The sequence below is a fragment of the Zingiber officinale genome, chromosome 3B (genome assembly GCF_018446385.1).
Source record: "Zingiber officinale cultivar Zhangliang chromosome 3B, Zo_v1.1, whole genome shotgun sequence".
Lineage (NCBI taxonomy): Eukaryota > Viridiplantae > Streptophyta > Magnoliopsida > Zingiberales > Zingiberaceae > Zingiber > Zingiber officinale.
The window spans coordinates 126874965-126945620 of record NC_055991.1 but is presented as its reverse complement, the minus strand read 5'-3'; the positions used below and the strand labels follow the sequence as shown (position 1 = coordinate 126945620).

At 41.7% G+C, this 70656-nt stretch overlaps 5 protein-coding genes across 6 annotated transcripts; 3 read left to right on the top strand and 2 right to left on the bottom strand.

Annotated features, from left to right (window-relative positions):
• Window positions 1–38626: 38626 nt before the first annotated feature.
• LOC121967646 (probable glucuronosyltransferase Os03g0107900) lies at window positions 38627–40689 on the top strand. Its single transcript, XM_042517998.1, has 3 exons — window positions 38627–39448; window positions 39761–40005; window positions 40083–40689. Exons 1-3 carry the CDS (start codon window positions 38882–38884, stop codon window positions 40564–40566), a joined length of 1296 nt encoding a protein of 431 aa, XP_042373932.1. The 5' UTR covers window positions 38627–38881; the 3' UTR covers window positions 40567–40689.
• Window positions 40690–41318: 629 nt separating this feature from the next.
• LOC121967647 (protochlorophyllide reductase-like) lies at window positions 41319–43183 on the top strand. The gene is made up of 5 exons (XM_042518000.1): window positions 41319–41475; window positions 41548–41649; window positions 41852–42374; window positions 42454–42812; window positions 42878–43183. The coding sequence occupies exons 1-5, from the start codon at window positions 41425–41427 to the stop codon at window positions 43031–43033; spliced, it is 1191 nt and encodes a 396-aa protein (XP_042373934.1). The 5' UTR covers window positions 41319–41424; the 3' UTR covers window positions 43034–43183.
• Window positions 43184–43389: 206 nt separating this feature from the next.
• On the bottom strand, window positions 43390–44520 carry LOC121967648 (ethylene-responsive transcription factor ERF053-like). Of its 2 annotated transcripts, XM_042518002.1 has the most exons (2): window positions 44384–44520; window positions 43390–44280 (listed from the first exon to the last, which is right to left on the bottom strand). In XM_042518002.1, exon 2 carries the CDS (start codon window positions 44196–44198, stop codon window positions 43476–43478), a length of 723 nt encoding a protein of 240 aa, XP_042373936.1. In that variant the 5' UTR covers window positions 44199–44280; window positions 44384–44520; the 3' UTR covers window positions 43390–43475. The 2 variants fall into 2 exon arrangements, with proteins under 2 accessions (XP_042373936.1, XP_042373935.1); XM_042518001.1 differs by having other exon boundaries at window positions 43390–44505.
• A 2238-nt stretch (window positions 44521–46758) lies between these two features.
• Window positions 46759–47795, bottom strand: LOC121967649. Its single transcript, XM_042518003.1, has 3 exons — window positions 47567–47795; window positions 47270–47475; window positions 46759–47171 (listed from the first exon to the last, which is right to left on the bottom strand). Exons 1-3 carry the CDS (start codon window positions 47693–47695, stop codon window positions 46910–46912), a joined length of 597 nt encoding a protein of 198 aa, XP_042373937.1. The 5' UTR covers window positions 47696–47795; the 3' UTR covers window positions 46759–46909.
• A 401-nt stretch (window positions 47796–48196) lies between these two features.
• LOC121967645 (vacuolar-sorting protein BRO1-like) lies at window positions 48197–65930 on the top strand. Its single transcript, XM_042517997.1, has 8 exons — window positions 48197–49025; window positions 50056–51006; window positions 51933–52022; window positions 52907–52975; window positions 53592–53732; window positions 54405–54453; window positions 64924–65027; window positions 65217–65930. The coding sequence occupies exons 1-8, from the start codon at window positions 48357–48359 to the stop codon at window positions 65715–65717; spliced, it is 2574 nt and encodes an 857-aa protein (XP_042373931.1). The 5' UTR covers window positions 48197–48356; the 3' UTR covers window positions 65718–65930.
• Window positions 65931–70656: the final 4726 nt, after the last annotated feature.

The window sequence follows — 70656 nt, the reverse complement described above, 5'->3', positions numbered from 1 at the left end:
AGCTTGGTGGCAGGTAGACTTTCTGCAGTAGTAGTAGAAAGCTGGAGCAGACGGAAGCTCAATCGGATGCGCAGTAGCTCATATCGAAGTTGTATGTCAAAGTGTGGGCGAGTATCTCTTTTATTGAGCGTGGAAGGCGCCTTCTAAGGCTTTGAAGGCGCCTCCAATTGGATAAATCTGATTCTGAAACTTGCTGAAGCTTATTGCTGAGAAGGTTAAACTTTATCCCGTGGAAGGCACCTTCCATAGCATTGAAGGCGCCTTCCAGGAACAATGTGAAGGCGCCTTCAAATGCTTGAAGCCGCCTTCCATGAAGGCGCCTTCCATCTCCTAGAAGGTGCCTCAAGTGAACAGTACTTGAGGCCTTTTGTGATTTTCTTACTCTGCAAAACGTGTTAGTCCAATAAACTTGCAAGACAAATTTTAGCACAGTAATAATAAAGAGTAGTAATTAGATTCTATCTCCCCGAAACCGGGATCTAGTCAAGGTCTCGATTTAAGTTTTTGAAATTGACCTAAATCGAACCGACGCCTACTGTCCCTTCGAATGGGAATGCGTCCTCACTTAGTCACTCTCCTCCAGTGACTTACCTCTACTTACCAGGTGTCGAGTTACCCTCCGGAATCACACATCCGAACTTCGGAAATCGAACATCCTGACCTAGCAGAATCGCACATCCAATCTTCATCCATTGAGAATTGTACATCTTGACTTATCGAAATCAAACATCCGATTTGCACCCATCAAGAATTGCACATCCTGACTTGCCGGAATCACACATCCGGTCTTTATCCATCGAGGATCGCACATCTCGACTTACTGGAATCGCTCATTCGGGCTTCAGTAATCGGGAATCAAACCTCTCGACTGGATTTTCTTCCAGTCAGGAATCGAACATCCTGAAAATTATGCACTTGGTAAATGCATTAGATCACGATGACACCTAACTTAACTCACTTGTCATTCATCAAAACCTAAGCTAGACCGTTAGTACAAATTGCACCAACAATCTTCCCCTTTTTGATATAATGACAACCTAAGTTAGAGTTAGAGTCAAGGAAGACCTAGTGTGTTTGTAAGATGCTCAAGTTCTTGATCTATAGAATCATGCTTTGTATGAATTTGATCTAATTTAAGGCTAAAATAATTTTACAACACAAGAAATGGAAAATTTTGAAAAACATAAGTAAATAATTTTCTAGAATTTGTAAATCATTTGAAAAGTTATTTGATAATAAAAGTCATAGTCTATAGTGTACATTCCTAGTCGTTTTCATAAATTACTAAATTTGGATTCTGGTAGTGGTTAGGTGAAAATGTCAACTAAATTTGACTTGGACCCAACATAGTTAAGTTCAATATCTCCTTTGGCGACGTGATCTCTAATAAAATGATGTTTAATTTCAATATGTTTGGTTCTTAAATAACGCACAGATTTTTGGTTAAGTTGATTCATTTACACTCATATTGATTTAATTAATTGATAAGTTAATAAAATTTGAAATAACTAACTAAGATAAATACTTATTGAAGTTAAAATTTAATTTATGTTTTATTTAATTAAGTTAAAGTTTTAAGTTTTAATTTAAAATTTAAGTTTAAGTTGATTAAATTTTAGTTGATTTAATTATTTGTTGAATCAATATTTAAGTTTAAGTTAATTAAATTAATTAATCTTTAAGTTTAGTATTTCATTAAAGGTTTTTTAAAATAATTTTTAAAACAATTTTTAAATAGTATTTAAAATAATTTTTAAATGATTTTTAAAATATTTTTTAAAACTAGTTTAAAGTGGTTTTAAATTAAGTTTAAAGTTAATTTTACTTTGAAGTTTTAAATTAGTTTTAGGTTAAGTTTTAAATATAATTTTTATTTTTAATTTAATTTATCTTATTTTAATTAATTAATTTATTTTACTTTAATTTTATTTTAATTTATTTAATTTATCTTATTTTAATTTAATTTATTTACTTTTTTAGTTTAATTTAATTTTATTTTACTTTAATTTTATTTATTTTAATTTAGTTTAATTTAATTTATTTTAATTTACTTAATTTATTTTATTTTAATTAATTTTATTTCTTTTCTTTTCTTTTAATTAATTTTAATTATTTTATTTTAATTAATTTTGTTTTAATTAATTTATTTTATTTTGTTTTTTTATTTTTTTTTATTTTAATTTATTGTATTTTAATTTTAATTTAATTTTATTTATTTATTTAACTTAATTTAATTTATGCTTATTTTAATTTTAATTTTAAGTTTAATTTAATTTTTGTTTTAATTTTGATTTTAATTTTGATGTTGATTTTATTTTTAATTTTAAATTTAATTTAACTTTAATTTTAATTTTAATTTTAATTTTAAACTTTAGATTCTGAATTTTGAATTTTAAATTTTGAATTAAGATCCTTAGTTATCTCACCCGATCTATATTTTCAATCAGAGAATCTTATAATTTTATGAGATGAGTTAAGTTGAATTTTAGGGTTGGGTTTAACTTTATGTTAGATTTGAGTTGAGCTTTAGGTTCAACAAATAGACATTTTTCAAAGAAATTTCTGAGCTATGGTAAGTCACCTGGACATTATTAGAGTAACCACGCCTTCGAAATTTTCTAAATAGTCCTATCCACTGAACTTAATATAAAATTTTGGTCTAACTAGTTAGGATTCGTAAGGGGTAACTTCAGTTAGTTCCACTAAACTAAATACACTAGGTCGAAGCTATATCTTCGTAGATATGTATAGGCAGAGCTTTCCTAACTTACTATCATCCAAAATTTCACCAGTATCGTTTATCAAGTTAAAACTTTTGCCCCTTTTTAGACTAGTCCTAATTACTTAGCCAGGTAAATCATTATTTTTTTAGAGGTGTCAACTAATTTGGAGTCTCCCCCTGAATTATTAAACGTTTGGGTTTAAGTTTTGGATTTGTGTCAATTTGTTTTATAGTTGTAGTATATTTGGTTATAGCTTGTGTTTAGATTGTATTTTTTTAAGTTGGGTTAATTTAATTTAATTTTATTCTTTTAATTTGTAGCTATTTTAAAGGTTTAAGTTTAGAAAGTAAGGGAGAGTAATTCGATTTATGTAATGAATTGTATCTTTTGGTATATAGTATTGATTGATTCCTACTTACGTGGTTAAGTATGCTTTCGGAACCCAAACCTTAGTTGATTTTGTATTTTGAGTTAAAGTTAAGAGTGATTTATATTTTATGTTGGGTTTGTATCCGAGTTCGGATTTTAGGATTGTAAACGAGCTGAGCGAAGCCGAGTTTGGGGTGTTCAAGCTTATTTAATAAGGTAACTGAGCCGATATTAAAATAAACCAAGCTTTTGAAATGATTGTTCAAGCTTGACTTGATTTATTTTTTATGAGCTTGAACTTATTTAAATGTTATCGAACTCTCAATTTAAGCTTATCTTGAGTTTGGTTCGAGCTTAGCTTGAGCTTGGTTCAAGCTTGGTTTGTTTAGATGTTATTGAGCTCTCAATTCAAGCTTATTTGATTGTTTAAAAACTTTAATTGTTTGATTGGTTATTGAGTTTGATAATTTAAATTTATTTATTTATTTTATTTTATTTTATTATTTATTTAGCATATTAAAAAGAGTTTTATTAATGAATATGGTTCGTAAACATTGTTCACGAATGTTGTTCACGAGTATTGTTCACGAACGTTGTTCACGATCATTGTTCACGAACATTGTTCATGAACATTGTTCACGAATGTTAACGAGCTGAACACATATGTGTTCAAGCTTGTTTATTTAATTAATCGTGTGTATATTGAACGAACATACACAAGCTCTTACCAAGTCGAACACCAAGCTTGTTCACGAACGCTTGGTTCATTTATAGTCCTATCGGATTTATTGTATACCGCTCTTTGGTATCCAAGCATTATGTTTAGATACTTGGTTCCCGAGATAAACTTTTCCAACTTCCCTTTGAGCTTGTTGACTTGATTTTTCAGGATAAAGTTTTCTTCCTCAAATTTTGCAACTTGAGTTGAATCTTTGTCTTGAACTTGGCTAGTCGCTGAGCTCATGTTTAGTTATTCCTTAAGGAGGCTAGTTTTCTTTAGGAGCTACGTTTAGCATGTTCCTCAATTTTAACTAATCTTTTATTTAAACAAGCAATTATCTTGAATAAATTTACACTTATAAAAGAATCTACCTCAGATCGGTCTGACCCGGATGAAGATTAGTAACTGTTGGGACCGAAATGTAGCTAGACACGGGGGGGCGGGGGGGGGGGGGGGAATAGCTCGTCGTGCTCGTCGTTGCTCGCTTCTTGGGATGATATGCAGCGAAAATACAAGAAACACAACAACAACGCTAACTCTAGGGATTTACTTGATATTCACCTCAAGAAGAGGTGACTAGTCCAAGGATCCACACACTCACGCACCCTCCACTATAAAAACACTCCTTCTCGGTAACTACCGAAGACGGAGAAGTCTTACAACCTCACAATACAACAATGAGAAAGAAAAAAGTAAAATACAAATGAATCTTACAAGATTACAATGAAACCCTAGCTTCTTCTTCTTCTTGTTTGCAACTCGCCTCTTGACTTGGATGAGCCTCCAAGAACCTTCAAGAACTGGCGGTGAGGAAGAAAATATCGCTGTAGAGAGCTGCTGTGATCACCCGTGGAGAAGAATCGAAGAGCTTCCTGAAGACACGCTCGCCAACGGCTTTATTTACACCAACGATCGAATCCCAATCGATTGGGGAGGCTTTGGATCGATCGGCCGATCGATCCAGAGCGCCTCTGTGCTCTCTGGAATCACTCTGAATCGATTACCCGATCGATTCAAGGCTCCTTGAGCGATTTCCAGCGCTCCAATCGATCAGCCGATCAATTGGAGGTTTCAATCAATCAAATGATTGATTCAGAAGCTTACTGTTTGCTCAGAAACTCTCCCAATCGATTGACCAATCGATTGGGGAAGTTTCAATCGATTACCCAAGCGATTCAGCCCATTTCTGCACGAATTCGCGTCAACCAATCGATTGAACCCCCCCCCCCCAATCGATTGGAAAGTAGAAAACTGGATAGAGCTTGAAATTAGCTTCGTTTTGCATCTGAGATCACCTCATTCCGATATCCGAGTCAAAAGTTATGGCGTTCGAAAGTTTACTACGTCTGAACTTCCTAGTTTCATGCAAACTCCCTATTGGACTTACGACCGCTAAGAATTCGGTCAACTTTTGACCCATCTAGACTTTCTCTTTGCGCCAAGTGTCCGGTCAACCTTGACCCACTTGGACTTACCATCTCATGCCAAGTGTCCAATCCTCCATGACCCACTTGGACTTCCAAACACCAGGTGTCCGGTCAACCTTGGCCCGCCTAGATTTCCACATACCTGGCTTCACTCACCAGGTCTTTCCATCTGCCTAGCTTCACTCACTAAGACTTCCCATCTGTCTGACTTCACTCACTAGGACTTTCACCTAGCTTCAACCACTAGGATTTTCACCTGTCTTCACTCACCAGGATTTTTCCACTGCCCGACTTCACTCACCGGGACTTTCCACCTGCCTAGCTTCACTCACCAGGATTTTCACCTAGCTTCACTCACTAGGATTTTCCAACTGCCTAGCTTCACTCACTAGGTCTTTCACCTGGCTTCACTCACCAAGATTTTTCTTTCTGTCTAGCTTCACTCACTAGGACTTCCTAGTCAAGTATCCGGTCAATCTTGACCTACTTGACTCTTCTTCAAACTCAGACTGGTCAAACTCTAACCAGAGGGGAATTGCTCCAGCAATCTCTCCAATCGGATGATTACACCTGTAATCTCCATGTATTATCTGTATTGTCAAACATCAAAACCCAAACATAAAAACTCAAGCTTGTGCCAACTCAAGCTTAGTCAACCAGGTCATCCTTGACCTAGGGATATTGCACCAACAGTAACTTGACTCATTTTCGCACTCATCGTCTAGATCCATTTCTCCTCCGGTTATCATTAGTGCGAGGTAGCTTGCTTATTTCGGTTCGTCTGCTCTTGTTCTGTCCGAAGAAGATTCGTCCCAAGTCGCCTTTAGTGCTTTCTTCTGCTTCCTTTTGATTTAGTCTTCGTTTGGGTATTCGTGTTTGAAGTGTCCCTTTTTGTTGCAGCCATAGCGCATGTAATGTTTGCCTTTGGGTTGTTGGATGTTGATTTGGATGTCTTCTTCATGTCGCGTTTGGTGAAGCTTTTCTTGCGCCTGATGAATATTTTCCTTACCATGTTTACCAGTTGCTCTTCTTCGTCTGATTCTGATTCGAATTTAGTTTTTTGCTTTAGGTTTAGTTCCCTTTGAAGTACCTGCAAGAAAAGCAATTCCTGTCTCGACCTTTGAACCGTTAGTCTGTTCGTGTAATTCAAGCTCGCAAAATAATTCATCTAATTTTAACTTGGAGAAGTTCCTTGAAACCTTATAGGCATCTACGATCGATGCTCATAATGAGTTTTGAGTGAATGAGTTTAGAACATACCTGATAACTGTTGGTGCAACCTTAGGTCAAGGTTGACCCGACTCGAGTTGACTTGACTCGAGTTGTATTTTGATGTTTGACTTGGGAAGATTGTTGATGCAACTTTAGGTCAAGGTTGACCTAGTTGAGTTGCATGTTGATGTTTGACACTCGTGAGAGAGTTCTATTCTTGATGTGAGACAAGAATAGATGTTTGGGGGATTGTAGGTGCAACCGTAGGTCAAGGTTGACCTGGTTGACCTGATTCGGAAAAAGTCCAAGTATGGAGACTTGGCAACGGAAAAGTCCAAGTATGGAGACTTGGCACTGGAAAAGTCCAAGTATGGAGACTTGGCACTGGAAAAGTCCAAGCAGGGAGCTTGGCACGTGGGAAAGTCCTAACTGGGATGTTAGGCAGTGTGGAAAGTCCTGGTGAGTGGAGCCAGGCAGTGGGAAAGTCCTAACTGGGATGTTAGGCAGTGTGGAAAGTCCTGGTGAGTGGAGCCAGGCAGTGGGAAAGTCCTAACTGGGATGTTAGGCAGTGTGGAAAGTCCTGGTGAGTGAAGCCAGGCAGTGGGAAAGTCCTAACTGGGATGTTAGGCAGTTGGAAAGTCCTGGTGAGTGAAACCAGGCAAGGGAAAATCCAGATGGATCAGGGATGATCGGACTTCTGGTGTTGGAAAATCCAGATGGATCAGGGATGATCGGACTTCTGGTGTTGAAAAGTCCAAGTAGGTCAAGGGAGTGATCGGATACTTGGCACGAAGAAGAAAATCCAGATGGATCAGGGATGATCGGACATCGGTGTGGAAAAGTCCAAGTAGGTCAAAGGGATTGACCGGACACTTGGTGGAGAGTCTTAGCAGGTCAAGGGAGGACCGGATGCTAAGCATGATATACCAACAGTCAAGGTTGACCGGATGTTGGCTTGGGAGACTTGGGACTTGGTTTGGGCAAAACCAAGCTCGGATCGGTCTGCCCGATCCGGTGTCTGATTGGTATCCGATCGGTGCGGTGACCGATCGGATAACCAATGTAAGGCGATCATGGTTACTGGGCTTCCGATCGGTCGGGGACCGATCGATGGAGCTGATCGGTCCCCGGGACCGATCGGGGACGCGAGGTGGGATCGGTCCAGGACCGATCAGATTCCACTCAGTGGCAACTGTGGAGTTCCTTCGATCTGGGGACCGATCGGCACAGGGCCCGATCGGTCCCCACGACCGATCAAAGCACGATAGCGGAGTTCGAGAAAGCGCTGATCGGTCGTGGACCGATCAGGCACACTCTGATCGGTCCGCACCGATCGGTGACGATCCATTCCTCCCGATCGGGGCCGATCGAGTTCTAGCGTCGCCGCAACGCTAGTTTTCTCACCGTCTTCTTCGGTATAAAAGGATCGAGGCATCTTCGTGGGACAACTCTTCTTCCTCCTTGCTGTTCTGCTGTGCTTGAGTTTTGTTGAGCTCGTCCAAAGCTTCGCGTGAGCTTACAGCTGCTGCTGTTAGAGTTTTTGAAGCTGCTGCATCCCAGTCGACGAGAAAGCAAGATTGGTAGAGTGCTTGTGTATTCTTATTGTATTTCTTGCTTACTCTTTGTTCTTGTACTCTTTGTTTGCTGTTGCAAACGTTTGTGGCGAGGTTTCTCCACCCACAAGGAGTATATTGTATTAGCCGGTTCTCCGGGGACTCATCCACCGACGGATTGACTGGACTCGTCCACCTTACGGACACGCCGAGGAGTAGGAGCCCTAATCTCCGAACCTCGTTACATCCTCGTGTTAAGGTTTGGTTTTCTTCTCTTTCGTTTCTTTGTATTTTCCGCTGCGCTAACGAATTGTAGGAAGAAACGCGAGAGATTTGGGGTCGGCTATTCACACCCCCTCTCTAGCCGTACGAAGGATCCCAACAAGTGGTATCAGAGCGAGGTCGCTCTTCATCGGATTCACACCCGTGGGAGCAAAAGCTAGAGATGGATCAATTCGGAGAAGACATCACCATTCCACCCTTCTACAACGACAACTTCGCATATTGGAAGGTAAGGATGATGTATTTTCTTAGGACTAATATGTGGAACTGGTTTTGTGTACAAGAAGGGTTTACTCCTCCAATGGATAAAGAAGGAGAGCCTCTAGAGAAGAACAAGTGGACGAAGGAACAAGTCCACCAATCCACGATCAACAATGAGGTAACTAAAACAATTGAATTTTCATTACCTACTAATATTTTGTGTAAGATAGGTAAATACAACAATGCCAAGGAGTTGTGGGATAACTTGGCCAAGTACCATGAGGAGAGCTCCACTTCAAGCCATGAAGAGGAGCCTAGTGAGCCAAGTAGCTCACATCATGGAGGGAGCGAATTAGAAGTTGAGGGTTACTCAACATCTAAGGACAAAGAGGAGGAGAGTTCTTCTTCAAGTTCGGAGCAAGAAGAAGAAGCTTCTACCTCCGAAAGGGATGAAGAAGAGAGCTCGCATCCACCCTCAACCCTAGGTAACTCAAGCAATTTAAGTTCAATTAAATTACACATTATGTGCTTTGAGTGTAGGGAACATGGACATTACAAGAGTAAGTGTCCAAAGAGGGTAAGAAAGACTCCACCGGCGCCAAAGGTCAAGGAAGCCGGAGTTCCGATACGCAAAGGCAAGGAGCACGTGGTGTGCTTCCAATGCAAGCGAAGGGGACATTATCGGAGTCATTGTCCGAGGGGGAGGCAACCTCACAAGGGCAAGAGACCGAGCACTTCTATAGGGGGAGCTAAGGCAAACCCTAAGGTATCATTTAAGTCTCATTCGTGCAATACTAGTAAGATGCATGCTAGAAATTTTATTGCACTAGTCAATAATGATAAGCATGATAACATTAGAAATCGATACACATGCTTAGGTGCCAAACATGTGAGCCTAGATAAGGATAACACTAGGAAAGCCAACCCTAGAATTACCTCATCTAAGGTTAAGGAGAACCTAGGTAGGAATCCCAAATCAACTAGACACATGCCTAGGAATGCCTCAAAGAAAAATGACAAATCAAAAATTGAGGTACTAGAGAAGGAGAATCAAGTCTTGAGGTCAAGACTTGATACTTTGGAAAATGCTCTTAAGAACTTGGAGAAGTCATCTCTAGGGTTTAAGGGTCAAAAACCAATGTCCAAGGACAAAAAGGGTTTGGGTCACAAACTTAAGTCCCAAGTGGTCAAGCCCACCTATCATAATGTTCCATTCGATTATGGAACAAAACCTAGGGCTAGGAAGATCACTACCAAGGTCACAAGGGAAGTCACCCCTATAGTTGACCTTGATGAGACCCAAATGACCAAGGCTTTAAAGCCTAAGAGGGTCATTAGGAGGGTTGCTAGGGAAGTTATCCCTAGTGAATATTTAGTGAACCCAATGAGCTCTAATAGGTATTGGGTTCCTAGGAGCATCTTCTCTACCCCATAGATGGGTTAGAGAGTGTCAACTCCAATAAGAAGGGTAGTTAACCCAACTTTGAGGAAATTGACACTCAAGGAGCATTTTCAAGGTGTTTGGGAACCTTTGAAAATGAAATGGAATAATCTTTGTCATTCACTCCTTGGAAGAGTAAGTTGTGCCAAAGTGAGAATATATTAATCTTACTTTAAATTGACACAATTTTGAAAAACCTAGAGAAATATCAAATTGGGATTTTGATATTCTCTTAGGTAATCAAGGCAATCCGGGCCTTAACTTAGAAGTGCTACTCTTGTAGAATTTTAAATGGTATAAATCAAACAAGAGATCAAGAAATGCCAACTTGGGGTTTGACATTTTCTTGGAGCACTTTGGGCAATCTAGGATTAGAATTTAAGTTAGCTAAGTGATTAAGGATGCTTAGATAGGTAATCTAGGTATTTTATTTGTGTTAACTTACCATGGTTGTTTGCCATTTGCCATGTCATGACACCATATTTAATTTATGATCATTTGAAATGTCATGATAATGCTTAGGTTATTATATGTCATGCTTTATTTAAGTTTTCAAGCTTTATGCCATGACATCATGACATTGGCACATGTTTTTACTTATGATATCATTTATGCCATGTCATCATCTCTTGCATTAATAATCAATGAAATTGATTTAAGGATAAAAACACATTTTGATATTGAGATCAAAGTGTAGTTTAGAAAATGCATGAGAACTTAGCCTAAGTTGACCTTAACCCATATCTCACATCAAATTGACTTGAATGTGGTTTGATACACCTTAGATGTGTGTGAGATATTAGGATCATGAGTTAGGATCAAGGTGCATAGTTCTTGTACCTAGATGAGCCTAATTCAAGAAATTGGGGATCATAGGGAAAGCTTGTGTACAAGTCATGTACATCTAGCCCTAAGATTGTGGTCCCAAATTAAAGGGTTTGAAATCATTTCAAAATTGTTTTGAAAAACCTTGATGAAGCTTTCCTAGTGATAGCATTCATCATTGAACATTGTGATACAAAGTTGAGTTAAACTTGAACTATTTCAAAGTTTTTGAACTTTGTATCAAGATTGAAAAATGGAAACTATTTTCATAGAAAATTATTTTTCCGTGATAGTATATGGTATGAGGAGTGTATCCTCAAAATTTTACGATTTTTGGAATTTTCTGGAATTTATTAGGAGTTTCTGAATTTCCGGGAAGGGAAATCAGAAATCTCTGATTTCAGAGTATGGATCGGTCACCGGACCGATCCAGGGAAGTTCTGATCGGTCTGGTGACCGATCAGTGACGATCCAGTGCGATCAGTGAAGCGTGGATCGGTCTGGGGACCGATCCAGGGGGATTCTGATCGGTCTGGGGACCGATCAGTGCGTGCCAGTTTCTGATTTTCAGCTGTTGGTCTGAAATTTCAGCTGGAAGTTGGGTTTTGTGGATTTCTAAAGGTTTGAAACTCTCCAAGACATTGTTGGTGCAATGGTCAAGGGGGAGTTGACCTTTAGGGGGAGTTTTTACCTAATTGTCAAGGGGAGTTGACTTTTAGGGGGAGTTTTTACTCCTAAAGACTTGAGTGATATGGAATTATCACTAAGTTGGTTGTTGAGTTTAGTATCAAGGGGGAAATTAAGAGTTTCAATGAAAGGTATGAGACTTTCATTAGGAAGAAACTCTTGACCTTGATATCCTCCTTTTCTTTTTGATGTGTGTCAAAAAGGGGAGAGTGCTCATTGGAGAATTATTGAAGAACCCAAGCTAGGTTATCGGGTTAACCTAAGCTAGGGGAAGAATGTCAAGGAATGTTCGAGGAAGAACATTGGAATACCTTTTGATGTGTGTCAAAAAGGGGGAGAATTATTGGAGAACCCAAGTTAGGTTATCGGGTTAACCTAAGGGGAGAATGTCCAGAGAATGTTCAAGGAAAGAACATTGGACATTGGAAGATGGTTGGAAAACCTAAGTTAGGTTATCGGGTTAACCTAACTTGATTATGATTTTGTCAAACATCAAAAAGGGGGAGATTGTTGGTGCAACCTTAGGTCAAGGTTGACCCGACTCGAGTTGACTTGACTCGAGTTGTATTTTGATGTTTGACTTGGGAAGATTGTTGATGCAACTTTAGGTCAAGGTTGACCTAGTTGAGTTGCATGTTGATGTTTGACACTCGTGAGAGAGTTCTATTCTTGATGTGAGACAAGAATAGATGTTTGGGGGATTGTAGGTGCAACCGTAGGTCAAGGTTGACCTGGTTGACCTGATTCGGAAAAAGTCCAAGTATGGAGACTTGGCAACGGAAAAGTCCAAGTATGGAGACTTGGCACTGGAAAAGTCCAAGTATGGAGACTTGGCACTGGAAAAGTCCAAGCAGGGAGCTTGGCACGTGGGAAAGTCCTAACTGGGATGTTAGGCAGTGTGGAAAGTCCTGGTGAGTGGAGCCAGGCAGTGGGAAAGTCCTAACTGGGATGTTAGGCAGTGTGGAAAGTCCTGGTGAGTGGAGCCAGGCAGTGGGAAAGTCCTAACTGAGATGTTAGGCAGTGTGGAAAGTCCCGTGAGTGAAGCCAGGGGAAAGTCCTAACGGGATGTTAGGCGGTTGGAAAGTCCTGGTGAGAAATCCAGATGGATCAGGGATGATCGGACTTCCGGTGTTGGAAAATCCAGATGGATCGGGATGATCGGACTTGGTGTTGAAAAGTCCAAGTAGGTCAAGGGTGATCGGATACTTGGCACGAAGAAGAAAATCCAGATGGATCGGGGATGATCGGACATCTGGTGTGGAAAGTCCAAGTAGGTCAAAGGGATTGACCGGACACTTGGTGGAGAGTCTTAGCAGTCAAGGGAGTGACCGGATGCTAAGCATGATATACCAACAGTCAAGGTTGACCGGATGTTGGCTTGGGAGACTTGGGACTTGGTTTGGGCAAAACCAAGCTCGGATCGGTCTGCAGACCGATCGGATGTCTGATTGGTATCGATCGGTGCGGTGACCGATCGGATAACCAAGAAGGCGATCATGGTTACGTGGCTTACCGATCGGTCGGGGACCGATCGATGGAGCTCGACGGTCCGGACCGATCGTGACGCTGAGGTGGGATCGGTCCGAGGACCGATCAGATTCCACTCAGTGGCAACTGCGGAGTTCCTGATCGGTCCAGGGACCGATCAGGAAGAGCCCGATCGGTCCCCACGACCGATCAAAGCACGATAGCGGAGTTCGAGAAAGCGCCGATCGGTCGTGGACCGATCAGGGCACTCTGATCGGTCCACGCATCGATCGGTGACGATCCATTTCTCCTCACGATCGGTGCGGGCATCGATCAGAGTTCTAGCCGCGCCACAACTCCTTCTTCCTTCTTTTCTCCCTTCTGCTGAAGATTTGTGGGCTGCGTAAGAGTTTTGTTGAGCTCGTCCAAAGCTTCGCGTGAGCTTCCCCGATGGAACAACTGCTGCTGTTAGAGTTTTGAAGCTGCTGCTTCATCCGGACTCCAATGACGAGAAAGCAAGATTGGTAGAGTGCTTGTGTATTCTTATTGTATTTCTTGCTTACTCTTTGTTCTTGTACTCTTTGTTTGTTGTTGCAAACTGTGGCGAGGTTTCTCCACCCACAAGGAGTATATTGTATTAGCCGGTTCTCCGGGGACTCATCCACCGACGGATTGACGGACTCGTCCACCTTACGGACACGCCGAGGAGTAGGAGCCCTAATCTCCAACCTCGTTACATCCTCGTGTTAAGGTTTGGTTTTCTTCTCTTTCGTTTCTTTGTATTTGCTAACGAATTGTAGGAAGAAACGCGAGATTTGGGGTCGATTCACACCCCTCTCTAGCCGCATCTGAAGGATCCCAACAAGTGGTATCAGAGCGAGGTCGCTCTTCATCGGATTCACACCCGTGGGAGCAAAAGCTAGAGATGGATCAATTCGGAGAAGACATCACCATTCCACCCTTCTACAACGACAACTTCGCATATTGGAAGGTAAGGATGATGTATTTTCTTAGGACTAATATGTGGAACTGGTTTTGTGTACAAGAAGGGTTTACTCCTCCAATGGATAAAGAAGGAGAGCCTCTAGAGAAGAACAAGTGGACGAAGGAACAAGTCCACCAATCCACGATCAACAATGAGGTAACTAAAACAATTGAATTTTCATTACCTACTAATATTTTGTGTAAGATAGGTAAATACAACAATGCCAAGGAGTTGTGGGATAACTTGGCCAAGTACCTGCATTGTTTTAACCTTGTGTCTAAGTATGCAGGAGCTTAGGAGCACAGGTACTCGAGCGGAAGACGCAGCTAGCGAGAAGGACGGCACGCGGTGCGTCCGAGGGACGAGGCGCTGTGGAAGAGTACCCCGGTGGACGAGAAGGAAGCGTGCGATGGTTCCGAGGGACGAAAGCCGGAGCGGAAGATTGCTCGGGGAGCAAGAGACGCAGCTAGCGAGAAGGTCGGCACGCGGTGCGTCCGAGGGACGAGGCGCTGCGGAAGAGTACCCCGGTGGACAAGAAGGAAGCATGCGATGGTTCCGAGGGACGAAAGCCGGAGCGGAAGATTGCTCGGGGAGCAAGAGACGCAGCTAGCGAGAAGGTTGGCACGCGGTGCGACCGAGGGACGAAGACTGCGGATGAGTACGCTGGTGGACGAGAAGGAAACACGCAGCGATTCCGAGGGACGAGAAGCCGGAGCGGAAGGCTGCTCGATAAGACCGGAAGTTGGGTTCGGGTGAGCCCTTTTCCGGATGGCAGAGATCACCCAAGCGAGCGGATCCGGAGGAGAAGAACCGGACCGAGGTGGGACTGAACCAGAGAAGAAGTCCCGGATGAAAAAGTCAACAACTGTTGACTTTGGGCTCCGGGGCGCCCTGAGCAGTAAAATTGACCAGATCGAGTTTTGACTCGATCTAAACGTTGGGGGATAAGTTTTATCCCCCCAGGGCGCCCGGAACCCTTCCAGGCGCCGCCACCAAGGCTATAAATATAGCCTTGGTCCAGAAGCTTTTCAACGAACTCACTGATTGTAAATCCAGTGCTTGCACGCTCTCTTTTAGTCTAAGCTTCTATTTTCTGCGCTTCAACATTGTAAGAGGCTTCTCCGCCTGAAGGAGTTTTATCGAGCTTAATCTTCCTTGGATTAACAACCACATCGGTTGTAACCAAGCAAATACTTTTGCCTCGCTTTTTCTTTATGCTTTTAATTTACCGCTTAGTTTATTTATGCAAGTGTTAGCTTAAAGAGTTCGAGGAGAGTTTGTTCATTTTGATTCTACAAGATATCCAACCCCCTCCTAGCCGGCCGCAACGGTCCTACAAGTGGTATCAAAGCCGAGTACGCCTCAGAAGGACTAACCGTCGTCTGAAGCAACAAAACAATGGCCGGAGCTAGCGACTACCCACCAGCATTCGAGGGGGAGCTTGCTTCTTGGAAGCAACAAATGACGGTATTTCTTAACTCTGATATTGGTATTTCTCTAATAATGAAAACAGGTTATGAAGCACCAAAGACAACTAATGGAGAAAAACTCGATCTACGCCTATGGAACAAGAAGCAACGTGACGAGTCAATGGCAAACGGTCGGGTAGAGTTTCACATTTTAACCGCAATACCAAACGAAGACTTTGATAGAGTTGGCGAATACAACAGCACAAAAGAACTTTGGGAAAAGTTCTTAAAACTCTACGAAGAACCGATTGAAGTCGTCCCCTCAATAGACATCGAGCCATCATCAGAAGAATCCGAGACGGAAGAAATTACCGAGACAACCCCAACAGCCGAAGTACATCCCGAGATCGATGAAGGGGGAGAATCTTCGGAAGAAATTAATTCAACAGGGAGAGAACCAACGACCAACGAGGTAAGTAAGGTATGGTCTCTACCTTCTGAACAACCGGTTAATTCAATAGAAAAATTGCCTGAAGATTTTTGCGACTTAAAAATTGAATTACCGAAAAAAAAATTTGAATTAGAAAATAAATTGTCAAATTTGTCTTGCGAATTAGAAATATTATCAAAAGAAATTTACAAATTTAAAAATATTTTGACAAAAGAATTATGCAAATTAGAAGAATTTTTCGAATTACAAATTTCTCTCTCAAAAGAATTTTACGATTTAGAAATTGAGTCACCGAAAAGGTGTTTCGGATTAAGAAATCTGTTAATAGATTCCTGTAAATTAGAATTTTTGTTGTTAAAAAATTCTTGCATTCTTTCGAACGAATTTTGCACATTGCCGAAAGAATTTTTTATATTGTCGAAAAATTCTATCAAGTTAGAATCTATGCTATTTGAATATTTTTGTGAAGTTACAATTCAAAAAATAATAGAAATTAACATGATACAAATTATTGCATGTTTAATATCTGTGGCTTTAAATTTGAAAAAGTGTAATTTGAGAAGTTATGAAAAATTGAAATGGAAATTTAAAACTTGTTGATATAAGTATCAGTATAAAATAAATAAATAAATGCATAGAATTTTTTTTTTTTTGCTATCAATTTTCTTAAATTTTCTTGCATAAATTTTTGGGCTTAGAAAGATTTATTTTTTGTGAAAACTTAGAAATTTTTCAAAAGTCATTCTTTGACATAGAAATTTTTTTTCTTTAACTTGGAAATATTTTTTCTCCGAAAAATATTGAAATAGATTTCTATAATTTTTCTAAGTGTCAAACCCTTAGATTATTTTTCTTGAAACCCCATTTTTATTGTGATCAAAGGGGAGAAAGGAAAGTACAAGTCTAGGGGGAGGTAGAAAATTGAAAATTAAAATTTGATAATTTTTAAATTCAAAATTTTCTATCATGTTGCATGTTATTGCAATAAATTGTTTTTATTCTATGTCTATTTGTAACCCTAGCTTAACTTGGGTTGATCACACCAAAAAGGGGGAGATTGTTGGAACCCTAAGGTTGTTTTGGTGTGATCAACAAGTCAAGTTAGGTCCTGCGTTGTTTTAACCTTGTGTCTAAGTGTGCAAGAGCTTAGGAGCACAAGTACTCGAGCGGAAGATGCAGCTAGCGAGAAGGACGGCACGCGGTGCGTCCGAGGGACGAGGCGCTGCGGAAGAGTACCCCGGTGGACGAGAAGGAAGCATGCGATGGTTCCGAGGGACGAAAGCCGGAGCGGAAGATTGCTCGGGGAGCAAGAGACGCAGCTAGCGAGAAGGTCGGCACGCGGTGCGACCGAGGGACGAAGACCTGGATGAGTACTGGTGGGCAGAAGGAAACACGCAGATTAGGGACGAGCCGAGGTGGAAGGTCGAGAAGACCGGAAGTTGGGTTGGTGAGCCCTTTCCGGATGGCGAGATCACCCAAGCGAGCGGATCCGGAGGAGAAGAACCGGACCGAGGCGGGACTGAACCAGAGAAGAAGTCCCGGATGAAAAAGTCAACAACCGGAGGGCTCCGGGGCGCCCTGAGCAGTAAAATTGACCAGATCGAGTTTTGACTCGATCTGAACGTTGGGGGATAAGTTTTATCCCCCCCCAGGGCGCCCGGAACCCTTCCAGGCGCCTCGACCAAGGCTATAAATATAGCCTTGGTCCAGAAGCTTTTCAACGAACTCACTAATTGTAAATCCAGTGCTTGCACGCTCTCTTTTAGTCTAAGCTTCTATTTTCTGCGCTTCAACATTGTAAGAGGCTTCTCCGCCTGAAGGAGTTTTATCGAGCTTAATCTTCCTTGGATTAACAACCACATCGGTTGTAACCAAGCAAATACTTTTGCCTCGCTTTTTCTTTATGCTTTTAATTTACCGCTTAGTTTATTTATGTAAGTGTTAGCTTAAAGAGTTCGAGGAGAGTTTGTTCATTTTGATTCTACAAGATATCCAACCCCCTCCTAGCCGGCCGCAACGGTGCTACAAATGCCTCTTTCGGAACCGTAAGAAGAGATGATTGAGTACAAAAATAGGGACAGTGTAACAGCCTACACTTCCCTTTTAAAACAGTAATAATTAGAAATACAACACTTAATAAAAGATTACCGACAAGTTGGAGTACTCAGTGTGTTACAGTCGGTTTGCCGGAGATGATTGGATGTCTCGGAAGCGTAGTTTGGTGGCAGGCAGGCTTTCTGGAGCAGCTGCAGAAAGCCAGAGTAGACAGAAGCTCAATCGGATGCGCAGTAGCTCGTATCGAAGTTGTATGTCAAAGTGTGGGCGAGCACCCCTTTTATTGAGCGTGAAAGGTGCCTTCAAATGCATTGAAGGCACCTCCAATGGGACAAATCTGATCCCAAAACTTGCTGAAGCTTATCGCCGAGAAGGTCAAACTTTATCCTGTGGAAGGCGCCTTCCATAGCATTGAAGGCGCTTTCCATGAACAGTGTGAAGGCACCTTCAAATGCTTGAAGACGCCTTCTATAAAGGCACCTTCCATCTCCTGGATGACGCCTTGGGTGAACAATACCCTAAGCCTTTTGTGCTTTTCTTACTCTACAAAATGTGTTAGTCCAATAAACCTACAAGACAAATGTTAGCACATTAATAATAAAGAGTAGTAATTAGATTCTATCTCTCCGAGACCAGGATCTAATCAAGGTCTCAATTTAAGTTTTCGAAATTGACCTAAATCGAACCGACGCCTACTGTCCCTTCGAATGGGAACGCGTCATCACTTAGTCACTCTCCTCTAATGACTTGCAGATCCTTTTACTAAGTCAATGACTAGAGAGTTATTTAAAGAAGATGTAAAGTCTTTGTGACTTCGTAGAATATAATAATATTGTAATAATAATCAGATATTGTGATTTGATTGTGTGATTTGTCATAATTTATTCAGTATATATAATTTTGTTACATTCATATAAGATCTCGATGAGCATGTTAGCAAGTTGAGATTGATCTACTCATATAGATAATTATCTCTGTTGGTTGAGTATAAATAAAGGTAAGACTGTTACTTATGGAACAACTAACGTAGCTGTGAATAGAGACGGATCCATAAGTTAAGGTTGTCTTGATAATTATGTCAAGTTGAGATCATTTATGTGTTAATAATGATCGAAATAATGAACCCTCCATTTACTGAATTTATTGAAAGCTAGATTGGAATTGATATGTTGAATTTAGGATTAGACATTAAGTATGTCTAGATCAAAATCTATACGATATTAAATTTACGGAAAACATGCATTTTTTTTAGTAAAGAGAATAACATCGTAGCATATAATTCATACCACATGTCGTATTATGACAATAAAGATAGTATGAGAATAGATCTCTGTTTCTCTACTATGTAAGACCTTTGGGAGTATAAGTTAATTTCAATTTTTGTCCTTAGTGACTATTTAGTTGTTTAATTGAAGTTTTAATCAGTGTTTGCTACTTTAGCATATATCCTATGGCTATAGATGATTCGATCTATGGAGCATAACTAGAAAAATAATTGATTAGATGAATAGATACCAGCTAAAAAGGAACATTAAATAAATTTACATCTTTTGATGTTATTCACTGGTCGACCTATTTCTGTTATGTATAGAAATGATTATGAATATTTGAATATGGAACATGCTCTTGATATAATAGTCATGATAAGATATTAGAGATGTTCATATTGATGTAAATGAAGATTATTTAATCTAGATAAATAGCAAGACATGGATATCTTCAAGATAATGACTATGTGCCACCGGGAGATTGGATGTTTCCTGGATAACGGATATGTACCGCTAGGAAAGAGGCTATGTGTCATGATGAGTATGTCTCTAATTCATTTGGAAGAGCGGCTAAATAAAGTGTAACAATTTTATTAGCATTGATTGCTCAAAGAACGGCTATGTAAGGTGTAACAATCTTCTTATCAATTATCGCTCAGTGTGCTTGCTATCGCACTAATCATTTTCTCTAAGTATGAATTGGATATTCTGATATGGTTTTTATGACTAAACTCTTATATAGTTTATGTGACTTATTTGGTCTTTATGACTAACTTGTCTTAGTGACTTACCTAGATGAACTAGTCTTAGTGATTTATCTTGGACGAGTGGGAGATGTAGGAAATGAGAGTGTAGGGTTGCCCACGTTGCCCACTTTCTTAAGGAAAAAAATCCCTTTTAGTCCTAGGATAATTCCCATTATAAAGGGTGCGTCCAAGGGTGGTTCATATAGAGGTGTGGCAGAACAAGAGGAAGAAGAACATCCGAGACTGTGAGATTTGGTTTGTGGAATCGTCGACAAGCGTTCGCCACTGTAACCTTCTTGCAGACGACAAGAGATGACTTCCTCCATCCAGCGTTTTGCACCTCCTTCGAATTTCACCACAATGAGATATGATTTATTATTTCATATAGTAAATTTTAATTATAATTCCTTCCAGATCAATTCAGAGGCTTGCTCAATCTGATCAAATTATCTAGTCTGGATTGGGTTAGCCATCTGGATTGTTCGAAGCAGGAGAATTTGTTTAACAGTCTTAATTTAGTTAGCCAACAGCTAGCGGTTAGTTAACTTGTTAGTCAAGATAGTTAACTGTACTTATCCTTCCTCATTCCTAACATTTGACTAGTTAGATTGCTTTAGTTCTACTAAGATAATGAGGGTCAGTATCTTAATCACTATTGGAACGAACTATCTGGTGGATTTTTAACTTACTAACAACTAAAGGTTTCTTTTACGTGTCTCGTTGCAAAATGATTTTGTTTCCTAAACCAAAAGTTTCGCATAACTTTCTTGCAAAGACAACCGGCCGTGCAAGAAACAAACGTAACAACTGCGATTTTTATTTCAAAAGGCACTCCGTCGTCTCTTATTCTTCCGTCTGCCAAACGCTTACGCATCCATTTGTAAACTCTGACGTCTTTCTATTTTCAGTTGTTTACCAAACCATCTGGCTAAGTTTTAAAAATTATCAAATCATATAAGTTAATTTTAAAATTATCAGGATATGCTTTCTATTTTATCCATAATCAACCGACTGATAAAAAAAACTCATGGAATTGTCACGTATCCATTTCTCATTTTACCCATAATCAATTGACTAATAAAAAAAATTAATCAAATCAATTTCTATTTAAAAATCAATCGACTATTTTTTAACATTAATCGAATCAATTTCTTTCCGTCCTGAAATTTTAAGTAAATTGATCAACTGATGATGAAAATAAGTCGAATCGATTTATTTCTGTATCTAAGTCAGTTTTAAACTAAATTGATTGATGGACTAAACAACTTCAGATGTGTATAAAATTAGTTCTAGATCCCGTCCGGAAGCTGAGTCGGATGAAGGCGGGCCTTGTTGTGCGGAAAGTTGACGGAGAGTCCTCGAAGCGCTAGATATGCTGGGTGCCCCCTGGAAAGGTTCCCACGGGTGGTGATTAGGACGATGACACTGTCGCTCTGCACACACTCAGACGAGTCCACCAGTCGTTAGGGACCAGAAACTAGGGGAAAAGTCCCCGGGTCAGACCCTCCGACGCTCAAGTCAGGTACTTTTTCCCCAGAAATCACAGAGAAAGGACGAAAAGTAGAAAACTGGTAAGAAATGACGAGTGAGCGTAACTGCGTAAGGGACAAAGCATCCCTTTTTATACTGCAACTGAGGCTTCTGGAATCTGGCGAATGTCAGGGAATGTCGGATGTCAGGCTTTGTCTGCCGGTAGTCGACACGTGACTTTCTCTTATAGGTTGCCGGATAAACCAAGAGGAGTATGAGCTTCCCACCGTTAGAATATTCCCTGACATGTGATGATTGTTCTCTGACAGGTGGTTACGATTCCTTGCAGGCCTATTTGTCATGTAGTGTCTGGCCTCCTGACCCACCTTCGTCTGCGTCATCCGAAGCATGTACATCCCGACCTGCACGAGGGGTCTAATTCTTGACCTGCATTCGCTTACCGCTATCCAAGGCATGTATGTTCCGACCTGCACACTGGGTCTGATTCCCGACACGCATCTGCTTATTGCTATCCACGGCATGTACGTCCCGACCTGCACGCTGGGCCTAATTCATGACCCGCATCTGCTTATTGCTATCCAAAGCATGTACGTCCCGACCTGCACGCTGGGTCTGATTCCCGACCCGCATCTGCTTATTACTATCCAAGGCATGTACGTCCTGACCTGCACGCTGGGTCTGATTCCCGACCCACATCTACTTATTGCTATCCAAGGCATGTACGTCCCGACCTGCACGCTGGGTCTAATTCTCGACCCGCATCTGCTTATTGCTATCCAAGGCATGTACGTCCCGACCTGCACGCTGGGCCTGTAAGCAGACTTGCTGGTAGTTTCCATCTTTAGCTATACTTGGCCCACGAGCCCATTTACTACTTACTATCAGGACTGGGTCTTATAATTCTCTCTTTTAACTTTGGCCACGTAGGCTGGACTTTTGACCTCCCTACTATTCATATCAGCCCGACTGCTAACCAGACACGTTGGCTTGACTTCTGACTTTCTTGACCTCCTCGTCAGTTGGACTGTTGACCGGCCACGTTGGCCTGACTTCTGACTTTCTTGACCTCCTCGTCAGCTGGACTGTTGACCGGCCACGTTGGCCTGACTTCTGAGCCACATCATCTTTTCGACCCCACAAAAACGCACCGTATCACAAGCCTCCCCCTCAAGTCTAGTAGAAAGAGACTCTTTTGAAATCTCAAGAGGCTCAGCTAACTTCCCAAGCGACAGAATTATCCACTGCCAGAAGTGAACTGGCTCAAGCTAGGGCCACCACATAGGGCGTGTCAGCAGCTCTGGCGATCTACAGAGAAGGAGAGAACAATCGCTGCTTGCAGAGCCATGCTATGTATCTGCGTTCTCCCGAATTTTGTGCACAGGTGGGACATCGTTTTTCCACATCTGCTATCTATGGGGTGGGCGGGGCTCTGCGACAACTTCACGAGCAAGACTATTTAAAGTCCCTCCCACCTCCTGAGTTTTTAGACCATGACCGGATCCTTAAAGAGATACCGGATGAAATATTCGCTCCTTTCGAATGATATTTTTTGGCCTTTTATGCATAATGACTCGAGAATTGTTTGTAAAGTACTTTACTATTTTTTTGTTTGCCTTCCAAGGCTTGCTTTCACTAAAATTGCGTAACTTTGTCATAAAAAGCATTAGAACATACAATTTCTGCTTTCACCTCTTCTACTTCCTCTGATCTACCTTTTCCCGGTCTGCTAACCCAGTCTATGAGATAAGTGACAGCTCGGCCTATCCCTCGGCCTACACTTCTCGGCCTGTCATTTCAAACTCGATAAGGTCACAGGTAATTAGCGCTCGAAGGTCGATCTAGCCTCTTGCCCCGTTCATCTTGTAAATAATAGGCTCCGGATGCTAACTTTTTAATGACTTTATAAGGCCCGTCCCATTGAGGTGTCAACTTAGTCACATCCCCTACTAGCTTGATTTGCTTCCAGACCAGATCGCCTTCTCCAAAGAACCGAGGAATTACTCTTCTGTTGTAATTTTGTCTCATTCTTTGTCGATAGGCCTCCAATCGAGCCGCTGTTCTGTCTCGAGTTTCACTAATAAGATCCAGCTCAGCTAACCGCCGCTCCGTGTTTCCTTCATCATATAATATCCTTCTGACTGAGGGCACTCCAATTTCTATGGGTACAATTGCCTCATTGCCATACACCAGGTGGAATGGTGTCAGGCATGTACTTTCCCGAGGTGTTGTGTGATAGGCCCATAGAATGCTGGACAGCTCTTCCACCCAATGTCCTCCGACATGATCTAGCTTGACCTTCAGACATCGTACTATTTCTCTGTTGATTACCTCGGTCTGACCATTGCTTTGAGGATAGGCTACTGAAGTGAAGGCTTGCGTTATGCCAAATCCCTTGCACCAGGCCTGGATTCTTTGTCCTTGAAACTGCCTTCCATTGTCAGACACCAGCTTGTGAGGAATACCAAATCTGCAAAGAATATTCTTCCACAAAAATTGAATGATAGCATCCTCTGTGATTCGGGCCAGGGCTTCTGCTTCCACCCATTTAGAAAAATAGTCTACGGCCACTAATAAGAAACGCCTCTGACCGGGCGCCATCGGGAATGGTCCTACGATATCCATACCCCATTGATCAAAAGGACATGAAACTATAGAAGTTCTCAACAGGGCCGTAGGTCGATGTTGTTGGTGCAACCTTAGGTCAAGGTTGACCTGGTTGACCTGACTCGAGTTGACCTGACTCGAGTTGTATTTTGATGTTTGACTTAGGAAGATTGTTGGTGCAACCTTAGGTCAAGGTTGACTTGTTTGAGTTGTACTTTGATGTTTGACACTCGTGAAAGAGTTGTATTCTTGATATGGGACGAGAATAGATGTTTGGGAGATTATTGGTGCAACCGTAGGTCAAGGTTGACCTGGTTGACCTGATTCGGGAAAAAGTCCAAGTATGGAGACTTGGCACTGGAAAAGTCCAAGCAGGGAGCTTGGCACGCGAAAAGTCCAAGTATGGAGACTTGGCACGGGAAAAGTCCAAGTATGGAGACTTGGCACTGGAAAAGTCCAAGTATGGAGACTTGGCACGGGAAAGTCCTAACTGGGATGTTAGGCAGTTGGAAAGTCCTGGTGAGTGAAGCCAGGCAGTAGGAAAGTCCTAACTGGGATGTTAGGCAGTGTGGAAAGTCCTGGTGAGTGAAGCCAGGCAGTGGAAAAGTCCTAACTGGGATGTTAGGCAATGGGAAAGTCCTAACTGGGATGTTAGGCAGTTGGAAAGTCCTGGTGAGTGAAGCCAGGCAGCGAGAAAGTCCTAACTGGGATGTTAGGCAGTGTGGAGAGTCCTGGTGAGTGAAGCCGGGCAAGGGAAAAATCCAGATGGATCAAGGGTGATCGGACATCTGGTGTGGAGAAGTCTAAGTGGGTCAAAAGGATTGACCGGACACTTAGCGGGGAGTGCTAGCAGGTCAAGGGAGTGACCGGATGCTAGGCGTGATGTACCAACAGGTCAAGGTTGACCGGATGTTGGTGTGGAAGCCTTAGGTTTAGGGCTGAGAAGTTTGGATCGGGCTGCAGACCGATCCAATGATACATGGCTCATCTGATCGGTCTGGTGACCGATCAATGACCGATCAGTATGCTACTGATGGTTATCTGATCGGTCTGGAGACCGATCAGAAGGAGATCAGTGGTAAACTAGCAGAGAAGAGAAGCCTGATCGGTCTACGGACCGATCAGAAGGTTCCCTGATCGGTCTGTGGACCGATCAGGAGGTTTCCTGATCGGTCCATGGACCGATCGGGGAGAAAGCTTCTTCCCGATCGGTCCACATCTAGCTTGCAGATGACCGATCAGGTTCTAGCCGTTGTGACGCAACGGCTAGTTTCTTCGCTGTCCTTCTTCGCAGGTATAAGGAGACGAGGGCATCTTCTGCGGTGAAATTCTTCCTTTTTCCTCCTTAGAACTTCTGTTCTTGTTTAAGCTTCGACTGAGCTTTGTTGAGCTCACTTCAAGCCCCGCGTGAGCTTCTTTCTGAGTTGCTTGTTGGCATTCGTCCGTGAAGTTGTTGCTTCGGACTCCAATCGACAAGAAGGCAAGCTTGTATTGTTACATTCATTGTATTTACTTCCTGTATTCTGTTGTACTCTTAGCTTGCTGTTGCAAGTGTTTGTGGCGAGGTTTCTCCACCCACAAGGAGTTGATATTAGCCGGTTCTCCGGGGACTCATCCACCGACGGATTAATAGGGCTCGTCCACCTTACGGACACGCCGAGGAGTAGGAGTATCATCTCCGAACCTCGTTACATCCTTGCGTTGAGGTTTGATTTCTTCTCCTGTTTTCTTTCTGCATTTAGTTTCCGCTGCGCTAACCCTAAATCGTAGGAAGAAACGAGAAAGAATTGGGGTCGGCTATTCACACCCCCCTCTCTAGCCGTACAAAGGATCCTAACAAGTGGTATCAGAGCGAGGTTGCTCTTCATCGGATCAACACCCGTGGGAGCAAAGCTAGAGAATGGATCTCTATGGAGAAGATGTCACCATTCCACCCTTCTACGAATGCGGTGACTTCGTGTATTGGAAGGTAAGGATGAAGTACTTTCTTATGACTAACATAATGAATTGGTTTTGTGTACAAGAAGGTTTTATTCCTCCGGTGGATAAGGAAGGAAAACCACTTAAGAAGAAGGAGTGGACAAGAGAACAAATTCACAAATCCGAAATCAACGAAGAGGTAACGAGAATAATTGAATTTTCATTGCCTTCTAACATCTTGTGTAAGATAGGTTACAACAATGCCAAGGAATTATGGGATAACTTGGCCAAGTTCCATGAGGGAAGCTCAAATTCAAGCCATGAAGAGGAGCTAAGTGAGCCAAGTAGCTCACATCATGGAGGAGAGGAATTAGAAGTTGAGGGTTACTCAACATCTAAGGACGAAGAGGAGGAGAGTTCTTCTTCAAGTTCGGAGCAAGAAGAAGAAGCTTCTACCTCCGAAAGGGATGAAGAAGAGAGCTCGCATCCACCCTCAACCCTAGGTAACTCAAGCAATTTAAGTTCAATTAAATTACACATTATGTGCTTTGAGTGTAGGGAACATGGACATTACAAGAGTAAGTGTCCAAAGAGGGTAAGAAAGACTCCACCGGCGCCAAAGGTCAAGGAAGCCGGAGTCCCGAAACGCAAGGGCAAGGAGCACATCGTGTGTTTCCAATGCAAGCAAAGGGGACACTATAGGAGCCATTGTCCGAGGGGGAGGCAACCTCACAAGGGCAAGAGATCGGACACATCGATAGGGGGAGCTAAGGCAAACCCTAAGGTAACCTCTAAGGTTCATTTTTGCAATTCTAATAAAATGCATGCTAGGAATTTTATTGCACTTGTCGATAATAACAAGCATGATAACCTTAGGAATCAATACATGTGCTTAGGAGCTAAGCATGTGAGTCTAGATAAGGATAATTCTAGAAATGCTAACCCTAGAATTAACTCATCTAAGACTAAGGAAAACCTAGGTAGAAACCCCAAGACAACTAGACATATGCCTAGGAACACCTCAAGAAAGAATGATAAATTAAAACTTGAGGTTTTAGAGAAAGAAAATCAAGTCTTGAGGTCAAGACTTGACACTCTATAAAAGGCCCTAAAGAATTTAGAGAAGTCAACTCTAGGGTTTAAGGGTCAAAAACCCAAGTCCAAGGACAAGAAAGGTTTGGGTCACAAACCTAAGTCTCAAGTGGTCAAGCCCACTTATCATAATGTTCCATTCGATTATGGAACAAAACCTAGGGCTAGGAAGACCATCACCAAGGTCACAAGGGGAGTCACCCCTAGAGTTGATCTTGATGAGTCCCAAATGACCAAGGCTTTAAAGCCTAAGAGGGTCATTAGGAGGGTTGCTAGGGAAGTCATCCCTAGTGAATATTTAGTGAACCCAATGAGCTCAAATAGGTATTGGGTTCCTAGGAGCGTGATTTCATCACGCTAGATGAGTTAGGGTGTGCCAACCTTACTTGAATAGGTAGTTAACCTAATCATGGCAAAAGGTGGCACTTTAGGAATTTTCAAGGTGTGAACAAGCCTTGAAAATGAACTTAACAATTATTCCTAAGGTGATGTGCCAACTACATTTGAGGAGTTCTCTTAAGTCAATCTAATTGGCACATAGTGATCTAAACATCTTTGATATATGATTTTAGATCTATTACACTTAGGAATATAGAACCTATGGCAAAATGATCAAAATTATCAAAAATGGCAACTAAGGCTAGAATTAGGTATTTCCTATACCTTTACATGTTACTTGCTATATTTTGTTTGCCATATGTCATGTCATGACATCATACTTAATTTATCATCATTTGATATGTCATGATAAAGCTTAGGTTCTTTATATGTCATGCTTTAGTTAAGTTTCATACTTTATGCCATGATATCATGACATTGGCACATGTTTTCATTTATGATATTATGTCATGCCATGTCATCATCTCTTGCAGTAATAATCAATGAAATTGATTTAAGGATAGAAACACAATTTGATATTGAGATCAAATTGGTGTTTAGAAAATGCATGAGAACTTAGCCTAAGATGACCTAAACCCATATCTCACATCAAAATTGACTTGGATGTGTTTGATACACTTTAGATGTGTGTGAGATCTTAGGATCATGAGTTAGGATCAAGGTGCATAGTTCTTGTACCTAGATGAGCCTAATTCAAGAAATGAAGGATCATAGGGAAAGCTTGTGTACAAGTCATGTATATCTAGCCCTAAGATTATGGTCCCAAATTCAAATGGTTTTAAAAGTATTTTAAAATTGATTTGAAAAACCTTGATGAAACTTTCCTAGTGATAGCATTCATCATTGAACATTGTGATACAAAGTTGAGTTAAACTTGAACTATTTCAAAGTTTTTGAACTTTGTATCAAGATTGAAAAATAGAAGTTATGTTCATAGAAAACTATTTTTCCATGATAGTATATGTTGTGAGGAATGTATCCTCAAAATTTCACAATTTTTCGAATTTTCTGGAATTTTCTAGGAGTTTCTGAATTTCGGGAAGGAAATTTCAGAAATCTGCCTATCAGAGTCTGGATCGGTCTGGGGACCGATCCAGGTAAGTCCTGATCGGTCTGTGGACCGATCCAGTGAAGCATGGATCGGTCTGCAGACCGATCCAGTAAGAACCAGAGAGCTTGGTGCGATCTGGTGAAGGGTTGATCGGTCTGGGGACCGATCAGGGCGTGCCGAATTTCTGATTTTTCAGTTGTTGTCTGAAATTTCAGTTATGGAAATGGTGGTTTTGGATTTCTAAAGGTTTGGAACTCACAAAGACATTGTTGGTGCAATGGTCAAGGGGGAGTTGACCTTTAGGGGGAGTTTTACCTAATTGTCAAGGGGGAGTTGACTTTTACGGGGAGTTTTTACTCCTTAAGACTTTTGAGGATTAGTGATATGGGATTATCACTAAGTTGATTGTTGAGTTTAGTATCAAGGGGGAAATTAAGATTTTCAATGAAAGGTATGGGACTTTCATTAGGAAGAAACTCTTGACCTTGATACCCTCCTTTTCTTTTTGATGTGTGTCAAAAAGGGGAGAGTGTTCATTGGAGAATTATTGGAGAACCCAAGTTAGGTTGTCAGGTTAACCTAAGCTAGGGGAAGGATGTCAAGGAATGTTCAAGGAAGAACATTGAAATTCTTTTTGATGTGTGTCAAAAAGGGGGAGAATTATTGGAGAACCCAAGTTAGGTTATCGGGTTAACCTAAGGGGAGAATGTCTAGAGAATTTTCAAGGAAAGAACATTGGACATTGGAAGATGGTTGGAAAACCTAAGTTAGGTTATCGGGTTAACCTAACTTGATTATGAGTTTTGTCAAACATCAAAAAGGGGGAGATTGTTGGTGCAACCTTAGGTCAAGGTTGACCTGGTTGACCTGACTCGAGTTGACCTGACTCGAGTTGTATTTTGATGTTTGACTTAGGAAGATTGTTGGTGCAACCTTAGGTCAAGGTTGACTTGTTTGAGTTGTACTTTGATGTTTGACACTCGTGAAAGAGTTGTATTCTTGATATGGGACGAGAATAGATGTTTGGGAGATTATTGGTGCAACCGTAGGTCAAGGTTGACCTGGTTGACCTGATTCGGGAAAAAGTCCAAGTATGGAGACTTGGCACTGGAAAAGTCCAAGCAGGGAGCTTGGCACGCGAAAAGTCCAAGTATGGAGACTTGGCACGGGAAAAGTCCAAGTATGGAGACTTGGCACTGGAAAAGTCCAAGTATGGAGACTTGGCACGGGAAAGTCCTAACTGGGATGTTAGGCAGTTGGAAAGTCCTGGTGAGTGAAGCCAGGCAGTAGGAAAGTCCTAACTGGGATGTTAGGCAGTGTGGAAAGTCCTGGTGAGTGAAGCCAGGCAGTAGGAAAGTCCTAACTGGGATGTTAGGCAATGGGAAAGTCCTAACTGGGATGTTAGGCAGTTGGAAAGTCCTGGTGAGTGAAGTCATGCAGCGAGAAAGTCCTAACTGGGATGTTAGGCAGTGTGGAGAGTCCTCGTGAGTGAAGCCGGGCAAGGAAAAAATCCAGATGGATCAAGGGTGATCGGACATCTGGTGTGGAGAAGTCTAAGTGGGTCAAAAGGATTGACCGGACACTTAGCGGGGAGTGCTAGCAGGTCAAGGGAGTGGCCGGATGCTAGGCGTGATGTACCAACAGGTCAAGGTTGACCGGATGTTGGTGTGGAAGCCTTAGGTTTAGGGCTGAGAAGTTTGGATCGGGCTGCAGACCGATCCAATGATACATGGCTCATCTGATCGGTCTGGTGACCGATCAGTGACCGATCAGTATGCTACTGTTTCTGGATTATCGCGATCGGTCTGCGGACCGATCAGGAACTAATCTGATCGGTCCACAGACCGATCAGGCGTCGCTCTTTCCGAAGGTGCGCAGCTTCTGATCGGTCTGCCGACCGATCAGGCACTAATATGATCGGTCCCCAGACCGATCAGATGTCGCTCGTCCCAGTGCTTAAAGCCTCCTGATCGGTCTCCAGACCGATCAATAAAATCTCAGTAGGCTACTGATTGTTTCTGATCGGTCCGCAGACCGATCAGTAAAATCACAGTGAAATTCTGATCCTTTTCTCCTTAGTTCTGCTGCTGAAGTTTAAGCTTCGACCGAGCTTTGTTGAGCTCACTTCCGAAGCCCCGCGTGAGCTTCTTTCGGCTGAGTTGCTTGTTGGCATTCGTCCGTGAAGTTGTTGCTTCCAGGACTTCAGTCGACGACAAGAAGGCAAGCTTGTATTGTTACATTCATTGTATTTACTTCCTGTATTCTGTTGTACTCTTAGCTTGCTGTTGCAAGTGTTTGTGGCGAGGTTTCTCCACTCACAAGGAGTTGATATTAGCCGGTTCTCCGGGGACTCATCCACCGACGGATTGATAGGGCTCGTCCACCTTACGGACACGCCGAGGAGTAGGAGTATCATCTCCGAACCTCGTTACATCCTTGCGTTGAGGTTTGATTTCTTCTCCTGTTTTCTTTCTGCATTTAGTTTCCGCTGCGCTAACCCTAAATCGTAGGAAGAAACGAGAAAGAATTGGGGTCGGCTATTCACACCCCCCTCTCTAGCCGTACAAAGGATCCTAACAGATGTGTCAAGTTTTGATGTTTCTGGCATGACAAGCATGTATTCACCAATTTGTGAGCATCTCTTTGTAAAGTAGGCCAGAAATACCCGGCCAGCAGTACCTTGCGAGATAATGTCCGACATCCAACGTGATTAACACAGCATCCCAGGTGTATTTCTCGCAAGGCCTGGTCGGCTTCCTCCATATTCAAGCATTTAAGTAAGGGTCGAGAAAAGGACCTCTTGCAGAGCTGATCTTCAATAATTACATAAGCATGCGCTTGCCTCCTAATCAGCCGTGACTCTTCTGGATCTGTAGGTAAGATACCTTGCCTGAGATAACTGATCATGGGTGCCCGACAATCAATAGTTGCTTCTGCATGTTTTGCAAATCTATCTAGGCTATCAGAAAGGTTTGTGTCGTTGACCGATCCAGCACCCAAGTAGTTAAGGAACTGGCCATCTTTGCTAATTCGTCTGCCCGCTCATTCTCCGACCTGGGTATCTTGGTTACAGTGGCCTCTGTGAATTCTGCCTTCATCTTCTCTTAAGTTTTCCGATACATTTACAATTTATCACAGTTTATCACAAAATTGCCGGTAACTTGCTGAGTCACCAACTGGGAATCTGAATAAACGGTTACCCGGGCGGCGCCTACATGTCTGGCTACTTGCAGTCCAGCCAACAAAGCCTCATACTCTGCCTCATTGTTAGTGGCTCGGAAATTCAATCGAACCGCCAACTGAAGTATATCTCCTTGAGGAGATATTACCAAGACCCCCACCCCGCTTCCATGATGATTAGCATATCCATCCACATAGATCTTCCATGTTTCTTCAGAGTTGGTTTAATGTACTTCTGTTAAGAAATCTGCCAAGGCCTGTACCTTAATAGCGGTGCACGGCTGGTACTGTATGTCATATTCTCCCAACTCCGTGGCCCATTTGATAAGCCGCCCCGCAACTTCTACATTAGTCAGAGCTCTTCCCATGGTGTTATTGGTTAAGACTGTGATAGGATGCGACAAGAAATATGGTCTTAATCGCTGAGCCATAAGGACCAATCCGTAAACCAACTTCTCTAGGGTCGTGTATCGAGACTCGGCTCCTTTCAATAAGTGACTGAAGAAATACACGGGCCGTTGTACATTATCATGTTCTTTAACGAGCACTGCCCCTACAGCCTCAGGGGTGGCCGACAAGTAAACTCATAAGGGTTCTCCTACAACTGGCTTAAAGAGATAGGGCAGAGTCTCCAGATACTTCTTCAGCTCTTCAAAAGCTTTAGTGCATTCTTCGTCCCACTGAAACTTGGAGGTCTTCCTTAGCACCTTGAAAAAAGGAGCAGCTCGGTCTGCAGATCTGGAAATGAATCTTGACAGGACTGTTATTCTGCCGACCAGCTTCTAGGTTTCTTTTAAATTCTGAGGAGGTTGCATATCCTTGAGCGCTTGAACTTTTTCAGGATTGGCTTCTATTCCTCGCTCAGTCACCAGGTAACCCAAGAATTTTCCTCCTTTAGCTCCAAATAAGCATTTTAAGGGATTAAGTTTTAGCTCATACTATTGGAGAGTCCTGCATGTTTCCTCCACATCTTTGATAAAGTTTTCGGCCAGCGGGGATTTGATGAGTATATCATCTACATAGACCTCCACATTTCGCCCGATCTGCTCCCGGAAGATTTTATCCATCATTCGTTGATATGTGGCTCCGGCATTCCTGAGACCAAAGAGCATGACAGTGTAACAGAAAGTACCGTCAGCCGTAATAAAACTAACCTTCTCTTGATCTTCTCGGGCTAGAGGTATCTGATGATACCCCTGGTAGGCATCCAACATACATATTCTTTCACAGCCAGCAGTAGAGTCTACCATTTGATCAATCCGGGGCAGAAGATAGCAGTCTTTAGGGCTGGCCCGGTTGAGATCCCGAAAGTCTATACATACTCTCCACTTATTGTTGGGCTTCTTTACCAAGATTACATTGGAGAGCCAGGATGGGAACTGAACCTCCCGAACATGTCCTGCCTTTTTAAGTTGATCCACCTCGGCTCTTATTATTTTATTCTGGTCAGCTGAGAAATTTCTTTTCTTTTGCTTCATAGGCCGGAAATCAGGTAATAGATGCAGCTTGTGCTCAGCCACTTCTGGCTTAACCCTTGGAAGTTCCTCAGTAGACCAGGCAAAAACATTCCGATTGCGGATTAAACACTGAATTAATTCCTCCTTGAGGGGAGAAAGAAGGTCGCTTGCCACCCGGGTCAAACTTTCAGGTCGCTCGGTGTGTAATTGTACTTCTTCCCAAGGGATGTGTTCTTCAGCTATAGGAAGAGGCTTCTCTTGAACAACATGAACACCCCTATCCTGCATCCTTTGATTTTTCCGAGCCTCAACTCGGACCATGTTAATATAGCACCGCCGAGAAACTTTCTGTTCTCCTTTAACTTCCCCGACCTGCTCACCCACAGGAAACTTGACTTTTTGATGGAAGGTCGAGACAGCAACCTTAAATTCGTGCAAGGCGGGCTTTCCAAGGATGACATTGTAGGAAGAAGGGGAGTCCACCACTATAAAAGTGCTTCTCCTGGTGCGCACCAACGGCTCAGTGCCCAAAGATATGACCAACTTGATCTGACCCATAGGCTTCACTTCATTGCTTGTAAATTCATATAGAGATGTGGCCACCGGTTGGAGTTCAGCGGCGTCGATTTGCATTTCTTCAAATGCAGTCCTGAATAAAATGTTGACCGAGCTTCCAGTGTCGACAAAAACCTGAGCCACTCGGCTATTGGCAATGATGGCTTTGATGATGAGAGCATCATCATGAGGTAATTCCAGGCCTTCCAGGTCTGCTGGCCCAAAACTGATAACAGTGCCAGCAGCTTGCTCATGACTGCATCCAACGGCATGAACCTCCAAGCGCCGAACATGAGACTTACGGGCTCTCCCTGAATCTCCGTCAGTTGGCCCTCCAGAGATCATGTCGATCTCTCTGACAGCGGCATTACCTCTGTTCTCAACCTCTCGTGATCCTTCTGGCTCTTTTCCCCGACCAGGCTGATGAGTGTTAGGTCCTGCGAGGTCGGGACGAGGTTGCCCGGCCTGTCCTGCCCCCCTTTGTTCTTCCATCATCTTGATCAATTGAGGCGCTAGCTCAGGCGGAGGTAAACCCAGCTCAGCAGCTCTCTTGGAGTCTCGAGCGAACTGAAAACAACGATTAGTATCATGCGTATGTGACCGATGCTAAGTACAATACAGATTATTCCCTGGCCCGGATCGGGGGAAATGTACAGCAGCAACCCGAGGAGCAGGTCAAATTTCTGACCCAGGATGAAAGGTAGGTCTGGCTTCCCGGGCTCGCGGCAGAGGTTGAGGGGGTGGTTGAGGCGCTCTTCTTTCTTGCTTGTTGGTGGAAGGAAGTGGTCTTTCCGCCTTCATTCGAGCTGCTTGTGCTTCTTCCACCTTGATGTAAGAAGCAGCTTTTTCCACCATCTCATCAAAATTCTGAGCGGGATTTTTGATGAGATCTCTGAAGAATTCTCCCTCTCCCAATCCATGAGAGAAGGCGCTCATCAGAATCTCTGAAGTGGCAGTGGGGACATCTTGAGCCACTTGATTAAAGCGGTTGATATAACTTCTTAGGGGCTCAGTCGGCCCCTGCTTCAGAGCGAAAAGACAATGATCTGTCTTCTGATACTTCTTGCTGCTAGCAAATCAGCGCAGAAAAGCCGTTTTGAAGTCCAGAAAACAGGTAATGGACCCTTGAGGTAGCCCATCGAACCACTTCAGAGCTGAGCCAGCTAAAGTATTCAAGAAAACTATATATTTGACTGCATCGCTATATTGGTGTAGCAGGGCTGCATTTTTGAACTTCCGCAAGTGCTCTTCCGGATCCTTACTTCTGTCATATTCTCCGATCGACGGGGCTCTATAACCCTTAGGTAGCCTTTCATTTAGAATCCTGGCTGAGAAAGGTACTTTCTCGTCCGGATCCTCGGGGAACACCTCAGGTGCAACAAAGGTCTTCCCCTTCTTCGAATCCCGCGGTAGTGAACTCTCAGCCATAGAGGCTTGAGGCTGCTCCTTCTTAAGGCTCTGTCCTTGGGACTCTGGCTATTAATATCCCGCCCCATGCTCACGATAAGGATTTTGAGGAAACACCTCAGGCTGCTTTCTTTTTGAACCCCCATCTGAAACAGGGAGGGGCTCCTTGGAAGCTTCAGCAGGAGCTTGTCAGGGTCGTGAAACAGTTGCCTGTCTCTCCGAGGCTGCCAACCTTTTGGCCTCCTTAAAGAGCTCGTACTCTCCAGCGGTCATAGTGACGTGAATGCGGCCAGACTCCTCCATCGTCACATTTCGGAACAGGTTCTTGTGTTCCCACAGACGGCGCCAAATTTGATCTCGTCCGAAAGCTGAGTCGGATGAAGGCGAGCCTTGTTGTGCGGAAAGTTGATGGAGAGTCCTCGAAGCGCTAGATGTGCTGGGTGCCCCCTGGAAAGGTTCCCACGGGTGGTGATTAGGACGATGACACTGTCACTCTGCACACACTCAGACGAGTCCACCAGTCGTTAGAGACCAGAAACTAGGGAAAAAGTCCCCGGGTCAGGCCCTCCGACGCTCAAGTCAGGTACTTTTTTCCCAGAAATCACAGAGAAAGGATGAAAAGTAGAAGACTGGTAAGAAATGACGAGTGAGCGTCCCTGCGTAAGGGACAAAGCATCCCTTTTTATACTGTAACTGAGGCTTCTGGAACCTGACAAATGTCAGGGAATGTCGGATGTCAGGCTTTGTCTGCCGGTAGTCGACACGTGACTTTCTCTTATAGGTTGCCGGAGAAACCAAGAGGAGTATGAGCTTCCCACCGTTAGAATATTCCCTGACATGTGATGATTGTTCTCTGACAGGTGGTTACGATTCCTTGCAGGCCTATTTGTCATGTAGTGTCTGGCCTCCTGACCCACCTTCGTCTGCGTCATCCGAAGCATGTACATCCCGACCTGCACGAGGGGTCTAATTCTTGACCTGCATTCGCTTACCGCTATCCAAGGCATGTATGTTCCGACCTGCATACTGGGTCTAATTCCCGACACACATCTGCTTATTGCTATCTACGGCATGTACGTCCCGACTTGCACGCTGGGCCTAATTCCTGACCCGCATCTGCTTATTGCTATCCAAGGCATGTACGTCCCGACCTGCACGCTGGGTCTGATTCCCGACCTGCATTTGCTTATTGCTATCCAAGGCATGTACGTCCCGACCTGCACGCTGGGTCTGATTCCCGACCCGCATCTGCTTATTGCTATCCAAGGCATGTACATCCCGACCTACACGCTAGGTCTGATTCCCGACCCGCATCTGCTTATTGCTATCCAAGGCATGTATGTTCCGACCTGCACGCTAGGTCTGATTCCCGGCCCGCATATGCTTATTGCTATCCAAGGCATGTACGTCCCAACCTGCACACTGAGTCTGATTCCCGACCCACATCTGCTTATTGCTATCCAAGGCATGTACGTCCTGACCTGCACGCTGGGTCTGATTCCCGACCCACATCTACTTATTGCTATCCAAGGCATGCACGTCCCGACCTGCACGCTGGGTTTAATTCCCGACCCGCATCTGCTTATTGCTATCCAAGGCATGTACGTCCCGACCTGCACGCTGGGCCTGTAAGCAGACATGCTGGTAGTTTCCATCTTTAGCTATACTTGGCCCACGATCCCATTTTTTACTTACTATCAGGACTGGATCTTATAATTCTCTCTTTTGACTTTGGCCACGTAGGCTGGACTTTTGACCTCCCTGCTATTCATATCAGCCCAACTGCTGACCAGACACGTTGGCTTGACTTCTGACTTTCTTAACCTCCTCGTTAGCTGGACTGTTGACCGGCCACGTTGGCCTGACTTCTGACTTTCTTGACCTCCTCATCAGCTGGACTGTTGACCGGCTACGTTGGCCTGACTTCTGACTTTCTTGACCTCCTCATCAGCTGGACTGTTGACCGGCCACGTTGGCCTGACTTCTGAGCCACATCATCTTATCGACCCAACAAAATACGCACCGTATCATATGTGTTTGGCTAGTTCTCCTGATTATATTCATGTCCTCAAACATCAATTTAACTTAATATATTGAGAACAATAATTTTTTAATACAAATATATTTGAAAATTTCAATGGTTCATCAGCGATTTTGGATAAAATCGGCTGTTCTCGGATTAATAATTAAGGATATGAATATAATCAAAAGAATTAGCCAAACACATAAAAATTAGTTTCAGTCAATCCGAAGATGTTTGGTCCATTAGTCGGTTTGCCCAAAATCAAATTGATCAACCCTAATTGAATTTCTTGAACACATTCATGTTTAAAAAAAATATTATTCTCAATATATTAGATCAGTTTGATATTTGAGTATATAAATATAATCATAAGAATTAATTAAACACAATTAATTTCATATCAATCTCATATCAACATGAGTTCGTTTAATATATTAATATATTTTATCCAAAATTAATTTTGATATAAAATTAAATACTGATTTTAATTATCAGTAAATTCATTTATTCAAAAATTTAGTACAGAGTTGACTGAAAAATTAGTTACTAATTTTTAAATAAGAATTGATTGGATTGATTTTTTTTAGTTGAATCATTAGAGGTAAAATGAAAAATAATATATGATTTGGTAATTATAAAAACACCCAGCGAGCAATTTGATAATTTAAAAACTTAGTTACGTTATCTGGTTCAAAAACTGTTTTATTTTTGCCCACATTTCAAAGCTTAGATGTAAAAGGTAGCGAATGGGTCAATTTTCTTGATCTATTTCACCGTCATATGTGTTGAAGTTGACGATTTTTCTTTGCTGGGATAGTTTTAATTTCTATAAACTGCCATGAAATTTACCTTTTGATTCAATAGTGATGTAGAACTGCAAGGTGACTTTATAATATATAAAAATTATGGAGTAGTTGCAATAAATTTAGGATAAATTTAGAATTTATATTATATTTAAATTATTCAGTAGTCATTATAAATTATTTAGTATAAATTTAAGATTTAAAATTTAAAATTTATAATATCAGAATATTATTATATTAAAATAGTTTCTATAATGATTTTAAAATTAATTTTATAAAATTTAAATAATTTTAATTAAATTGATAAATAATATATTTTAAATTTTAAATCTTAAACTCACATAAAATTCATTGTAATAATTATTGAATATCTTTTGTATATTATAATAATTACCGAGTAATTTTTACACATTATAATAATTATTAGATAATTTTTATATGATATAATTTTTAATTTTTAAATTCATCCTAAATATATTATAATAATTATAGAATAGATTCAATACATTGTAAGAGATACCGAATAATTTCTACGCATATAAATTATATTCTTAAATTCATCATAATCACATTTTATCCGTTGCTGATTAATTTTTACATATTATAATAATTATATGATAGTTTTTAACTTTTTATACGTTCTAAAAGCTATTTGATAGTTGCTATCTATGATAAAAGTTATCTAATAGTTTCTAGAATAACGACGGGTCAAAAGGTAATTTCAAAATAAAATTACGAATGTGGTGTCCTTGAAATTTTATTAAAAAAATATTGAAGAAAACAAAATAATATTAATAATTAAACTCACCCAACTCCGTTTTTGGTCAGAATGCACTTATTTTGACAAAGCATCTCGTAGAACGCGTCACACGATTCCAATGCTTCACCACCATCTCCATGGCCGTCGCGTCATCTCCATTATCTGCTGCCTTCCTCCAACCTCCATGGCCCTGTCTCCCTTCACCTCCACTCCACCTTCAGCTACCTCTTCGATGAAAGCACCACCGCACCTCACCTCCTTCTTTAACCTTCTTCAATTTCCTTGGCTCAAATGATCAAGAATCAAGAATCTCCTCCATGGCCAGAAGAGCTCAAGTCCCCCACCACACCCACAAAGCTCTCTCCCTCAAGAAGCACTACAAGTGGCTTCTCTGGTTCTCTCTCTCCGTCTACCTCTTCCTCTCCACCACCTCCTCTTACTCATCCTTCCTCTTCCTTCACCCCCTCCGACTTAACTCCAATCTCCCAGCTCGAGCTCTAATCGAGCCCAAAAATCCATCTTCCCACTCTTCTCTGCCCAAAGTGTATGTCTACGAGCTGCCTTCCCGGTTCAACACCGACTGGCTCGCCAACGAGCGCTGCGGCACCCACCTGTTTGCGGCGGAGGTGGCGATCCACGAGGCGCTGCTGCAGTACGCCGGCCGCTCGCTCGACCCGGAGGAGGCGGACTTCTTTTTCCTCCCTGTGTATGTGTCCTGCAACTTCAGCACCGTTAATGGCTTCCCTGACCTCCACCATGCCCGCCCCCTTCTCGCAGCCGCCATCGAGCTGGTAGCCGGCGAATTCCCGTTCTGGAACCGCTCCCGAGGCCGCGACCACGTCTTGGTGGCCTCGCACGACTACGGCGCCTGCTTCCATGCCATGGTAACTGAAACGACCCTGCCTTTTTTTTTTTTTCTTTTGGGGCTTGATTGCGTTTAGTTCCATTCACTCAATTCGTCCCTATACCGATCGATTTCGTGGAATAGAACAACAAATTAGCAAAATTTGCGAGCAGATCTGCGCTTCCTTTCCCAAATCCCTCTTTTTCTGTATGATCTTCCTAAGTTTACCCCCTTTTGTCGATATACTATCATGCAGCTTATCTGTGTTCTTCCACTCCACGGTGATCACTCGATTACACGCATATATAGTTTGATTTCGGGAATTAAAGCAATAACGGAGCAAAATTTGCAGGAAGATGTAGCGATTGCCGACGGGATACCTGAGTTCATGAAGAATTCGATCATCCTGCAGACATTTGGGTTGCGGCGGCCACACACGTGCCAGGAAGCAGAACACGTGCTGATTCCGCCCTACGTGCCGCCGAGCATCGAGGATGAGTGGCCGTTACCGGAGATGTCAACGCGCGACAACTTCGTGTTCTTCCGCGGCAAGATGGAAGTCCACCCCAAGAACGTCAGCGGCCGCTTCTACAGCAAGTGATTCTTAATTAGCTTGTTGATTTAATTGTCTGGCGTTGATTTCCTGTAGCAGCGCTGATTATTGAAGTTGGCAGGAGGGTGAGGACTGAGATCTTGCGGAAGTACGGCGGGAATCCTCGGTTCCGACTGGAGCGGAAGCGGTCTGGCGACTACCGGAGGGAGATGGCGCGGTCGGTGTTCTGCCTCTGCCCGCTAGGGTGGGCGCCGTGGAGCCCGCGGCTGGTGGAGGCGGTGGCGCTAGGGTGTGTGCCCGTGATCGTGGCGGACGACATCCGGCTGCCTTTTACGGAGACGGTTGGGTGGCCGGAGATATCATTGACAGTAGCGGAGGCTGAGGTCAACCGGCTGGAGGAGATCCTTGACCGGGTGGCGGCGACGAACCTGTCGACGATCCAGCGAAACCTGTGGGAGCCGGCGCGGCGCCGGGCGCTGCTCTTCCGCCGCCCCATGGCTGAGGGAGATGCCACGTGGCACGTGCTTAGGGCTCTCGAAGGGATGCGGCTCCGCCAGCTGCGGCGGCCGAGAGACGGCGGTGGCGAAACCGACAGGTGGAGGTAGTGAGCTCAATGAGATGAGATGCCTAATTGCCTATTCCGTAGCCTTTTTTTTTTTTTGAAGAAAATAATTATTTTGTGAGAAATATAGACAGAGAAAATGGGAAATCAAACTGAAATTTTGCTACGACTTTTAGAATAAAATAAAATAGAAGGGAGTAAAAGGTAAATACGTTATTCCGTAGTTTATTGTGGAATTTTCCAGCCTTTCGGAAGGCAAGAAATAAAATAAAATAGAAGGGAGTAAAAGGTAAATACGTTATAAAGCAGGAGATAAATTATGAAAGATTATTAGTTTTTAGAATAATAATAATGATTAAAAGATATTTACTAAAGATAATTACATTCATGTCTTTCAAGAATATGTGTCAAAATTAATAATTAATGACCGGGACTCTTTATGGTAACTCTGATGCCTATTGATTATTGAATACTGACTTCATCCGCTGAAGTAAATCACATGAAAAATTTAATCGATAACTTTTTAATCAACAAATGTTTCTTCTGTTTTTTCTTCTCTCCAGAAATTTAAACTCGATTATGGACCACTAAAGCCAGAACAACTCCATCACGAGGTCTCCATGCTTCATTATTGAGTTGGGTTCCAGGTCCCTGCGCAAACCCTAACAAAATCCAAGCTCTATATCACGCACTGAATCTACCAATCGATGGATACAGAACCAACTCCATCGATAATAAAAATCCATGTCGGGGGAAATCTAAGTGACGACTCCCTATTGGCCCAACCCTCGCCACGGTGGCTTCCCCGGGTCCACAACTCTATCCCCTTATCCTCGCCCCCCTTCGTTATAAACCTAAACCCTGAACTCTTCCTTGTCCGACGATTACCGCTTTGCCTTCCATGGCTCTTCAGGCTTCCTTCCTTCCTTCGGCTCTCTCAGCTCACAAAGAGGTCAGCCTGCTGGTTCATTTCGTATTCCCTTTTCCTTCTCCATGGTTTGGTTTCTAAAAGAGGGGAATGCAGGGGAAGGCTAATGGAGGACTTAAGGAGTCGGCTTTCTTGGGGCTCTCTCTTTCTGACCACTCCAAGTTCGAGTTTGGTTCTTCGGTTCTTAGGAGCAACAAGGTATGTGTATGCGAGGTTGTTCAGGGTCAAGATGGTTTTTTTTTTTTTGAGCTAAACGTTGCAAAACCCTAAAAGGAGAATTACTTTTTGTATTTTTAATGGATCGCTTTGTTTATTGCCAATGGATTTGTAATTTCCATGCTTGAAAAATTGGATTTTGGAGTTCTTTTTGGTGATATGTGAGGTTGGATTTTCTTGACAGAGGTTGAATCTTTCGGTTGGAATTCGAGCCCAAACGGCGGCCACCACCCCGGCCGTCACCCGCGCCGCCCCGGACACCAAGAAGACTCTCCGCAAGGGGAACGTGATCGTGACGGGAGCGTCGTCTGGGCTCGGGCTCGCGACGGCGAAGGCGCTGGCGGAGACGGGGAAGTGGAACGTCATCATGGCGTGCCGCGACTTCCTGAAGGCCGAGCGAGCGGCGAAGGCGGCGGGCATGCCGCGGGAAAACTACCAGGTGATGCACCTGGACCTGGCGTCGCTGGACAGCGTGCGCCAGTTCGTGGAGGCGTTCCTGCAGTCGGGGCGGCCGCTGGACGTGCTGGTCTGCAACGCGGCGGTCTACTACCCGACGGCAAAGGAACCGACCTACACGGCCGACGGGCTCGAGATGAGCGTGGGGGTCAATCACCTAGGACACTTCCTTCTCGCACGCCTGCTCGTCGACCACATGAAGGCCTCCGACTACCCCTTCCGCCGCCTCATCATCGTCGGCTCCATCACCGGTAATACCCTGTTTCTTTTCTCATTTTACTGAATCGAAGTCGACTCAATTATACACAAATTGGAAATTGTTTCAATCAGGAAACACAAACACCCTGGCCGGAAACATACCACCGAAGGCGAACCTCGGCGACCTCAGAGGCCTCGCCGGCGGACTCAACGGACTCAGTGGATCCACCATGATCGACGGCGGCGAATTCGACGGCGCCAAGGCCTACAAAGACAGCAAGGTGTGCAACATGCTAACAATGCAGGAGTTCCACCGGCGGTTCCACGAGGAGACAGGCATCACCTTCGCCTCCCTCTACCCAGGTTGCATCGCCACCACCGGCCTCTTCCGCGAGCACATCCCCCTCTTCCGCCTTCTCTTCCCGCCCTTCCAAAAGTACATCACCAAAGGCTTCGTCTCCGAAGAGGAATCCGGCAAAAGGCTTGCACAGGTACTGAGACTTTTGTGCGATTAATCGTCGACACGAATAATAGTTGGGTCTTACGATTGATGCAGGTGGTGAGTGATCCGAGCTTGTCCAAGTCGGGAGTGTACTGGAGCTGGAACAGCAACTCGGCGTCGTTCGAGAACCAGCTGTCGGAGGAAGCCAGTGACGCTGAGAAGGCCAAGAAGGTGTGGGAGCTGAGTGAGAAGCTGGTTGGGTTGGCTTGATTAAGAGTTCTTCTGGCTGAGCAAATTGGTTTGTGTTTCAGTCTAGTTGAGTTGTGCCATGTGAAGCTTTCATTAAGTGTTTGCAGAAATTGCTTGTAAAATTTTGAGGTGCAGAGAGGGAATAAAAGGTTTGGGATGTTGAAGCATTGAGTTGATTGAGGATGTTTATTCATATCTTGTAATCTCGTTGGATAAGCAAACCCACTAAGTACTCGACTGGATCTACGCACCGCTCACCATTGATGTGCCCTGCTTCATATCATGCAATGCCTAGGGCTAGAAAAGAGAAATGCACCTGATTCAAACTAAAGGATAGAGTTGGAGATGAATTTATTACTCATGGTCAAACAAAGAACTAAATATGTGACAAATAATGATGGTTTAATGCTTAATCTCATGCAGTAGTTGAAGTCATTGATTCGTATAAATGCAATGCAACGACTCACTTCTTCCACAAAACCAAGGAAGGAGGAGGAGGAGAAGAGGTGGTCGTCTCCTGAGTGGCCGGCGACGGCAATGGCAGTGTGGAACTTGAGGGCGGATCAGTTTCCGGCGCCTCAGATATGGTGGCGAGCCTGGATTGGAAGAGTAATCTGCTGGCTCCATCGACGTCGTCCCAAATGGAGCTCCCCGGCCCCCACGCGTTGAACCACGCCTCCTCTTGAACGCTCTCCCATGACATTTCAGGCATCTCCGGAAACATCGGAAATGGTGAAGCTGGCGCCGAGCTTGGAGCTAAGCTCGGGGACTTGGCAGAATCACGCGGAGAAGAGGAGGACGAGGAGGGAGCCGCGGTGCTGGTGGAGGAGGTCATGGTGGAGCACAAAGCTGCGTCCCTGCTTTCCCCGTGAAAAAGATTGGGGAAGTTGAGCTTCGCGCTCTCGCCGCGCAGCTTGAAGGCCTCGCGGTCGTAGGCGAGAGCGGCCTCCTCCGCAGTGTTGAAGGTGCCGAGCCACAGGCGGCTCCGGTTGCGGGGAATGCGGATCTCTGCCACCCACCTTCCCCAGTGCCGCTGCCTTACCCCGCGGTAGAGCTTGGCCCGGGCCAGAGAAGGAGCTGCCGGGCGCAGGAACAGAGGACCGACGCCATTGAGCGCTGCGTTCCAGTAGTGGTACCTGAGGAGTTGCTCGTGGTGAGTCTGCCGATGATCCGACGTTGCATACATCAGCGGCGATTGCTCGACCGCCGTTAATGGAACAGAGTTAGTGTGATCTGCAATTCTTGGGGCGACAACAACAGGAACAGAGCTGCCAGAAGCAAATGGAAACTTAGGCTGAGAGTTAAAATCAGGAAGAAATCGAGGAAACGATGGCAGTGAAGCAGAGGAAGATTCATGGATTAGATTCGGACTTCGAACTCTCTTTGAAGGAAGCAGGGAATGTTGCTCTTGCTGAAGCACATTCTTCTGTTTCCCTCCTCGATCACTGTTTCCTTCTTCTTCCATGGCTTCCTTCGATGCCAAGAACAAGCAAAAGACCAAATCTTTAAGAGTTTGATTGGAAAGGAAAACAGAGTAGAACGAGTAACGAAAGAATCCACGTATGAAACAAATTGCAGGGATAAAAACGGAAGGATCAAGCTTTCCGTCTTCAAACTGAGAATCGAAAACAGATGGAAAGCGAGAAATCACGAACAATGGAACAGTGAGCAATTCGAAAGATGGAAAGGAAATTGGATCGAGCGTCTAGATATAGAAGCGTTGGTAGATACAGAGAGACGCGTGGATGGATTTAAGAGCAGGGAAAATATTTGGAGGGTGGCTGGTCGGTGTGTGGGTCCAGATCGCGGCCTCCGTTGGACCTTGTTGGCAATACTCCGCCGCCCACGTAGACTTTGAGATCCTCAGTCAAGCCGGGTCGGTTGCGGCTTACACCCCCAAATTCGCTCGACTTTTGGGGTACAACAATAATCCTGTCGGTCTGTACATGTCATCAGATATTTTGTTGTTTATATTATTATTATTATTATTATTATTATTTTTAAAAAAGGACTCTACCTGATCCATTTCCTCGGCTTCTTCGATTATCGGTATCTAACTATGAAGATAAAAAAAAAAATTAGAAAAAAAAGAAGATAAATCAAGTAACACCGAGATCGAACCGATCCATAAAACTTTCTAATCAGCCATCAGGAAGAATCAGTAAAATTAGAGAGTCAAGGTTATGTAGTTCTGCTTTTCCTGAAGCATCTTTTGTGACGTTAGAATTTTGTGGGTTGATGAATTTAGTTTTTTTAATGTAGCATAGTTATGTAACTCTTTTGTATGCAAACTCATATTCAGAGAAATAAAAATGTTTTATGTAAAATGTAGCGAAAACTAAATAAGTAACTAGTGTATAAAAATTAGATTGATATAATAATTTTTTGTTGTTAGGAGTCATAGGATCGTGAAAGTGAGTCGTAGAATGAGTAGAGGGCGGCGATGAACAACATTTGACATATAAATATAAATGTAGTCTTAAAATGTTATAAGAAGATCAATTAAACACAATTAGATGTAAAGAAAATGACACAAGTAAAATCAATGCCAGGTCTATAACACTTCAATAAATCACTCTGGAATCTCTATTATATTTTTTCCTTTGTCGATGCCGCCTTATGGAAAAAATTTCATACAAGTCTTACGCGAAGAATAAGAACAAGCAAAGGCAAATAAAACAAACTAGCATCAAGATTATAAACAAGGAAGCTCAAAACAATATCAGAATATTTGCACAAGTTCGCTAGGCTTCAAGGGCTCTTCTTATATAAATAGCTTAGTCTGTTCTACTATCAATATATTGTCTACCATTTTATTGATCATTCTCACGATCACTTTAGCCTCCAGTTTGCCAATGGATCTTTAAGTCGATTAGACTTAGTTTCTCCCTAGTCAATTGTTCTCTTTGGTAATGTCAACTTGAATTGACTAATGTTAACCTTAGTTTGATCGTCCAACCTAACCAGTTTTGCCATTTGACAGTCTCAACTTTCCTCTGTCGATGATCTTCTTTCTAACTCATGTTAAGGGATCAGTTAAATGCAACACTAATTGGCTTAACACATTTATGCTATTGTCTAGTCAACTAGCTTCGAACAAAAATATTCTTATTTCTTAGCTATTGAGCCTTGGATGCTTCATTTCATCCTTCCCTAAACTCCATTGCCCCAGGAGTTACTAAGTTAGCAAACCTAATTATACCAATGTTTCTTGACTTGCGGTCTCTCAACCTCATGCAATCCTTCTTTGAACTATATCGGACCATATCGAGCAACTCTCCTTGGTCGTGCCAAGCCATTATCCACACTTGACCTCATCCAGTCACAAACTGTGACTTCTTGAACTCAATGTGTCCTACCAAATTCACACACATCAAATAGGTAAATAAATTGTAATTAAAACTCTTTGCCCAAGTATAAAATTCATAATAGAGCTCGACTACTTTAACATAATTGCATTATTCAAGAGTGAAAGAATATAACGATCTTTCTCCGTGGTTATATAAATTCCACAAGGTAGAGTCAAGGATGTGTATAAGACTAGTGGTAAATAAGGCAAAAGAAGCTAGTTCACGATGGAGCATACCTTTGGGCTTCGAGAATCAAACGGACTAATAAGACAACATCTCATCAAGATCAAGATATCTTGAGTTTGTAAGATAGGTTGAGCCTGCCTAAAGTCCTAGCACAACCAAAGTTACTACTCCATGTTAGAAGTTCAATTTTGTCACACCTATTTTAGATAATGAATAATCTCACATGCAATATATTAGATTTTTTTAAATCAGTATACGAAATTCAAATCCTATCTTCCTAATGAAACATCGAATGTTTTTTGAAAAAGAAAAAAGAACAGAAAAACTGAAGGAAGAAATGGGTGTTAAAAAAAAGGATCTTTTAGCTCAAAGAATTCATTCCAATGGCCGCCTCCTCCTCGGCGTAGGCGTAGCCAGAATTGCTAGCGCTACTGTACAAGAGGTAGTAGGATACGGAGAGCGTTGCAGTGAGGAAAGCAAAGGCAGCACCGGAGGCGAAAACACCTCTCCGCAACACCTCACAGGATGGGTCGTTCATATAGTAGAAGCCCCGGTAAGCGGTGTGGTAGGCGTTCTGTACCGATGCCGCAAGCAATAACATCTCGGCCACCAGAAAAGTCAACCTTCATCAACGAGAAACCAAAAAGGTCAAAATTGACCATCGCATTGCAAAATCGAAACAAAAGGGAAGGGGGTGGGGATTAGGGTATATTCGAATTACCAGCAGCACCAAAAGAGGGAGACGGTGCAAGAGCGGGATTTGCCGCGTCTGATCGAGGGGCCGCAGAAGTAGCACCTGGTGACGGACATGATGAAGACCTGACTCGCCAACAGCAAGAGGAAAGCGCCGACGCCAAGTCCAGTCGCGATGCCGGAGTCGTACGCGCAGTGGGTGTACTCCTTCTCGTCGTCCGGAACGACCTGGGCCTGCATAAGGGAAGATCTCCGAGGTCAAGAATTAGAATGCGAAGTCGGATTTGGGGATTGAGATCGCGGGAAGGATTGCCGAGATACTTACCGTGCTCCGTCGCAGCTCGGCGGCAATGGCAAGGGCGAACGCAGTAACATCGAAGACAACCGCGACCGGGAGGACTACCTTGGAGGCCATGGAGGAGGAAGAGGATGGTTGGGGAAGGCGAAGCCGCATCTCAAGGGATCTGAAGAGCGTGAAGAAAGGGTTTCTTCCCCCTTTTTTCTTTGTTTTTTTTCTTGAGCAAATGCCTCGCTGTTTCCGTGTTTCGGTGAGTATTAGTGCGTTGGACCACCGAAGAGCTTAGGAGGCGATTTGTTGACCCCTTTTTACTTAAAAATAAAAAATAAAAAATTAGAAAACTTGACGAATCGTTTGATGCTTAATAATTGGAGCAAACTGCAAAAGTGCAGGCTCCAAGGCTACAACAAAGAAGTAAATCAAACTTGAGGGATTGTTTGTTGCTTAATAATGAATTATTTAATGGAATTTAAATAATTGTTGCTAAAGAAATTGGGAAGAAAATAAAATGATAAAGAAAATTTTAAAACAGTTTGTTTCTAAGAATAGTATGCCTGATCTGCCCACACCGAATCATATGGAAATTTACACTTCTCAGAACACGACTTCTAAATCTTAATTAAGTGCTCGGGTCCTCACGTCGACACGCATCTTAAGGCGCTTACCCCAGGGTCGATCACCTTCCGATCCTCAGGCCTCAGCTGCATTCTCCCTCACCCAGCGGCGTCCCCGAATCTCTGCTTCGCTTGCAAGTAAACTCCAAATCACGAAACTACTTCATACGTCACGATCATAACCGCCAGTAGCGCGATCGGCGATGTCGTTTCCGACGGCGGTGAGGGTGATGCTTGCGGTGCAAGAGAAGAAGCCGTCCGCAGTCGACATCTATCGGCCGCTCCGGCAGTACATCGTCACCGCCTACGGAGAGCTCGAGGCCCAGGCGGCGGAGGACGACCTCGACGCCGTCCGCCAGCTTCGCCTCGACCTCGAGAAGCCCCCCGACGCCGCTGCGACCCCAGGCCTCCGACGAGATCTGCTCCTCTCCTACTACCGCGCCCTCTCCGTCATCGAGCCCCGCTTTCCTATCTCTCCTGACCGCGCCCATGTCCATTCGCTGACCTTCACCTGGTTCGACGCCTTCAAGCCCAACAAGAAGGCCTCCCAGCAGTCGATCCACCTCGAGAAGGCCGCCGTCCTCTTCAACCTTGGTGCCGTTAACAGCCAGATCGCGCTTTCCGCTGATCGAACTGATGCTGCGGGCCTGAAGCACGCCTGCAATGCCTTCCAGAGTGCCGCTGGGGCATTCGCCTATCTCAAGGATCATGCCGCGGGCAGGGCAAGCGCCGGCGGAGCCACTGTCGATCTCTCCGTCGAATGCGCTGCGATGCTGGAGAAACTGATGCTAGCGCAAGCTCAGGAGTGCTTTTTTGAAAAGGTCATCGCAGACTCCAAGCCACCTGCCCTTTGCTCTAAGGTTGCTCGCCAGGTGATGATCCCTCTAGGCTTCCTTCTTATTTTAAACTTTACATGATATTCTATCTATTTACATTTTCTTTTATTTTGATCTTTGCTTAGTTTTCTTCGAATTTTAGATTTGGTATTTTTATCTTGAACGTATATTCTTTAGATTGTTATGAGTTGATGTGTACTGTTATTAAATTTATATAGTTCGTAAATACAGCTTTGACTACAACATTGATTATGATCCTGTGGTTTTCTTGTGCCGCATGACTGAATCATACATGAAAATGCCAAATACTTGTACTTGTTCTTGTTCGGCATAACTTGAAATGCCGCATGACTGAATCATATAAAGACTAATTTCCTGAATTGCCGTCCTGGAATTTATACTTTGTGGCCATCTAGTACGAGGTTTTGTTTATTTTGTAAATATCTATTCATTTTGATCCTAGGATAACATGGTAAAACTAGCTTTATTTTATCAAATCATATTAAGGAACTCATGTTTTTAATATATTTTTGTGTAATTATTAGCATTTCTCTAGATTGTAAGAATCACAATTCTTAAATCACTACAAAATACAATTTCCATGCATTTGAGATTGTCATTTTATACACCACTATCATCCACATCACAGAATTTACTTGCCATTTCACACCCTTGTTTTGTCTATAAACTCCTTGTTGTGGTTTGTTGCTCCCTGTTGATGTTAGGTACCACATAAGCAGTTTGTTGATGTTGGGTGCCTCATAGTTTATCTTGCCATATAAGGTCCAAACCAATCACATATTAGACTAAGAATAGCAATAATTTTGTTTTCTGCTCCTGTAGAGAAATTCACATGTGGATAATGATAAGGTAAAGTGCTATCGAAGGAAAATACAGATGGGCAAAGTGACATAATGATATAATGTGTATGAAAGTTTAAAATGGCCATATTGGTGGGTACAATTCACTTTACTGTATTTTAATTCTCTTCAGGGCATTAACCCAATTACGGTCTTGTTCGAGATGACACAAATAAAATTATTTCACACCTCTTTTCTTGTTGCAGGTTGGCCTCTATTATGAGGAAACTTATGCAACTTTAAATGCTCCACTGCTCAACCAGCACTTAGATCGTACATGGATCTCTCATGTACAACTCAAGGCAGCTCAGTACTATGCAGAAGCTTGCTATAGATGTTCGTTGGATCTTCATGAGAAGGAAGAGATTGCTGAAGAGATTTGTAGGCTCAAGATTGGGATTAATGCTCTTGCTGATGCAAAAAAATCTATAAGGGGTGTTCCCCAACCTTTGCTTGATGCTGTCAACAAATTAGAGACCAATATGAACCAGAACTTGGAGAGAGCTGTGAAGGAGAACAATCGGGTTTATTTGATGAGGGTTCCTGAAGCGAGTTCCTTGGCTGCTTTACCTGCAGCCTCTCTTGTCAAACCTATTTCGATGGCTGAAGTATTAGATGCTAGCAAGGAGACATTATTCTCTAGGATAGTTCCAGACAGCTGCACAAGGGTTCTTTCCAAGTACACTGATATGGTAGACAACATTATTCGGACACAGGCAGAGAAGTTGCAGCAAGGAAGTGAAATAACTAGAGTTAAGCTTAAAGAGATGGATCTTCCTGAGTCTATCTTAGCCTTGGAAGGTAACTTTAGTTTGCCCGTGGAACTTAAGGAAGATGTTGAAGCAGTCCAGATAAGTGGTGGCCCTTCTAGTCTGGAAGCTGAGCTACAACAACTCAGAGATTTGACACGAGTTAATCAGGAACTCTTGGTCCAGACTGAAGAGTTACTGCAGAAGGAAGCAAATGAGGATGCACAATTCCGAGCCCAATTTGGAACAAAATGGAGAAGACCTCAGTCAAGCACCTTGACAAAGAACCTGCAGGACAGATTGAATAAATTCACTGCAAATATTAAGCAAGCTGCAGATAGTGATGCCAGGATAGAACGGTCCATAAGCGATAATTTGGAACTGATGGCAATTCTTAACCGCAGACCGGTAGGTTTGTTTCTTTAAATGCTGGGTCTTTAAATACTGGATTCTGCCTTTTTTTGGTGCCGGTTCACTTTTGAAAAACATAAGCTGCATTTTATTACTACAAACCATAAGCTACAAGAAAGGTACTACAAACATGAGAAACTTTATGAAGTTATTCTGTTTTTGTTGGTATAAGAAATGCTTCAGAACTTCGTTTCTCTTAGCTGCATTTATTCTAATGACATGACACAAAATTATTAAATCTATTTTTCTTCTTTTAGATGTTCAATGAAATTCAAATCTTATAGGAATATAGGATGATGATGGTATGCTTACTCTATGTCTTATTTATTTCTTCTTTCAAATTGATTATGAGTACACACATAATATCACAACTATGATTAAAGTGTTGAGTAGATACAATCTTGTTATTTTCTATGTGAAACTTAATCATCTTGCAAATTATACCTATTGGTTTGTGGTCTGCTTGTCTCATTTACCCTTGCCTTTTTTTTTCTCCCATTTTTCTACTGTTTTCACCACTAGTAGGGAGATTGTCATAGTGTTGCATTAATAGGCTCATTAAATTTTTCTTCAGATGTTCTCTTGTTTATTAAATCAATATTAATTTCTTCATTAAGTTAGCAAATTGGACTTTTATATATGCTAGTTAACAAGCAATTATTAGTTTTTACAGCTACATTTTCCGAGTAATTATATTTTTCAGTTGATCAAGTTGAGTTTTGGGCAGAACCCTTCAACAATTAGATCTTTTGCTGTTTAATGTTTACATTCAATATATTCTTAATTCTGGCCATTGCTAGAGTTCTTTTTCATGCTTTTGTTCACTTTAAAGATGTTTTCATTATTACGCTTTTCATCTTGTGTTTTGTCTATTTCTGAATCTCAACTTTTGTTGGCTGACAATATAAAAACATATTTTTCAGATTGAATCTGCATTACCTAGTCTTGCAAGGCCTATCATGTCTTTGGATGGCAATGAAGATGCTATTGTGGGAGCACTTAAACAGAGCTTGGTATTATCTTACTAAATATTTATCTTGATAGTGTTCATAGAAAATTGCAGAATTGTCTGATTCTAACATCAATTTGAAGAGTTGGTTGTTTTCCATATATGAATTATCCTTCTACATTCTTCGTTTTTTGTGTTTTTGGTTACCTTAGTTTGGTGCAGTAAATATCATAATTAACTTGCAAATCAGAAGTTATAGAATTTTAGTAAACTTAGAATTTCTTTTATTGGGGTTGCATTTGGATTCATAGTATTCACATATTGGGATTGTGCATTCTCTGATATTGAGATGATATAGCTACCTGTAAACTAGTACTTTTTTTTTACTTGGTTGATGTTCAATTGAACTAGTTTTATTACAATTCACTATACAACAACAATAACAACAACCAAACTTTATCTCACTAGGTGGGATCGGCTTTCATTGAATATTGCCCAGCAACCTAACGCGCAACCCTCACCCTTTTTCATCCAGGATTGGGACCGGCATCAGTGTTTTTTTTTAAATCATAATTCACTATCATTTACTTTATTCTCTATTAACTCTATAAGGAAGGAGTTTGGGCATTTTATAGCACCAATCCATTATCATAACCTGATTATTAAAATGCCAGTGTATTAAATTGAAACACAAAGCTAGACAGGTGATTTAGTTTCAGCTATATTTTTTTCTAAAAAGCTGTTGTGATGTTATAAAATTTATTTATTCTCCTTGACTGTTGTTCAAGATGTTATTCTTTTTAGCTTCAGATATGAATCTAAAAATATTTTGGAGTATCCTCAATTGTTGTTGTTATTATTATATATTTTTATTTATTTTATTTCACTCGTTTTTTATACCCATGATTTGCCTTATGATTAACAGACTTATTACGTTTTCTTATTTAGAGGCAATTGGAGAATTTAGGAGCACAGAGGGCAGGTCTTGAAGACATGTTAAAAGAGATGAAGAGAAAGGTGACAATATTTGTTGTTTCCCCTCTCATGTTTATAAGGCTGGAATCTTAATTTTTCATCTTTCTTGGATCATCTAAATGAACTTAGTTGCCATTAACCTTGCCCTGAAATGATTGATACCTCCACTAGGTTTATCTTATGCGAGAAGACTTAAAACAAGTTAGTTGCTTAAATTCTGGAAGTAAAATAGCAAGGTTGATGTTGGGAATTGTTGTTATGCGTAGATTACTTCAATGTTATGAATTTTATAATCTCAATAATAATGATTTTATGCAAGTTAGTATTTTTTTTGGTTTTTCTAGGTAACCTTACTCAGTTATGTATCTTCTTTGTTCTTTGGAATTATGAATTACGTTTTTGTTGATTGATGGATTGTCATAAATCGTTGGATCGTATCAAGTTGTCAACAAAACTTGTATGGACTGTCCCATTAAACTATACAAAAACGAAAATGCCACCAATGTTTTAGACTTAAGGTGATTGCTGTATTCTGGTGACTAATAGTGCCATTGTGGTGAGTGATGATCATACCCTAGCATATGCAATTGCTTTCTGACTTACCTATATCTTGCTAGTTGTTCTCAATTCACTATTATTAGTTTATTACCTCTTGCAGGATGATATATTACCAAAGTTGATGTCAAGCACTGGATCACAAGAAGATCTCTTTAGGAAGGAGATATCCAAGTATGATCAGATATGTGGAGAAATTGCTCAGAATATTGAGGCGCAGGAGCAATTGTTGCTTCAAATTCAGGTATGGTATCATCAATATTCAGGAGGTTAACTATGTTGTATTGATCAAAAACTAGGAATCCCTTGTGCTTTTTATGGTCTGGCTATGATCTGTGTTCTCCTTTGACATAGGGCCATCCAACTCAGTATCTACTTGCTATGCATGGTATTTTGGTTTTTGCTAGTGGTATGCTGGTCTTTGTCATTTAATTCAAATTCATGTTTTATGCCATGTTCTGACTCTGGTCTTGTGAAGAATGATGTTGCATGACTGTTTCAAGCATCTTTCAATGAGCAATTGTGCAGTTGTTCTGTTAGCGAGAATTGTGGTAGTTTGAGTAGCACAGAATAATTACTTGAGTTTACATCTTTTTCTGGTTATGTCCTTTATAGTTGGTCTATATCTATCATCAGTGAGGAATATTTTTTTTCTTCGCATTGTTTAATTAACAAGAAATCTTAATTCTTTAACTCAAAAATGCAATGATAGTAATTTTCTTTTCATTTCTTACATAATTAAGAAATTTTTAATTCGTTCTCAAAAATGCCATTGTAACATTTTTCACTGCTAACATTTACTTGCCATCTATTGGCTCGAAATGGATTTTGTTTTAATTAACAGAAATGTTTTTCCACTTTATCCTGTATCGTCTATATCTATAAGGATAGTTGTTTCCTTCATTGCTCTTCATAGGCACAGAACGAAGAGTTTTCTGCTATTTTCAATCTGGAGGACTTCAAAGGTATTTGTCTTTACTCTTTAATCTCTCTTTCTTAATTTAGTTTATTCGTATGGTTTTTTTAAAATTATTCGATTTGTTGGTGGATCATTTATTAATGAAGCACTTGAGTGTTAGCGCAGCGGCAGGCCGGTGAGATGGCGCAGCGTCTGTAAACAAAAAATAAAACCTTTCCCTTCTATCCAACCAAGATTAGTAGCAATACCACAATTAAAATAAACTGAAATGAACAACTAATTAAAAAGAAAAGAGGCAAACATATTTGACTTGGTTATAACCTAGGTGGTGATAATCCAAGGCGGCTGCAAAGCTCTACTAGAAATATCTCTTTCTATGTAGGCAGAGAAGTCTCTTACACTCTTTGAAAAGCTCAGAAAATCTCTAGGAAATGATTATAGTAGTTGTTCTAAAGTTGTTGTATCTTTTCTAGGTGAGGGGTCCTTTTATAGCCCCTGGAAAATCTTATCTACTGCTTGAGGGCGCCTCCAGCGAGGCAGCGGATAAAGCTTTATCCGCTGCCAAACGGCTACAAAGACTGGGTCGAGGGAGCCCTCAATAAGCATAGCTTTATCCGCTGCCAAACGACTACAAAGACTGGGTCGAGGGCGCCCTCAATAAGCATGGAGGGTGCCTCCCATACCTTATGGAGGGCGCCTCCAATCCTTTATGGAGGGTGCCTCCCATACTTATGGAGGGCGCCCTCTGCCTGTAGCATATAAATAGCTCCAGCCTTCCTTTGGATCTTCCGCTGCTCCGTTCGCTTGGGTGATTGCGGCCAACCAAAATAGGGCTCACCTGAACCCAATTTTCGGCCTTCTTCTTAAGCAGGCTTCCGCTCCGGCTTCTCGTCCCTCGAACGTCGCGTACGTTCTTCTCATCCACCAGCATACTCTTTCGCAGCTCTTTCGTCTCTCGGATGCATCAAATCCATCAGCTCTCTTCCCGTGCCATCATTCTCGCTAGTTGCGTCTTCCGCTCGACTTCCTGTGCTCCTAAGCTCATGCACTCTTAGACACAGGAATCAAAACCAAACAGGACCTAACCTAACTTGGTTGATTACATCAAAACAACTACGGGGTCCAACAATCTTCTCCTTTTTTATATACATCAGCCCAAGTTCAAGTTAGGGTAAAAACACACAAATAAAAAATAAAAAAAGAACATTTTAAGTATAAAGTTTGCAATAAAAGAAATTGCAACACTAAGTAAAAGATAAACTGATTTGAATTTAGAATTTGAAAAAAAAATTCTAACTCCCCCTACTCCCCTTCAACTTGTACCTATTTCTTCCCCTTTGATCACATAAAAAAAATAGGATAAGAATTTAAGTTTTAGGAAGAACTTGATTTAACAAAATAAGTAAAAGAAATTTCTAAGTTAAGGAGTTTTTCTAAGATTGACAAACATTGAAAGCAATTATCTTAATTAATTTCACAAGCTTATCAGTTTGTCAATTAAATATCTAATTCAATAATCGGCTTCCAGACTGCGAGGCACTAGGCCTTCTTGGTTATTGGATCATCAACCACTTCTAGACAAAGTCTTTTAAAGAATTTAAACATTTAATCTTTTCTGAAAGCCTTAAAAAATTGTTTAATCTAAGTAAGACTTTGGAACTCTATATAGGTTCCTTCCTATTGGGTTAATTAAAAATTTGGAGGTACCTATTCTCCTGGAATTTTTCTAAGTTGACCTTGATGATGTCTAATATACCATTTAATTTATACCATAAATTCTAAGTTTTGATTTTTGAAAGTTATTTAAGCATGCATGGTCATTTTTCAATTTTTCGATTTCTATTTTCAATTTTCATTTTCTAATTTTAGATTATCATATAATTGTAGAGGGCATGCTTTTGCTAAATTCAATTTTAACTCAGCATTTTCCTTTTCTAGTTTAACTAGATCTTTAGTAAAACTTTTAATAAATTTAAAGGATTGTTTGGGATATAAAGCACGTACCTCACTTATCTCACTTTCTAATACTCCCCCTTCATCGCTGCTTTCTTCCGATGATCCTCCCCCTTCATCTATGCTCATCTCTGAGCTGGTCTCATCTTCTTCTTGATGGATTACCGTTAGGGCTAGTCCTGAGAAGGCTTCAACCTCGGACTCAGAGGATAATGAATCGTCCCATGTGGTCTTCAGGGTCTTGTATTTGGAGGATGTTAGTCTTTTGTACTTTTCTTTTTCCTTGTTCTTTATCTTAGGGCATTCATCTTTGATGTGCCTTTCTTCGTTGCAGTTGTAGCATCAGACATTCCTTTTGTTTCGGTAATCCCTCTTTGTCTGCGATTTAAATTTATTAGATTTAATAAATTTATTGAACTTTCTTATCATTAGGGTTGTTTCGTGATCATCAATTGATTCTTCGAAGTCTGAATCGTTGGTTCTTGCTTTCAGGGCAACGTTCTGACTTAGTCTTTCCTTTATCCTACGCACAGAGACTTATGTAATTCGAAAGTAGAGAAAAGACTTTCTAAAGTACATACCTCAAGATCCTTGGATATATAGTAGGAGTATACTATAGTTGTCCATTCGGGTGTTCTTGGAAATGCATTTAAAGCATACCTTGTGCGTCCCGATTCGTTACCGTTTCTCCGAGGTTTGTTAGTCCGGTGATCAGCTCCTTGATTCTTCCGTGTAGTTGTGCTTCTGACTCTCCTTCCATTCAGAGATTCGTCAGTTGATTCCGGAGCACGTCCCATCTCGCAAGCTTCGTTTCGGAAGTTTCTTCGTGCAGTTCCAGGAATTTCTCCCAAAGTTCCTTTGTTGAGTCGTAGCTGCCGATTCGATTGACCTCCTAGGGCGGAAGAATGTTGAATAGATGGAATTCTGCTTTACCGTTCGCCACGAAGTCGGCTTGCTCTTTCTTCGTCCACTGATATTCTTCTTTGTCTTTTGAAACTGTAAAACCATATTTCATTGTTAAAAGAATTTCGAAATTTGTTTTGAAGAATACCTCTATTCGGCGTTTCCATTGTGCGAAGTCAAACTTTAGTAGATGAATGCTTGTACCGGCCATCGTCTTGATTTTGATATTTCAGTCGGCGGTTAGTCCTTTTGAGGCGGTTGGGTTCTGATACTACTTGTTGGCGCAGCGGTGGGGCCGGTGAGAGGGTGCAGCGTCTGTAAACAAAAATAAAACCTTTCCCCTCTATCCAATCAAGATTAGTAGCAATATCACAATTAAAATAAACTGAAATGAACAACTAATTAAAAAGAAAAGAGGCAAACAGATTTAACTTGGTTACAACATAGGTGGTTGAATCCAAGGCGGTTGCAAAGCTCTACTAGAAATATCTCCTTCTCTGTAGGCGGAAAAGTCTCTTACACTCTTTGAAAAGCTCAGAAAATCTCTAGGAAATGATTACAGTAGTTATTCTAAAGTTGTTGTATCTTTCCTAGGTCCAAGGGTCCTTTTATAGCCCTTGGAAAATCTTATCTACTGGTTGAGGACGCCTCCAAGGGGCTTGGAGAGCGCCTCTAGCGAGGTAGCGGATAAAGCTTTATCCACTGTCAAACGGCTACAAAGACTGGGTCGAGGTTGCCCTCAATAGGCATGGAGGGCGCCTCCCATCTTTTATGGAGGGCGCCTCCCATACTTAATGAGGGTGCCCTCTGCCTGCAGCATATAAATAGCTCTAGCCTTCCTTTGGATCTTCCGCTGCTCCGTTCGTTTGGGTGATTGCGGCCAACCAAAATAGGGCTCACCTGAACCCCATTTCCGGCCTTCTTCTCGAGCAGGCTTCCGCTCCGGCTTCTCGTCCCTCGAACGTCGTGTACGTTCTTCTCGTCCACCGGTGTACTCTTCCGTAGCTCTTTCGTCCCTCGGATGCACCGAATCCGTCGGCTCCCTTCCCGTATCATTCTTCTCGCTAGCTGTGTCTTCCGCTCGACTTCCTGTGCTCCTAAGCTCCTACACACTTAGACACAGGGATCAAAATCAAACAGGATTTAACCTAACTTGGTTGATCACATCAAAATAACCACGGGGTCTAACATTGAGTGGTTGTGAAATTTTTGCCATATTGGTCATGGATTCTCTTCTCTTTGGATTTTAAATATTTTCTTGATTATGTAACTCGTAGGCCAACATACATTGACCCTATCATAGTGCAATTGGCAATTCTTTCAAGTGTATATTGCTATGTCAATTTGTCATAATCATGTAATTCATTTGTGGCAAAAGGTGATAACACTTACCCCAAGCGGCCTAGTATCGCCGACCCCTCGATTAGATACAAGTAAGTAAATCACAGGGGACTTCGCCCAACAAAAATAGTGCATGAAAGGGGTGAGGTAACCCGCGGGGCTTCCACATCCATTGGGAATCGACTCCAGACTTATCTGTGGTAACATTATGGCATGAACTATCTGTGCCACCCATGGGGACCAGAATCATGTGATTCATGACTCATATCCTTATGATATGATTTACTTGTAAAATTATATTCTTATATATAACTTCAAAATGAAAACGGTTACAATTAAGTCCAATTCAACACAATTCTTATTTACAATTCTAAAAATAAATAAGAAAGAGAGCACATTAAAAAAAAGTTAAATCTAACCAATTCAAATAAGTTTTACCCATAAGAAATTACATTAAACTTGATACATTGGATATTTGTCCAGACTATTTATAAAAGAAAGCATGAATTTTATGTCATGTGAAAGAAGTATCAAGATCGAAGAAAGAAGAATCTCAAAGTCAAATATGACAGTGTACGCAAATTTTGCCAAAGAGAGATAGAGTTGATGACGTGAACTCGACAATTATTAACCAAAGAATAAGTATGGTTTGTCACTTTGATACACATAATGATAATGAGGTCAAAATATGGCATATAATAACAACAACCACCAAGTCTTTTCCCATTAGGTGGGATCGACTGTAAGAATCCTTTTACGTCATTGAACTTTATCTCCTACTATATCATCATTTATATTTAAATTTTATCTTGTTTTATAGATGCTAACCAAGTCTTTTTTGCTCTTCCTCTTCCTCATTTGATATGCATGTTTATCATAGTTTCACATTGCATAACTGGAGCATTTATTGGTCGTCTAAGTACATGTTCGTACCATCTTAAACATGTCTCTCGGAGTTTTTCCTCAATAGATGCAATTTCGACTTTCTCTCTAATGCTCTCATTTCTTATTTTGTCCATCCTCGTATGTCCACACATCCATCTTAACATCCTCATCTCTGCAACTCTTACCTTCTGCTCATGTGCTCGAGTTATAGGCCAACATTCAGCTCCATATAACATAGCAGGTCTAACTACGATTTTATAGAACTTACCTTTAAGTTTAAGAGGTACTTTACGGTCACACAAAACACTCGACGCTCCCCTCCATTTCACCCATCCTGCTTATATTCTATGCAGAAGATTTCTCTCAATCCCTCCATCGTTTTACAAAAATGATCATAAATATTTAAATCTCTCGATTTCGGGCAACTTATCCTCTCCTATCTTAACAATTATCTCATTACTTCTAATATTGCTAAACTTAAATTTCATATATTCCATCTTTAATCTACTAAGCTTAAAACTTTTCCCTTCTAGTGTTTTTCGTCAAGATTCTAGTTTAGCATTTACTCCACGTGTTTCATCTACTAAAATAATATCATCTGCAAATAACATGTACCACGGTACTGTGTCTTGAATGTGCGTAGTGAGTTCGTCCATAATTAGTATAAAAAGATAGGGACTTAGAGTTTATCCTTGATGTAACCCTATCTTTATTGGAAATGTTTCAGTTACTCCGTATGAAGTCTTTATCCTAGTCGTTACATCCTTGTACATATTCTTAATTAGGTCAATTTATGTTACGCTAACACCTCTCTTTTCTAGAATTCTTCATATAATTTCTCTTGACTCTCTCATAAGCTTTTTCTAAGTCAATGAATACCATGTGTAGATCTTGTTTTTGCTCCCGATATTTTTCAATCAATTATCTAAGAAGATGTATAGCTTCTATTGTCGACCTTCCAGGTATGAACCCAAATTAATTTTCAGTCACTGTGGTCTCCTTCCTTAATCTTTTTTCTATTATTTTTTTCCAAAGTTTCATAGTATGACTCATTAGTTTAATACCCCTATAGTTTGCACAATTTTATACGTCTCCCTTGTTCTTATATAAGGGAACTAGAGTACTTATCCTCTATTGATCAGACATTTTTTTCGTTTTCAATATCATGTTAAATAATTTTATAAGTCATCCAATACCTTGTTTCCCTAGGCACTTCCATACCTCTATTGGAATATCATCTGGTCTAACAGCTTTTCCATTGTGCATTTCATTTAAAGTTTGTTTGTTTTATTTCTGAAGTTGCATTCTACGATAAAAATTAAAATTTCTATGCTCATTTGACCTACTTAAATTACCTAAGTTAAGTTGGTCACCTAAACCTTCATTAAAAAGTTGATGAAAATACCTCTTCCACCGCTCTTTTATTTCTCCATCGTTTACTAATACCCTATTACTTTCATCTTTAATACATTTTATTTGGCTAAGATCTTTTGTTTTCCTTTCTCTCACTTTAGCTATTCTATAAATGTCTTTTTCCCCTTCTTTTGTATCTAATTTTTTATATAATCGTTCAAAAGTTTTATTTTTTGTTTCACTCACTAGTTTCTTAGCTTCTTTCTTGACTATTGTATATTTTTTTTAAGTTTTCCTCGTTCTTACAAATATATAATTCCTTATAAGCTATTCGTTTTTCCTTCACTTTCTCTTGTACTTTCTCGTTCCACCACCAAGATTCCTTACTTAGCCTATGTTGGGTAGTTAAGTTTTCTCTAGGGATGACTTTACAATCTTTACAAATCTTTCTATCCTTCTTCCTAACCATAAGAAAGTCAATTTGCGATTTATTATTTCCACTTTTGAATGTGACTAAGTGTTCTTCTCTTTTCTTAAAAAACGTATCAGTTAATATAAGGTCATATGCTATCGCAAAATCTAATATAGTTTTCCCTTCCTCATTTCTCGTTCTAAACCCATAACTCTCATGGACCCTCTCATATTTCTCATTTTTCACTCCGACATACCCATTTAGATCACCTCCCATTAAAATCATTTTATTTGATGGAATATTTTATAATATTTCATCTAAGTCCTCCCAAAATCTTGATTTAGCAGTTTCATCTAATCCTACTTGTGGTGCATATACGTTAATTATGTTCATAGTTTTCTTTCGCCACTATTATCTTAAGAGCTATAATTCTATTCCCTTTTTTTACTACTCCTACAACTTCATCCTTTCTTCATCCTTTAACAAACTATCTACAATAATACCCATTCAATTTCTTACTTTACTCTTTCCAGTGTACCATAACTTAAAACTCGAGTTCTCTATCATCTTTACCTTCTCGCCTATATATTTTGTCTCTTGTACACACAAAATACTAATTCTTCTTCTAATCATCATATCTACTACCTCCATTGATTTATCAGTGAGAGTTTCTATGTTCCATGTTCTAAATCTTAGATTATTAGTTTTCCTATCATATTTATTCTTATCCAACCTATGGTGTGAGAATTCTTGCTTATTTAACACTACTCCCAAGTTCTCATGGAGATGTAACGGTCTTTGCTGAGACATTACATTTGAACCTTATAACACGAACTCTTGCATATTTAACACTACACCCGAGTTCTGGAGATGTAGCGGTCCTTGCCGAGACGTTACAGTCGGACCCTGCAACGCGTTCCTTCCGAGGAACAACCTAGCATCAACACAATAGTTTAATAGATCCATTCATTCAAATATTTGTCATAGTTTTGATGTTGGTTGACAACCTAACGCAACCCTCCTCCTTTATCCGGGTTTGGGATCAGTCATGACCGGTCGTCGTGGGCGGAGTTGGTCAAAATATGGCATAATGTTTAGAAATCATGTCATATTAAAAGGCATCTCTTGTTAGATGATCATGATATTTTTTTTATGTCAAGCATTCAACAATGAGATTTCTTGTTCATTTAATTTCAATTTTTAATGTGATGAAATTGATGAAATAAATGATATTTTGTAAATATCGACCTATATATTTTTGTTATGAATGAAGGGGATTCTTGGCGCAATGGTAAAATTAATGTCGTGACCTAGAGCTCACGGGTTCGAGTCTAGGAAATAACCTCTTGTAAAGTAGGATATGGATGCTTATAGACCTTAATTTTCCTATTAAAATATCGCCTGTTTCTATCCAAGATCCCAGTATCACAACTCCATTTTTGCCTAAACTGCAGAGTAAATGAGCCTCTAGATGTGGTATTTCCCTAGTGAGTCTTTCATTTCCTTGGTTTGTCATATGAACCTGAATTTCATATTTCTGGATGTGAAAAGAAGTATAAATATATTTTTGTTATGAATCAATATCAAATTTCTCCATTTATACTGTTATAGATGGAACATTATAATTTTTGGATATCAAAACTATTTAATAAAGTATATTTTAAATATATTTTATATTTTTAATCAGAACCTTGCTGTTCACAATTCAAAAATTCATCAGAACAATTTTCAACATGAACCTTGGTTAGACAACCTTGAATTTGAGTTCAGATGAACAAGTTTGATTACAACATATTTTTAGATAAAAATGAAAGTAAAAAAAAAAAAGTCAAAATTGACCTTGTTCACTTGGATTTGGTTGGACCTGGTTATGTTGGTTGTTGTCTGGGTTTGGCAGGGTCTCAACTTTTGTTGAGTTTGGCTAAAACAGCAATCACATTGTAATCTATAAAAGCCATCATTTCGATGATCAAAACAGGGAGCAGCGTCACAAAATAGCAACACAAAGTACATAGATTTGTCTAGCCATGTTGAAGTCAGTTGACACGTATAGTTATATATATATGTGTGCGCGCGTGTAATACGTAAATGTATGCATATGTATGTATATATCATTTCAATGTGATTCTAGTGTATGTGATCGATAGGCATTGCAGCTTTCGACCATATCTTACGGATGCAATCATGTTTACTACTCTCAGGAATCTAAGTCTTTTAATTATGAAACATGAGACAGCTTAATTCCACAGTTGAGTAATTAGCAGGGATCTGAGAGATCAGATATGACTTGTTATAATTTAAGTGCCTATGTGATTTAGAGGGGCATTCGTTGTTGCCACATTCAGAACTTCAATACCCATTGAAATTGCTAAGCACACTTGCACAATTATTAAACATATTTACTCACAGCAACCAAATCTCACTTGGTGAAATAAGAATTGTGTTGGAATAATCAAACAACCAGCAATATATTATGAGCATTGATGGAGATGAAGTGCAGCAAATTGTGCTGAAGAAAGAGTTGTTTCTGTCAGTTTGATAGTCATGTCTTTTAGCATAGCAACTAATATTAAAAGGAGTTAAACCAATTAGTTACTTTGTTGTAGGTTTCTGTCAATGGATGATTCCAAAACTCTTTATCTTTTAAGGATTACTATTAGATGAATTTACTAGTCATATTCAAGTTAAATATCCATGTTGTATGCTAATTATGGTGCTGATTGATAATACTTTATTTACTATGAATTTGGAATTGCATTCTGAATACAAGCATAAAACTACATTGGAACTTAATATATAAAATTTAGCTAAAAATGCCATCTCACCTGGCAATGCAATCATGTAACTGCTTTAAAATGATGGATTGCCATCTTGTTCTAAAATGATAAAAAAAAAAGCAGCACAATGCACGTAGCTCTTGCTAATACTGGGTCAGGGGAAGAGTCTATTGTATGCAGCCTTACCAACACATGATCCTTTTAGGTCATACGGTAGCAACTTTACCATTACACCAAGGCTCCCCCTTCTTATTCTAAAATGACTACACATGTAATTCCTTATTAAAAATCCAGACCCCAATGAGTTGATTTGGTATGATTTGTCCCAACGAGGGAGATCTGGGCCTGGGCTTATATATGCCTGGGGTTCTGGTTTTACGGTCTGTACCTAGAACAACTTTTCAATATCCGTGCGGTCTGGCCATCCAAACATAACTTGTGAGATAATGGACTAATTTGTTCTCAGTCTGTACCTGCCCAGGCACAACCCACTAACATCCCTAGTTCCACTAAGCCTCGGAAAATGATTAAAATGGAGAAAATGTGTAAAGATGGGATGAACATATTTAAAAATTACTGGTAATCACCATATATAGCATTATAGACAAGTGAATCGATTAGATTTGATGATGTGGGACTGAAAAGGTGATAAAGGAAATTAAGTTTATATAATGTATGAGATTTAAAATGACCTCATTATCTATGATTACACAGCCAGTGGGATAACATCCATATATCCCTAACTGTAAGTAGTTGGGGTAGCGTATGACTTGATCAAGCCACCTAGCTGTAGCTCCAAGTTGTGCTTTAACTCATTTTGTATAAGATGTCTTCTCTCAGAATGTTGAAGACAGTCCTGAATCTTTTTAAATATCCCTATCAATTTTGACAGTTGCTCGTGAGAGGAGCTATAAACAGATTGCTGCTGCAGTAGCAAAATATAGAGAAATCAAGGAGAACACTAATGAAGGGCTGAAGTTTTATGTGACTCTTCAGGTATGCGAGTTTCATTAATCAGACTATAAATACTCTTCTGAACAAAAGGAGAGTTCTGACTAAATTTTTTACATCCATAACCATGAATCAAACTTTGGGAAGTTATGATGAGTACAGAAGGCCTTGTTCAATAAATTTATTTTTGTTGCATTATGGAAAAACCAAAAGTAATCTTCCTTTGTGCTTCAGGATGCAATAACAAATATAAAGCAGCAATGCAGTGACTTTGCGATGACCAGAAGCATTCAGTGTCGGGAAATGATCGAGGATGTGCAGAGGCAGTTACCCGGACTCAACTTCAAAGCTGATGGGAGGACTGGTTATAGTTATCCTTCAGCTGATCAAGCCAGTATGCAGAGGAATGCTTCTCAACAATCGGAACAACAGAGTGCTTCACAACATCCTCAGGCAGCCTTCCATAACCCACCAGGGGAGCAGCCCGGATACTCTCATCCCCACCCTGCTTATGCCACGGCCCAGCAGGCCCCTTACCCGGCTCCAACTGCTCAATATCAGGACTTGCAACGGCCGCTGAGCCATCAGTATGGGCAACCAGCATATCCAGGATGGCATGGATCGTACTACAATGCACATCAACAGCCACAAGGTTCACAACCTCCACCTCCATATATGATGCAATCTCCTTATCCTCCCCCACCTCACCAGGGAAGCTATTATAGACCTCAATGAAGTATCGAGCTGATCAGCAAATGCAGCCCCATTTTCTACTCCCCTCGCAGTTGCGATCAGTTATGTATAGCTGGTATACGATATGTCTCTTGTAGTACAGGATGCATTTTCCTTGATTAGTATGCAGAAACATGTCCAGTTTGTTTTATATCATCATTCTATTTGGAATAAATGGAGAATTCTGCAAAATGATGTGTGAGGAATGTACTTATATCCGAGTTTTAACTTAAATATCATTTTTTATTGCTATTAAATTGGCCAACTTGCCGTCACACATGAGAATGCTTATTGCAGCAACATGATAAAACAAAGGATTAAGGCTACTGATCCGGTGATAAGGACGGGGGATCCTTGTTGACGGGAGGTCTACGACGTATGGAGGTCAATGGTCAAGAGGGTCAACCCCAAAGTCGTGCCGAGTGGACTGGAGGACTGACCAATCATCCGGCCGGCCGAACATCCAGTCATGGATCTCCACGGCCGGACAAAAGACAGCCCGATCAAGGGTCGGGTTTCCGATGCTCAAAGTAGAAGAGTCTCTGAGCCGAGCGGATAGGCCGCTCGGCCGAGCCACATGACAATCAGGCGCAATCCCATCCGAGCACATGAGCCGGACTTCATCGCTCGGGCAGAGGTATGCGCATTCTCGGAGGCCGCGAGCGCCGAGCGGCTGGTCCGCTCGGCCCGGGAGCAGACAAGAGCGCTAGGAGACAAAAGGATAGTTGATAACTTCATCCTCGAGAAACCTGCCGCCAACAAACAGCATGGTCGGCGGCCGAAGCGGACAGAGTATCGTACGGTGGAAGTTTCCACCGTCACATCAGGAATATGCTCGGACGATTGCGGAATGGCGTCAGGCATGCTTTTCTGACACGACCCTACCGAGGTATGTTTGGGGAAGCGTGCTCGCGCCTCCCCGGGGTCCTATATAAGGACCCCCAATCTTCGACGGAGGTATGCAATCTTGATCACTATAGCCACAGTAGCGTTACTCTGCTCTTCTTCATCGGCCTGACTTGAGCGTCAGAGGTTCGTCGCCGGGAAACCCCTCCCGGCTCGGCTTCTTTGCAGGTCCGCCGGAGATCCACATCGCCCGTCGAAGACAGCGAAGAGTGCCACGTCCCCAACATCCGTCGACTTAGCGCCCGAACAGGATCAAATTGGCGCCGTCTGTGGGAACGCACCTGAATCCGAGCAAAGACGATGGAAGAAGCTGGACGCCAACTCACGGTGACACTCTCTCCCGAAGAACTAGACGCGCTCATCCAAGCGCGGGCGGCCAAGATAGTCGAGCAACAGCAAAAGGCTCAAGCCGAGCGGATAGCGCAACAGGCAACGTCGGCATCAGGCGGTCGGGCGGCACCAGACGACCGGCCGGAGCAGCTCTCAATATGGGGCCAGAACAAAGGTCCGATCGGCACTCAGGTGGAAGTTCCGCCCTCCCCGATACCGTTCCACCGGGCTTTATTCCAAACGCCGTCAGAAGTAGCGCAAGCCAGCCTCGACCGAGGTTCTTCGTCTGACGAGGCGCTCATCCGTGACGCAAGGAAGGGTAAGGCGCCCCGGACAGATTCGTCTCCCGAGCGGATCAACCGGAAATTCTCCGAGGTCATCCTACGCGACCCACTACCAAGGCATTACACGCCCCCGACGATCGGAGAATACAACGGGACCACTGACCTAGACGACCATCTGGGTAAGTTCGACAACACCGTCACTTTACATCAATATACAGATGGGGTGAAGTGCCGAGTGTTCCTCACCACCCTTTCTGGGTCGGCACAACGGTGGTTCCGGAGGCTGCCAGACGGATCGATAACAAGCTTCAAAGAGTTCCGCACGACCTTTCTCCACCACTTCGCGAGCAGCAGACGCTATCAGAAAACCAGCGTCAATCTATTCGCCATCAAGCAAGGCGCGAAGGAGTCGCTCCGAGCTTACATCCAACGCTTCAACCAGGTGGTCATGGACATCCCAACGGTCACCGCGGAAACTATGATGAACGCGTTCACACAGGGGCTTGTGGACGGTGAATTCTTCCAATCGCTTATCCGAAAGCCGCCTCGCAGCTACGACCACATGCTGAACAAAGCTAACGAGTATATCAACGTGGAGGAAACTCAGATGGCAAGGAAAAAGGAAGCACCAGCCGAGTCACCAGCTCACGCCGAGCGGAAGCCGCCTTCCAATTATCAACCACCGGGAGGACCCCGCGCAGAGATGGCTCGTTGATAAAGAAACCTTGTAAATGGATCGCCTTGAAATTCAGCTTGGGGAAGGGTATTGACGCCACACTCAAGCAAGATGAGAAGGTGAGTGATAAGTCATGGAGTTTTGATCGCCACAAGTTGCCTTGATAAGATCAAAATTAGTTCTTTGCCTAAGAACAAGAAGGAAGCTCTCACAAAAGAGAAACTCAAATTTTCATTCAAACTTACATGATTTGTCATACAAGAGTTCTCCTATTTAACATCCCTTAAGATCCCCTATGCACTAATTATGCAATAAATATCATGCTTGCATGCATGGGTTTTATTATCCACTAATGCAACCACTAATCCCTAATACTAGCTTAATGCAACCATGCATGCATGGTATTTGTTATACTAGCTTAGGAACTTTCAAAAATACATTAAAACCCCACAAAGGACATCAAAAGTCACTTTAATGCATGCACACGAAAATGGTCCTCATGTTGGACCAATTTCACTTTCAAATTGAAGGAATGTGATCCACTTAGTTGTTGCCTCCATTGTGCATTGATCCTCCTTTTCCTTGAGCCTTATTATTAAGCCTTCCAAAGCATGCTTCATTCTCTTAGTCTTGGACCTTGTCATGGGTCCCCCAATTCCCTTCAATGCCTCTTCTTGGCTCACATCATTCCCTCCTTCTTTAGGTGAATTCGTCCTCGAATTTAGGTCTTCATCTCCTACATCAAAAGGACTCAAATCAGCCACATTAAATGTTGCACTGACACCATACTCACCGGGCAAATCAATTTTGTAAGCATTGTCATTAATTCTTTCCAACACTTGGAATGATCAATCTCCTCTTGGTTGAAGCTTTGATTTCCTTTGGGTAGGAAACCGTTCCTTCCTCATATGAACCCACACCCAATCACCGGGTTCAAGGACCACTCTTTTTCTCCCTTTATTGGCTCGATTTGCATATTGCTCCATTTTCTTCTCAATTTGAGCTTTAACTTGCTCATGAAGTTTCTTCACATATTCTGTCTTTGTTTTGCCATCCTTGTGAACTAAAGAAGAAGTGTTAGGTAAAGGAAGCAAATCAAGAGGTGTTAGTGGATTGAACCCATAAACAATCTCAAAAGGAGAAAATTGAGTAGTAGAATGTACCGCCCTATTATAAGCAAATTCAACATGAGGTAAACATTCTTCCCAAGACTTAATGTTCTTCTTAATAATTGCTCTAAGAAGAGTAGAAAGTGTCCTATTTACCACCTCAGTCTGGCCGTCAGTTTGTGGGTGGCATGTGGTGGAGAAAAGAAGCTTTGTTCCCAACTTGTTCCATAAGGTCCTCCAAAAATGGCTTAAAAATTTGGTGTCACGATCTGAAACAATGCTCCTAGGCATGCCATGAAGTCTTACCACCTCTTTGAAAAATAAATCTGCCACATGAGTTGCATCATCCACTTTGTGGCAAGGTATGAAGTGTGCCATCTTGGAGAATCTATCAACTACCACAAATATGGAGTCCTTACCTTTTTGAGTACGTGGTAGCCCTAAAACAAAATTCATAGACAAGTCAGTCCAAGGAAAATTAGGAATAGGCAAAGGCGTGTAAAGTCCATGAGGTAATGTCTTAGATTTTGCTTTTCTACACACAATGCACTGTGCACAAAATTTCTGCACATCGTGTTTCATGTGTGGCCAATAAAAATGTTCAAGAAGCATTTCTAAGGTCTTTTGAACCCCAAAGTGTCCCATTAAACCCCCCTCATGTGCTTCCCTAACTAGCAATTTACGAATGGATCCTCTAGGCACACAAAGTCTGTTATTCTTAAACAAGTAGTTGTCATGCCTAGCAAACCCATTTTGTGATTTCTTTTCACACGCAGCATATAATTGGGAAAACTCATTATCATATATATACAATTCCTTAATATGTTCAAAGACAAGCAATTTAGTTTCAAGTGTAGCTAACAAGTTATACCTTCTTGAAAGTGCATCTGCTACAACGTTTACCTTTCCTTGCTTATGCTTAATCACATAAGGAAATTGTTCAAGAAATTCGACCCATTTGGCATGCCTTTTGTTGAGCTTCCCTTGCCCTTTCAAATACTTCAAAGATTCATGATCACTATGAATGACAAATTCTTTAGACAAAAGATAATGCTGCCATGTTTGTAATGCTCTAACAAGTGCATACAATTCTATATCATAAGTGGAATAGTTGAGAGTGGCGCCACTTAGTTTCTCACTAAAATATGCAATGGGATGACCATCTTGAAGTAAAACAGCCCCAATACCCACAGGAGATGCATCACATTCAATTTCAAAAGATTTGGAAAAATCAGGTAAAGCAAGAATGGGTGCATGTGTGAGTTTTTCCTTAAGTATTTGAAATGCCTTTTCTTGATTCTTTCCCCATCTAAAACTCATGTTTTTCTTAACAATTTCATTTAGAGGTGCTGCCACTGTGCTAAAGTCCTTCACAAACCTCCTATAGAAACTTGCCAACCCATGGAAGCTCCTAACCTCACTCACAGTTTTAGGAGTTGGCCAATCTCTAATGGCCTTAACTTTCCCTTCATCAACCTGCACTCCTTTAGAACTTATGACAAAACCAAGAAAAACTACATGAGTAGTGCAAAAAGAACATTTTCCCAAGTTAGCATATAGTTTTTCCTTTCTAAGGACATGCAAGATAGATTGGAGATGTGCAAGATGATCAACAAAACTCTTGGAATATACCAAAA

Excerpts from the sequence above, each read along its gene's own strand:
- LOC121967646 (XM_042517998.1), top strand. The coding sequence starts at position 38,882 with ATGGCCAGAAGAGCTCAAGTCCCCCACCACACCCACAAAGCTCTCTCC. Across the intron at positions 39,449-39,760 it reads GCGCCTGCTTCCATGCCATG|GAAGATGTAGCGATTGCCGA; the intron begins GTAACTGAAACG and ends CAAAATTTGCAG. Across the intron at positions 40,006-40,082 it reads AGCGGCCGCTTCTACAGCAA|GAGGGTGAGGACTGAGATCT; the intron begins GTGATTCTTAAT and ends TGAAGTTGGCAG.
- LOC121967647 (XM_042518000.1), top strand. The coding sequence starts at position 41,425 with ATGGCTCTTCAGGCTTCCTTCCTTCCTTCGGCTCTCTCAGCTCACAAA. Across the intron at positions 41,650-41,851 it reads CGGTTCTTAGGAGCAACAAG|AGGTTGAATCTTTCGGTTGG; the intron begins GTATGTGTATGC and ends TTTTCTTGACAG. Across the intron at positions 42,375-42,453 it reads CATCGTCGGCTCCATCACCG|GAAACACAAACACCCTGGCC; the intron begins GTAATACCCTGT and ends TGTTTCAATCAG.
- LOC121967648 (XM_042518001.1), bottom strand. The coding sequence starts at position 44,477 with ATGGAAGAAGAAGGAAACAGTGATCGAGGAGGGAAACAGAAGAATGTG.
- LOC121967649 (XM_042518003.1), bottom strand. The coding sequence starts at position 47,695 with ATGCGGCTTCGCCTTCCCCAACCATCCTCTTCCTCCTCCATGGCCTCC. Across the intron at positions 47,476-47,566 it reads CCGAGCTGCGACGGAGCACG|GCCCAGGTCGTTCCGGACGA; the intron begins GTAAGTATCTCG and ends TCCCTTATGCAG. Across the intron at positions 47,172-47,269 it reads TCCCTCTTTTGGTGCTGCTG|GTTGACTTTTCTGGTGGCCG; the intron begins GTAATTCGAATA and ends TCGTTGATGAAG.
- LOC121967645 (XM_042517997.1), top strand. The coding sequence starts at position 48,357 with ATGTCGTTTCCGACGGCGGTGAGGGTGATGCTTGCGGTGCAAGAGAAG. Across the intron at positions 52,976-53,591 it reads TAAAAGAGATGAAGAGAAAG|GATGATATATTACCAAAGTT; the intron begins GTGACAATATTT and ends TACCTCTTGCAG. Across the intron at positions 54,454-64,923 it reads CAATCTGGAGGACTTCAAAG|TTGCTCGTGAGAGGAGCTAT; the intron begins GTATTTGTCTTT and ends CAATTTTGACAG.